The sequence below is a fragment of the Myotis nattereri genome (genome assembly GCF_964212035.1).
Source record: "Myotis nattereri genome assembly, chromosome: 14".
Classification (NCBI taxonomy): domain Eukaryota; kingdom Metazoa; phylum Chordata; class Mammalia; order Chiroptera; family Vespertilionidae; genus Myotis; species Myotis nattereri.
In genome coordinates, this window is record NC_138089.1 from 56,364,532 (window position 1) to 56,432,175 (window position 67,644).

Consider the following 67,644-nt stretch of genomic DNA (forward strand, 5'->3'; position numbering starts at 1 on the left):
ACTCTGAAGTTGAAGCAACCTCGTGTCCTGTGCATCTCGGGTGCCTGGTTTCAGAGGCTGGTCCATTCCCTTCCAGGGCAAACAATCCTTGCACATCTTTCCTTTTAAAAAATTTTTTTTCAATTACATTCAATATTATATTAGTTTCACGTGTACAGCATAGTGGTTAGACATTTGTATAACTTACAAAATGATCCCCCCATGAGTCTAGTACCCCTGATACCATATATAGTTATTACAATATTATTGACTATATTCCCTATGCTGTCCTTTACATCTCTGTGACTATTTTATAACTGCCAGTTTGTACTTCTCAATCCCTTCACCTTTTTCACCCAGCCCTCAACACCCCTCTCACCCAGCAACCATTATTTTGTTTTTTGTATCTATGAGTTTCTGTTTCGTTTGTTCACTTATTTTGTTTTTTTAGATTCCACATATAAATGATACCATATGGTATTTGTCTTCCTCTGTCTGACTTACTTCACTTAGCATAAATACCCTCTAGGTTCATCCATGATGTTGCAAATGGTAGAATTTTATTATTTTTTAATGGCCAGGTAATATTCTATTGTATGTATGTACCACACCTTCTTTATCCACTCATCTGTCAGTGGACACTTGAGTCTTGTTTTCTTATTCATTCAGCTACCCTATTTCTTTTGTATGGGGCATTTAATATATTTACATTTAAAGTAATCATTGATAGGTATATAATTATTACAATTTTATTATTAATATTTATATCTTATTTTTCTTCCTCCTCCTCCTCCTCCTCCTTTCCCCCCACCCCCCCCCCCCTTTCTCTCTCCTTCCTAAAGAAGCTCCTTTAACCTTTAACATTTCTTGTAATACTGGTTTGGTGATGATGAAGTCCTTTAGCATTTTCTTGCCTGGGGAGCACTTTTTTTTTTTTTTTTTTTTTGAGAGGGAGGAAGCAGGAGAGAGAGCTCGAGAAACATCTATGTATTGGTTGCCTCTCATATGTGGCTTGACCTGGATCAAACCCATAACCTAGGTATGTACCCTGACTGGGAAATTGAACCCATAACTTTTGGTGCATAGGACAATGCTGCAACGAACTGAGCCACCCTGGCCAGAGCCTATCTAGGGAGTCTTTATTTTTCCTTCAATTTTAAATGATAGCTTTGCTGGGTAGAGTAATCTTGGTTGTAGGTCCTTCTTTTTCATCACTTTGAATAGCTCATGCCAATCCCGCTGGCCTGCAACGTTTCTGTTGAGGAATCAGCTGACAGTCCTATGGGATCTCCCTTGTAGGTAACTAACTGCTTTTCTCTCACTGCTTTTCAGATTCTCTGTTTGTCTTTGACCTTTGGAATTTTATGATGTGTTTTGGTGTGGGCTTCTTTGGGCTCATCTTGTTTGGGACTCTGCTTCCTGAACATGTAAGTCTATTTCTTTCAAAAGGTTAGGCAAGTTTTCAGTCATTATTTTTTCAAATGGGTTTCAATCCTTCGTTCTCTCTCTGCTCCCTCTGGTACCCCTATGATGTGAATGTTGATATGCTTGATGTTGTCCCAGAGGTCCCTTAACTATGCTACTTTGTTCTTGTTTGATTCTTTTTTTTTTTTTTTTGGCTGTTCTGATTGGGTACTCTCCACTACCTTGCCTTCCAAGTTGCTGATTCAGTCCTCTGCTTCATCTATCCTGCTATTGATTCCCTCTAATGTATTCTTCAATTTCAGTTATTGTATTCTTTATTTCTGACAGGTTCTTTTTATATTTTCTACCTCCATTTTTATGTTTCCTGCCCTGTTGAAGTTCTCACTGAGTTTACCTATTCTTCCCCTAAGTTAATTGGAATCTTTTTTTTTTAAAATATATTTTATTGAGTTTTTACAGAGAGGAAAGGAGAGAAATAGTTAGAAACATTGATGAGAGAGAAACATCGACCAGCTGCCTCCTGCACACTCCCCACTGGGGATGTGCCCGCAACCAAGGTACATGCCCTTGACCGGAATCGAACCTGGGACCTTTCAGTCCGCAGGCCGACACTCTATCCACTGAGCCAAACCGGTTTCGGCTAATTGGAATCTTATGACCAGTGTTTTGAACTCTATCTCTAGCAGATTGCTTGCCATGACTATAGCAGATGAGCTGTTGTATGTGGGCTGACCCCATGGAGCGGGATTCACTATTGCAGGGCTCTAGTGCCTGCTGAGTTCACCCTTTTGCTGTGTTGTTTGTGGAGCTAATCAGGTGTTACTCTGCTGTGGTCTGAAGCTGGTCACCAGGTGTGTTGGTTCTGGGCCTTTTGGGAGGTCTCCAGTGCATGCCGAGGGCACCTACTGCCTGTACCCAGTCCAAAGCCACCTGGTAGGACCTACAAACTGATCTGTGGTTGGTAGTTGCCTGTGCTGGGCTTGGAGATACCTAGGAGAGGCTCAGCTGTGAACCAAGGCCGGCTGCCACTAAGCAGAGGGTTGAGGGCTGCTTAGCAAGATGCACAGGGCATGCTGAAAGGTTTGTGTACCTTTCAGAGATTTTAGGGAAGACCACAGTGTGGGCTGAAGCCTGAAAGAGGTTAGGGCCTGTGCACAAGGTGGGTGGACGGGTTCTCAGGGATTCAACAGGGTTGGATGAGTTTGATGGACACAGATTTGGTACCTGCATATCCTGGAGACTGGGAGGTGATGGCTCAACAAAGTTATAAATTGACAGAGAGCGCTTCCCCTCCAGTCCTCGCCTTAAAGCCAGACAGTTCAGTTCCTACTTGCATGTTCCTGGTGCCTTCCGGGCTGCTGCCCAGCGCTGGGGCTCAGATCGAATGAATTCCTCAGGAAGTAAGTCCATGGGAGGGCCCTTTAAGAGGATGCCTGGGACCCCAGCAGCCCTTCATCTCACATGGATGGAATCCCTGCTGGTTTTACAGCCAGATGTGGGGACTTCTCTTCCCAGCACTGGTGGTCCAGGCTGGGGAGCCCTGTTTGGAGCTGGGACTGCTCACTCCTCAGGGCACCTCCGCAGCCCAGATACCCCTCCTGATTCTTAATTGACACTCCTGGGTGTGGAACCAGTTCATCTTATCTCCACCCTCCTACCAGTGTCCATGGGGCTTTTTTATATCCGTAGTTAGAAGAGTTCTCTTTTCAGCTACTCTTCAGGTGACTCTCAAGGGTGGTTATTCTAAAATTTAGTTGTAATTTTGATGTGGTCATGGGAGGAGGTGAACACAGTGTATGTATTCCTCCCTCTTCCTTGCACATCTTACAGACAGCAAAGAAGACAAGTCCCCCTCCTGCACGACCAGCTTCTCTTGCTGCTGTGCACTGGGCTATCTCTACTTTTTAAAAACTCCTCACCAAAAATATGTTTATTAATTTTATTTTATCTTTAAAAGAAATTACCTGTATTTTTAAAAATATATTTTTATTGATTTCAGAGAGAAAGGGAGAGGGAGAGAGAGATAGAAACATCAATGATGAGAATCCTTGATCGACTGCCTCCCCCACGTCCCACACTAGGAATCGAGCCCAAAACCTGGGCATATGCGCTGACTGGGAATTGAACCGTGACCTCCTGGTTCATAGGTTGAAGTTCAACCACTGAGCCAACTGGCTGGGCTTGTTTATTAATTTTAGAGAGAGAGGTGTTTGATGAGCCCTGGCTGCAAATTCAGCTTGAGAGGGGGAGAAAGGGGTAAGGGGAGAAAGAAACATTGATGTGAGAGAGATCAATGGATTGCCTCCCAACACATCCCAACCAGGGATCGAATCCTCAACCTAGGTATGTACCCTGGCCTCATAACGAATCTGCAACCTTTTGACGTACCTGGCCAGGGCTCTGCTTTCTTACAGTAAAATTCCAACTAGTGTGTTGGGGTCCAGCCCCAGCAGGTCCAGGGATTCCCAAAGGTGTGGACGGAGTTGGCGAAGAAGGAATGACACGGAGGCTCTGTTCAGTTGATCAGCATAGCGAGGTTCTTTTTTTATTGTCCTGTTACATCTGTATTTATACTATTTGATCCTATAAGCATGCCTCTATAATCACATCATGGTATGTTTTGGGTAACGGTCTACAGTTCCTTGTTTCTTGTCTGACCTTTGCCAAAAATCCTGTCTCTATCTAGTTCTATTGATTTTAATGTTGTCTAGGTTAATCTGTGTGTTCCATTACAAGGGCTATGTCAAGGTTACTGCTCTACTGATAGGCTACAAGGAAGTGACTGAAGGAGATTATCCTACCCAGTAAAGGTTATGTCCTCCCAGCCTCGCTGCTTGCCTTCCCTGGGACTGCCCTGTGTCGGTGGATCTCCGGGGGTATAGGCTTTGATGCTTTCCCTGGTGGGCAGACCCCTGGGGATGTGGGCCCAACAAGTCCCAAATTTATTGCCAACAGTCTTACTCCAAGTTCTTCATAAGTAGTACATGGTATTTCTGTAACAGTAGGGGGATTTACTGATTTATTCTCTTCTTTAGTCCTGTTAATCCCTAACCTGGGGACACAACCTTTCTCCGGGAGGTGGTCCTGTTTAAAACACATAGCACTAAGAGGGGGAACAAACATATGTCATATACGCCAGGTCCCTTGAGACATAAGCTATTCAGATGTTTCTTCCCTGCAGCGACTGTGTCACGCAGCAAGGGTGGACCGGCTTCTGGCAAATTCCCCCATTTTTATTTTTTAAATGACAGCACATGTAAATCAGCGGCCACCTCTTGGATTGGGTTGTTTAAGACTTGGAAGAAGACTTGTTTGTGATTTTGCTAACAGGTCAGTCCGAGTCTTAACCCTATATCAGCTCCTCACACTAGTGAGTATAGAAAGAATGATGGAAATAGATAATCACCATTTGGCAAACACCACAGTACTTACTGTCAGAAAGTGTCATTGACAGATGCTGCCTTTGGAGCTGGCAGAGAGCAGCTGGCACTGCCCCTGGGTGGAGCTCACTTCCTCTGCATGAAAGAATTTGCACACGTGCTGCTCAGCTGTCTGCCACTTGGGCTCCTAGGCAGTTATCTCTACAGCAGGGCAGAGAAGGGGAGTCGTGAAGGAAAATCTCGGGGTGTGCAGTTGGCCGGTACTGCTAATGGGCTGGTCAGGATTGGGGTGGATCTGTGGAGGGCAGGATGACTGACTGGAGAGCAGTGGGGTGACCTGGGCCTACCTGGCCAGGCTCAGCCCTTCCTGGAACTCCCTGCCCCTAATACTAACCCTGAAACCTTGACTGACTTCCCCTGACTGGAACCTGCCCAGTTATAGGAAAAAGGCCCAGCCCTTGCTGGGAAGATGCCTCAGTGAGTTCCAGGGAAATGTGGTTGCAAAGGCTCTGAGCTCCCCACAACAACCTGCCCTGTATATCGAGGAGTAGGTGTGTTTGATGAGCCCTGGCTGCGAATTCAGTTCCACAGGAAACAGATGGGTTGACATTTCAAAAGAGGATGAGACCAGTGGAACAGAAAAATAAATAATGACGTTCATGGAATAAAATTGATACCCATGAGTCCATACTGATAGAAATGAATAAATAAATAGGGAGAAAGGTCACCCTTTTCTTAGAGTAAAATTATCCTATATAATAAAACGATAATATGCAAATTGACCCTAACAGCAGAATGACTGGGAATGACTGGTCGCTATGACACACACTGACCACCAGTTGGCAGACGCTCAATGCAGGCGATGCCCCCTGGTGGTCAGTACGCTCCCACAGGGGGAGCTCTGCTCAGCCACAAGCCAGGCTGCCAGCTGCCAGCACAGCGGTGGTGGTGGGAGACTCTCCCGCCTCCTCAGCACCGCTAAGGATGTCTGACTGCAGCTTAGGCCTGCTCCCCACTGGCAAGTGGTCATTCCCTGAGGGCTCCTGGACTGCCAGAGGGATGTCTGACTGCCAACTTATGCCCGATCTCCCGGGGAGTGGGCCTAAGCCAGCAGGTGGATATCCCCCAAGGGGTCCCAGTCTGCGAGAGGGCACAGACTGGGCTGAGGGACCCCCCCAAGTGCACAAATTTTTGTGCACTGGGCCTCTAGTAATAAATGTAGAAGGAATGAAGGAAATAGAGACTCACCATTTGGCAAATACTGCAGTACTAATTGTCAGAAAGTGTCATCGACAGATGCTAAAGTTAGTGGGCGAAAGTATGTTAAGGAGCAGGATATTTGTGTAGTTTCCAATTACCTCCCCCACAAGATGCTTAGTAATTACAAATGAATAAATAGTAATTTCACTGTGGAAAATCCTGGCATGCACCACTTTACCAAGTGGTCAAAGTTAACATCATCACTCCTGAGACACTGAAATCGTGTACCTCCATATAACCCCCTGAGAAGGATACAATGTCACTTCCATGATGGGCCTGCCTGAGTGCATGTCCTCCATCTAATTATGAAGAGGCATCAGACCAAAATTCAGGATCACTCTACAGCTCTCTTCCAAACTGTCTGGGTGATGAGAGATGAAGCAAGACTGAGGAACTGTCATGGAATGGAGAGATTAAGGAGATGTAGCCACCAAATGCAATGTGAGATTCTGCTTTAGACCCTGGACCAAAGAAAGGACATAAGTAGGACAGTTAAAAGTTTCAAGCCCCAGTTAAATATTTTACCCTTTTTTCTCCCTGCGTGATCTACAATAATAATCTGCTTCATGTTGATATTTACTGCTGTGTTGCTAACAATTATCTGAAAGAGAAGTTGGGGTGCTTCACTGGATTGGAAAAAGTTTAGCTAAATCAGAAAGCAGGTCTAATTAAGCAAGTTTATCTATACATATAAAGCTCTCGATGGTGCCAATCACAGGCGTGTTTTGATCTGTCATTGTCGATTGTGAATTTGGTTGACACTTCTATTATAGAGAAAGCGCAAAAAGCAATATTAAAATACTTCTTCTAATGAATTTCCTTTCCATGTGCATGAATTCATGCACTGGGCCACTAGTGTTGAAATAAAAAAGTTAAAAAGTGGGGTAAGGATATGAGGAAAGAACCCAGGTTCTAGAACTTGGCCATTCCCCATGGTAGAACCAGGACTCTGTAACTTTTGTTGGGCAGCTCCCTGGACCTTATTCTTCCTATTGGTATCTGGCGTTTGGACTAGAGACTGAGAGCCCTCCCACTTGGAAGGTCCCTCCTCGCCATCCCAGGTTTGGCCTCCACTTTCTGTGGCCTGTGGGTCTAGGTCCTTGTGCACCTGTCTGGGAACAGGCACTTTCATCATACCTGTCTGAGGAAGGCAGAGAAAGGGAGTCAAGAAGGAAACACTCAGTGTGTGAGGTTGGCTGGTGTGCAGCAGGGCCGGTCAGGATTGGGGTGGATCTGTGAAGGGCAGGATGACTGACTGGAGAGCAGTGGGGTGCCCTGGGCCTACCTGGCCAGGCTCATTCCTGGAACTCCCTGCTTTTGGAATGCCCTAATCCTAACTCTAACCCTAACCCTAACCCTAACCCTGGAGCCTTGACTGACTTCCTCTGACTGGAACCTGCCACTCAAATTCAAGCTCTGGTGGGGAGTCTCATGAGCAAGATGGACCAGGGTGTCAGCTTCCCTAAAGACAAAGATGCCAGCAAGGGAGAGACGGGGAAAGTGCTGCCATATTTGAATCTTCTTCCCATATGATACAGGACACCAAGCCAGGGTTTTGTTTTTCTTTTTAATATATTTTATTGATTTTTCTACAGAGAGGAAGGGAGAGGGATAGAGAGTTAGAAACATTGATCAGCTGCCTCCTGCACACTCCCTACTGGGGATGTGCCCGCAACCAAGGTACATGCCCTTGACTGGAATTGAACCTGGGACCCTTGAGTCCGCAGGCTGATGCTCTATTCACTGAGCCAAACCGGTTAGGGCCCAAGCCATGGTTTTTATTCAGGAATCGCTTATCGAGCTGCTAGTTCTATCCAAGACTTTGAAGGACAGATAGAATCTGGGCAGGAAGTAACTCTGCAGAAAGGGCGAGCCCAGTGGATAAAACAGCAATCCCGGAGGGGGAAGGATGCCAGCTATGACAATTCTACACAATATCCAGTTGGTGTCCACGGTTTCTCAAGCACAGTGATGCTTGCCATGTGGCTGAGGGAAGAGCTACACCTTGTAGGGCATCCTGGCCTGGGAGGAAGGATAGTTCTGGAGGAAGGCCTGACCGGACCCTCTGTATCCGTTCTTTTGTGACAATGCACCACAAACAAGCCCCCTGTGGTGGCAGGAGGCACTCCCAGGAATACAAACTCTGTGTGTGTGTGTGTGTGTGTGTGTGTGTACGTGCACACACGCAGGAGGAGGGTAAGGACAAACACATGAGGTCACACTGGTCAGGCCCACACAGCACCAGGGCCTCTAGGATCAGACATCCTGTTAGACATCATCTAGTGGCCAGCTGCACAGTTGCAGCTGAGACCAGAGCCCTGAAGATCAGCATACAGGGAGAATGCACCGCTCACTCCAGCCTCTTGGTCCCCCAAACCCACTGCTAAGCAGGCACTGGGATGAGCCTTGAGTTGAGCAGATAGGTCACTCGGGGCCTGTTTAACCCAGAGATCCCTCTCACAGGCCATGGCTCCTCCACCCCTTGTGCCCAGTTTGGAAACTGCTGGGGATCTTCCAAAGAGGTGTGGTTGGAGTCACATTTTTTCCCAAAATAATTAGACTGTTTTTGCGGGGGGGGGGGGGGGGGGGGATGTAGGGAGGGGTGACACGGGGCGGGCAGCAGGGGTGGATACTCCTTCCTGGGGGAGGGTGGTGGCCCGTCATCTGAGCTTGACTTGTTTTCAGTGAGAACAGTTCAGGCTGTGTGGTGAGGTGGGGCTCAGGATGTGTAAAGGAGGATGTATAAAGGATGTTGCCCAGAGAGGGGAAGAGCTTGAGAAGAGGAACACTCCCTCTGCGCTTCCCTGAGGAAGGACCCGGCGCTGCTGCTCTCCTCCTGTGCACTGGGTGTACATCCCCAGGCAGGTGGGTCTGGCTCTGGTATGCTATGGCCCCTTTCAGAGCGGGGTGGGCCCTGCCCAGGAATTAGAGAGGGACTGGATCCAGTGGCCTGGTGCTTGGGGGAATGTGTGGGGAGAGGGACGTGCTGATGGGTCACTGTGGAGCCTTCTCTTTAGAGTGTAGTCTGGGGAGTGTCGTCTGCTGGCCCCTTCCTTGGTTGGCTCCAGTTCTGAGAATCTGCTTTGTGGATTCTGAAAATCCCTGATAGTTGGCTAGGGGACTTCAGGCACTTCCCTTCCTCTCTGGGCCCCAGTTTCCCCAGCTGTACTATGATGGGGGCAGACGATGGTCTTGAAGGGTCCCTCCCTCCCAGGGCGGAGGTTCCCCAGCTGTTTTCTTTTGCACACGTCCACACTCGCTCCTTGTGCTCCCCATCCTTTCATGACCGTCCCCTCCAAGTTCTCAGCCCCTCCTTCTGCCCCAAGCAGTCCCAGGATTCCCCCTTATCCATCCCGTGCAAGGCCAAGTGTCATTTTAGGGCCTGGAGGGAACCAGTAGTTATGGGCCGTGCCCTCATTTAATTATAAAAGTTCACCGAAGGAGGCAGTTTATAGGTGAGAAAACCAAGGCTCCGAGAGGCTAAGTAATTTCCCCAGGTTACTCAGCCGTGAGGACGTGGACCAATCTGTCCTTCCGTGCTGTCCCATGCCGAGTGGACCACCCTCCCTGGGGGTGTTGGTTGTGTTTCATTTCGAACCAGCATAATGCTGAAATACACATCCTAGGAGCTCTAGTGGTAGAATTTCAGGCAATAGTGACAGCAAAAAAAAGAAAAAAAAAGAAAAGAAAAGAAAAAAAGTAAAAACAGTTGGGGAAAGATAAGAAAATGTTTCTTCTCCTGCAGCAGCTCCCTGAACAGTCGGGCTCTAAAACTGCTTAGGTTTCAGTAACTGAAATAAGCTTTGGGAGGAGGGGTTGCCTGTGATTTATCAACGTCACAAACATTTCCTGATCGGAACCAGGAAAACAGGGAGCAATGTGGGGTCCCAGGGAGCACGGGGAACAGGCAGGGCTCACATCTCCCAGGGAGCGGGAGACGCCATGTCACTCAGGAGGAGTTGGGGCAGGGCCACCCTGCTGGAGACCGGATAAGGCCACTGTCTTCCAGCTAGACTCTGTGATTCTACAAATCTGGGGAGGTTGGTGCCGCAGAAAACCGATGAGATATACCGAAACGTTCCCAAGGTTATTCTGGAATGGGGGGAGAGGGAGTGTAAGATTATGGGGCATATTTTTTTCTTGTATTTGCATATTTTATAATGAGCCTATATTACTATTGTAATCAGGAAAGATACATGGTAAAAAGGAAAGAGAGAAAGAGAGTGTGGGGTCAGTGGTCCAGGACTCAGTCAGTGGTCAGGGTTAGAGTCAGCTCTGCTAGCTCGCAGCGTGCCCCCCCTCCTCACCCCTGCTTCTTGTGAAACCAGGGAGGTGACACCGTGCAGCCTCTTCACAAAGGAGCAGGAAGACTTTCGAGGATTGGAATATAAGAGCCTCAGGAGGTACTGAGCCCCAGGTAAATGCCAGGACTGGGTACTGCTGTTTTCATTGTGTTTTTTACATCGTATTGAATCCAAATGCAGCAATTCCCATGGTGGACCATGCAGAGGGCGGCTGGCCTCCTGAGAGTCTGACGAGAGAGAGCTCAGCTCCCAGGGTGTGGGTCAGGACTCCGACTCTGGAGCCGATGGCAGGGACTTGCTAGCTAGTCTTGACGTCCACTTGCTGTGTGTCTTGGGCAAATTACTCCCCCTCTCTGAGCCTCATTTCTTCATTTGCAAAATAGGAATAATAATAACCATGCTTGTCCCATAAGGTTGTTGGGAGCAGTAAGTGAATTAATATAGAGAGAGCCTGGCTGAGGAGACCACGGCTGGCCTGCTATCTTCTTTGCGAGGTAATATAACTTGAGTGTTTAAGAGCGTGGCCTCTGCCTTTCAGTTCCTGGCTCTGCTACTCACTTGCTCTGTGACATTGGGCCAGTTCCCTACCCTCTCTGTGCCTGTGTTCTCAGCTGTAAAACTGAGCTAATAATAGTACTTAACTTCCATAAGGTAAGTGAGAGGCTAGGTGAGTCAATATCCAGCGTCCCACACAGGATTGCATGGTGTTAGCTGTCATAATAATTGTATCAGACTTAATCCTCATGAAATCCCCAGCTGTGTTTATTTTATGGATGAGAAAACAGGCTCCTGGAAGTCAAGGGCTCCAGGATGGAAGTCTAACTTTGTCTCAGGGCCGGCAGGGTTAACGGAGTTGGGGGGAGGGGGCGAGACCCAGCTCTGTCCCCAGGGGGCTGGCTATTCATGAGCTCTCTCCCTGCGGTCATTCCTGGGCTCTGGACTCCTTCCTTCATGTCTTCCTCCTGTGGCTGTCACGTCCTCTTTCCTGTTTTTCTATTCCCACACCATCAGCCTGAGCAACAGCAGCCTGGTCTCCGATCACTTCTCCATCTCTAGTCCCCATCCTTCACCCCTATTTTTGAATGAGCATCCCAGACTCCGGGCCTGGTTTCAAATCCCAGCTCTGCTACTTACTAGCTGTGTGGCCTTGGGGAAGTTCCTTAGCCTCTCTGCAACTCACCTTCCTCCCATGTAAAGTAGAGGTGATAATAGTACCTGCCTCCAAGTGGTTTTGCCAGGGTGAAAGGAAGTGGTGCATGTCGTCAGGTTCTGAGAACACAGCCTGGCCCGTAGGAAGTGCCGTGAAAGTGGTGGGTATTACCGTTGTTTGTTGCTGTTGCTGTGGACACAGTAGAATTTAATAGCTGCGGTTTTCCCAGTCCCAGAAGGAGATCCCAGTTCCCCCAGAGGCAGGTGTTCTGCCACGTGCCCCAACACCAGAGCGCTTTCCGCAGCCAGAACCTGTGGTCAGGGTGTGAGTTACTTCTCAACTCCTGGCTCACCTTGGTTAGCCGCAGCGGGGCGGGGCACGCAGGGTGGCAATGCCAGGGTTACGGGCAGGGGGTGCCCATGCCAAGAGTAGCCAGGAGGTGTCTAGTTGGACCTCCATTCTACCCCAGTCCTTCTGAAGCAGCGAGGGGAGCCTCAGGGGTGTTGGGGTGGCCACCAGGCACATTCCGTGACACTGGTCCCGGCAGGCGGCTGAACATGACTCAAGTGGAAATAGTGGGGCCTGTGGGCGGGTCACGCTGCATGGTCACAGGCTCCCAAGCTGCGAGGGCAGAGTTGGCTCGGGCCGAGAGAACAGCTTTCAGAAGGTTTTTGGCTCAGCTGTGTCCAGGGTGTGAGTGGGGGAGGCAGAGAGCCAGGTAAGGGAAAATGAGGCAAGAGAAGGGTGGGAGTCAGGTGACGGTGCTCATTAATGCCAGCCCCTGGGCACATGCCAGTCTGTCACAGGAGGCAGGGGATCCTGCTTCCAGGAGGTGGATTTTGAGGCTGACAGGTGACCTGTGAGTGCTGGGCTGGGGGGAGTGGGGGCGGGGGGGGGGGGTGCGGCTGGCGGGGATGGGGGGAGGGGGAGGAGGCTGGGGCAGGGATTGCAGCGGGTCAGTGGTCCCCACAGGCTTCTGGGAAGGGAGGGTTTAGGTTACATTTGAAAGAATAAGAGTTTTAAATTGTAAGGAAGCCAGCAAAAATGACTGTCCACTGAAGTGATCTCCAGTGTTTTTCTTGGTTTTATATTTTGAAAGCTGGCATGGCCTCTTGGGGTCACGTCCGATGCTGTTTATTTGTTCACTGGTCTCATGCACTGTGGCCAGCACGCTCAGCGTGGGTGTCTGTGACAGAGAGGAGACCTACACGAGACCCTGTCCTCGAGAGCTCTTGACTCAGGCGGTGGCAGCTGTGGCACAGATGTGGAAGGTGGAAGAGGGAAGAGGAGGGAGACAGGCAGGGAGGCAGACAGCGAGACAGTCAGGGTTTGGTCAGGCTCCATGGGGCCCTGAGAAGGGTTGTGCCAGTAAAGGTTTAACGATCAGCTCCCTTGTGGTAGTGGGGTAGGGGGCACATGCAGGAGAGGGGGGAGCTCCCATCTGTAGCACTTGCCATGGTGTAGACATTCCCACCAGGACCAATTTCCAGCTACCAGCTTCACTGAGTGCAGATTGGTTAACTCCGTGACTGTGTGTGGAATGCCTCCCGGACGCCACAGAGCTGGCTCCGGGTCGCGACTGACTTTGAATCTTATCTGCCACTCATTGCTGAGGCCAGAAGTCCCACGGCCAGAGGCTCATCCTTCAAATCCAAGTTTGGTCCGTGTGGAAAGGGGAGCTGGGGAGAAAGAGCCACAGGATCTACTTGTGTCCTTCGTGTCATCCAATCCTGGCTCCGTCATCTACTGATGCAAAGCCGTGGACAACTGGGCTTCACCTCTCCAAGCCTCAAGCTTCCTCATCTGGAAAATGGGGGGCATAATAGTACCACTTCCCAGAACTCTGGTGAGCATTACCTGAGGAGCTGCATGGGAGGAGCTCAGCTAGCATGGCTGCCTTCCAGTCCACGTGGATGGAGCACCGTCCTCTCGCTCATCGCCTCACCTGAGGCTCCTCTGAGAGGCCTTGAGGTCCTCAGGAGGAGACCTGCTCTCCAGCCAGGGATTCTTGCTACGTCAGAGCTGGAGCCAGCCCAGCAGCAGCCTCAGGAAGTCACCAAGAGGATGATATCATTGCCCCGGAGATAAGCTATGGTTTGCCTCTGTGCCCTTGTCTTCACTGCAGGGGAAGCTCGGCTGACCTTGTCCTTGCTATCCTCTTTTTTTTTTTTTTTTAAATATATTTCATTGATTTTTTACAGAGAGGAAGGGAGAGGCAGAGAGGCAGAAACATCAGTCACCTCCTGCACACCCCCTACTGGGCATGTGCCCGCAACCAAGGTACATGCCCTTGACCAGAATCGAACCTGGGACCTTTCAGTCCGCAGGCCGATGCTCGATGCACTGAGCCAAACCAGTCAGGGCACTCTCCTCTCTTTAAAAGCCTCTTCCTCTCGCTGTGTAGAGTGCTCTGGATTCCCCTCAAGTCCCACGACAGAGCTTCATTCGGGATTGCCTTCCTACCCGCTAAGCCATACGAGGATGTGAATAACTGACGCCCCCATTCGTTCCTCTTCAGGTGCTGCTGGATAAACGGAATGAATTCAGACAACAAGGAAACGTGAAAGCAAAAGGGGAAGAACCAGAACGGGGCTAGAGGGACAGTTAGGGGTGGGGTAACAGAGACCCGAAGGGCAGCCAGGAGCCTGGGGTTCATGGCTCAGTCCAGCCACTGACTGCTCATTGTACGCTTTGCACAAGTCACTCCCTTCCTTTGAGCCTCAGTTTCCCCACCTATAAGTTGAAGGAGGTGGACAGGGTGCGCTCTTACTCCCTCAGGCTGAGATTCGGAGGGCACCAAAGGTTACAGGAAGTATATCACCTTCTGCCACTGCACCAAAACCCACAAAATCAGTGGCTTGAAACAGCACAAAATTATCATTCTCACGTTCTGGAGGTCAGAAGTCTAAAATGGGCCAACAAAGAGAAAAAAATAATAATAATAAAATGGGTCAACAGGGCCGTGTTCCTCGGAGGCCCCAGGGACAGTCTGTGTGCTGTCTCTTCCAGCTCCCAGGGAACCCCTGCCCTCATTCTAACCGCATTCCTCTCGCTTCTGTTTCCCTTGTCACCTCTTCTCTGGCTCAGCGCTCCTGCCTCCTGATGCGGACCCTGTGATTACCCTGGATAACCGAGGACCCTCTCCCCATCTCAAGGTCCTTAACTTAGTCACCTCTGGGAAACCCCTTTTGCTGTAGAAGGTGACATAGTCACAGGTTGCAGGGGTCAGGAGGTGGGTGTCGTTGGGAGGCCATTACCTGCTGACCATAGGGAGGCTGTATTTTGCAAGGAGGCTCAGTGAAGCCTTGGGGACAGGAATGGTGGAGTCTACGGAGGCCAGACCAGCCAATAAAGGGCAATGTTCTGGGCAACCAAGCCCTCCTGGGCCCAGACCCCGCCTCTCTCAGGTGGCTCCTTTCGGTAAGCTGGGCAGGTCAGGTGGTTGGGACCAGAACAGTGGGACCAGGGATGCAGCTCAGCCAGGGCCTTCCTCCGAGGTTGTGAGAAGGTTGCTTTGCTTCTGGGTTAAATGGTGCTGACAGTTCCTTCTAGGAGGGCCTTACAGGACTGCCACAGTGGGTGTGAAGGTGCCTGGCCTTTTCCCATGTGCACCTGGGGCGGGTGGTTGCTGCTGTTGATGAAAGTGGTGGGAGGGGCTGGCTGGTGGCCTCAGGGATCAAAAGGACCTGGAAAGACTCCCAGAGGGAACGATGAGGAGGCCGAGAGAAAGGGAACAGAGTGTTCCAAGTGGTGTGGGCCAGCCGAGGGCCTGCTCATCCTGACATCTGGCTTTGATCAAAGCCATCGTCAGATTTGGTTGTTTGTTAAAGCAAAAGTCAAGGACTCTGAGAAACCATGACAGGCTCAAGTCCAGTGATGACAGAGCAGAACTGCTGGTGTTTAGTTAGTGACACCTCCTGACTAACGAATTCCCATCAGGCCTCAGTGCAGAAGAGCACCTCCTCCTCCCACCCCCGCAGCTCACAGACTCCCAACGCCAGCCACGTGCTGGGGGGGTGCTTGCTGCTGCCCAGGGAAGGGAGAGAAACATCTGTTTCAAGATTCTACCTGGAAAAATAAAATAGACAAAACTTATATTAGAAAGGACTGGGGGAAATGTTTACAACATCTGTATAAAAAGCTAAAATTCTTACAACATAAAACCTTTTATAAATGAGAACCCCACCCGTTAACACAATAACTCATTCACCGAGGAAGTAAAGCTGGCATTGGACATATGAAAAAGTTCAATCTCCTTTGAATCAAAGAATAAACACTCATATGCAGAGGAACAGGTAGGGGTGGCTGGTGTTCCTCTCTTTGTGGCCCGTGGTGATGGGCAGCCTCCAGGCCCCACTCTGGTGGCTGTGCAGGGTTGCCTGTTTGGGCCACATCCCCCTCCTTAACTCCTTCCTCTCTCCCTCCCAAACCGGCTCCCCACGGCGAACAACCTAGCGCATTGGACATGATGTTTCTGTTCTGGAACACACAACAAGATGGAACCTAGTCTTGCTTCATGACAGACTCGCATCACTGCTTCGTGTGAGTCTCTCTTTTAATAACACCATTAAACTTGGGGAACCGCCATCCCCAGAGAGAACGTGACCATGCCTCTGGCTTCCTCTGCCCAGGCAGCTGCCAGTCATTCTCTGACTTTCCCTTTCAGCTCTTTGAACTCATATGTATATAGTGCATTTGTATTAATTTTATTAAAAGACTATCACATGTATTTGTATGGGACTTGGAGGTAGAGGACATATTCCAGAGGTAGCAGAGTGGTGGTGAGGGTGTGAGGAAGGAATCTGGATATCTCCCACGTTTCAATCTTAGGTGGCTGAGTGGTTGGTGGTGCCATTCAGTTAGGTAGACACAGGAGAGGAGAAGAAGCTGGTGGGAAGGTGATGGACTCAGTTCTGGGTGAAGCAATGATTTAAACTAATGTTCACTGAGTAAATATTAGTACTCTTCGTAGGGCTTGAAGTGCTTCACACGAATTATCATATTTAAGCCTCAAAAGAACCCCATAAGTAGGCACTATTCATTATGATCATTTTAAAGATGAGGAGATTGAGGGATGGAAAAGTTTAGTAGTTTCTATCAACATGATGGATCACTCCTTTCTGCTACCAACCTGAAAATACTGGATTAAATATATTAAAATATTAAATATGAAAGAAAATATTGATATAAAGCTATACTTATAAATAAAATGCTGTAAATAAAAGCAAAGGGACACTCTCAGGCGATGGAAGGAAAGAAGGCTCAAAGCCAGAGCGGGCACTAGACTTTTATAGATAAAACAAGCCCACTGAAGAGAAGCTCTCATTCAAAAAATATATATAAGCCCCACGAAGAATAATAATGAGAAGCCACACATGAGGAAGAGTATGGAGACAGAATCAGTAGATGAATTGGTAGCCCCTAAATAAGAAAGAAAAATCAGAAAGACAGTGCCAGTCTTTTTAAATGACAGGGAGAAAATAAGAGAACCATAAGAAGTGAATACCTATGCAAGGTGACATCACTATTGAGCGTAGACTCGGGCTCCCACACTTAGGCTCATACTTGCTCGGCTGCAGGCACTGATGTAGACGCGAGGGGTCCATTGGATATCCCGGAGCAGTAGAAACTGGGTTTGAAGTGAGGGAGGGATCGCCTAGCTTCATCTTATTTCTCCCGCACTGCTCTCTGGTCTGCAGCGCTCCAGGACGGGATGTCTCCTCCCAACATGGCCACCTCCCCTCAGCCACTCACCACCAAGGTCGCCAGTTCCGAGAACAGCAGCGCCTTCTATGACTACGAGTACTACTTGGACCAGGCGGCCTTCGTGCCCTGCATGAAGGACGAGGTGCTGGCCTTTGCCAAGGTCTTCCTGCCGGTCTTCTACAGCCTGGTCTTTGTGCTGGGCCTGAGCGGGAACCTCCTGCTCCTAGTGGTCTTGCTCCGGTACGTGCCTCGCCGGAGGATGACTGAGGTGTACCTGCTGAACCTGGCCATCTCCAACCTCCTGTTTGTGGTGACCCTGCCCTTCTGGATCACCACCGTGGCCTGGCATTGGGTCTTCGGGAATTTCTTGTGCAAGATGGTGAGCGCTCTCTATACCATCAACCTCTACAGTGGCATCTTCTTCATTAGCTGCATGAGCCTGGACAAGTACCTGCAGATCGTCCACGCTCAGCCCCACCACAGGCTGAGGACCCGGGCCAAGCGCTGGCTCCTGGCTGTCATCGTGTGGGCTGTGGCCCTGGCTGTCTCCATCCCTGACATGGTCTTTGTGCGGATCCATGAAAACCATGAGGGTGTGTGGAACTGCCATGCGGATTTCGGGGGGCATGGGACCGTCTGGAAGCTCATACTCCGCTTCCAGCAGAACATCCTGGGGTTTATCCTTCCACTCTTCGCCATGATCTTCTTCTACTCCCGCATCGGCTCCGCCCTGGTCAGGCTGAGGCCCCCAGGCCAGGGCCGGGCTCTAAAGGTAGCCGTCTCCCTCGTGGTGGCCTTCTTCGTGCTGTGGTTCCCGTACAACCTCATCTTGTTCCTGCACTCGCTCATGGACCTGAGAGTCTTTGGGGACTGCGAGACCAGCAACTACCTGGATTATGCGCTGCAGGTCACAGAGAGCATCGCCTTCCTTCACTGCTGCTTCACACCCATCCTCTACGCCTTCTCCATCCGCTGCTTCTGCCAGTACCTAAAGGCTTTCTTGGCCGAGTTGTTTGGACGGCGCCAGGGACCATGCCCTGCCCAGGCCCCACTGTCCAGCTGTTGTGAGAGTAGTGGCCTCACTGTCCAAGAAGAAATGACCAGCATGAATGACCTTGAGGAGGGGCAGGCTGAGGACTCCCCCAACAAGGGGGCTGTCGGGGGAAATAAAGCCTCAGCGGCCACGCCACAGTCCGGTGAGAGCGGAGGGGACCCAGCTCAGCTGGGCATCCACCCAGCGTCTTCTCTCCAAGGGCCCCCGTGACCACGCTGCTCAGCCCAGAGCTCAGTTCTCAACCCCCAGCAGCACCCGCTCACTGCTTCCAGGACATCAGACTCCCTGATCTGCTGCAGTGGTTGCCCAACTGACCTCGGTGTCCTATTGTCACCATCTCCTATCGTCTCATCTGCACCCGGCAGCCAGAGTGATTGCAACACCTTCGGCCTTCACTGCCATCTCCCTCCCAGAAGCCTGCGGCCTCCCGCCCACCAGGCCGCTCCTGGCCCTCTCGTTCAGCTGGGGAAATCCTGGTGTTGTTTTGTTTAGTGCTGCAGCCTTGGTGGTGGCTCCGGAGCCTGGCAATCCGGAGATGCAGCACCTGGGGACCTGCCTACAGGGAAAGGCAGGCGCGGCTCAGTCCAGGAGCAGGGCTGCCCCCTCCCCCCTGGGAAGTGTGGCGAGGGCATTCACAGCAGTTACTACCTAGGAAAACATCTCTTTTCTTCCCGGGGAGCCTGGAATTCACCAGTGGCACGTCATTCCCCACTGGCTTTATTATAAGCTTTCCTCACAGAATACACATCGTGGGCTTTTCTCTGAGGGAGAGAAAAACTGGTGCAGAAATGAGAGCTGCTGGGTCAGGACAGGTCTCAAGTCTTCCTACTGCCTCGAGCCTCTGCAAGGCAAGGGGGTGGGGGCGGCCCTTGGAGAGGGTGTCTCCAGCAGTCCCCATGCGGGGGGGCGGCCAGCGGTGGGCATTGGCCTGTAAGTGCACTCTAATTCTGGGAACTCACGGCTTCCTGGGAGGCCTGTTGTTACATGGACATCCTTTGCTGTGGGATGGGAGTCTTGTATTTACTTCATACCTGACCACCAAGGCTTCCCTCGGTCCCAGCCTACCCTCAGACAGGTCACAGGATCCATGAAGTTCGCTCTCAATTGAGACTCTTGGCCCTGACTCAGTGGACTGGAGCCTCAGCCCTTCCCCAGCCTGTCCACAGGCCAGGCTCCTGGCCCATGGTCCTTTGGGTGGGGGGGGGAGGGGCAGAAGATGGGATGCAGCACCCAGGTCTGGGCAGGGACAAGGAGGTATGTGAAGGCCCTGCCACTTTGCTCCATTCTGCACCTGCTCCAGCACCAGGCCTGGCTATGTGGGCAGGTTGTTGGGGAGCTCTCTCCCCATGGTCAGCCCCCAGCCTCCCAGCCCCGTCCTCCCTCTCCTGTGCTCCCTACTAACACTGTATGCTGCTGGCCCCTCATGGAACAGGATGGAACCAGTCAAAGCTCTGTCAGGCTCCAGGTAGGTCATCATTTGGGGCAGCTAGACCCAGAGAAAGCCAGCCCTGACCCAGAGTCACATAGCTGGTGGGGACAGACTCCTGTTAGTCTAGTGTCTGGGCAAAACTCAGGGCAGAACAGGCACCCTCAACAGGAAGGAAGAGGCCAGTCCGGTGAGGGGGAGGAGTAGCAGAGAGAAGCCCCACTGGGCAGTCCTTGCAGGGGGTCCATGCTGCTGGGGCCTCCCTCCTCCAGGACCCTACACCAGTTCCCACAATCACAGCCCCAGCCAGGCCCTGCCATCAGCCAGCTGCAGCTCTGGCAGCATCCCCTCCCCGTCTCCCAGCCCTGGTAAGCATGGCAACAGGAACTGTCTCTAGTTCATATGCCAGAAAGCTGAGTGAGGGCACAGAGGGAAGGAAGTGATTTGAGGAAGTGAAGTAAATTAGCCGAGACTGGAAGTCAGGTGTCTATAATTTAATCCACAGCTGGGGAGTTGGGGGGTCAGAAATGAGGAACATGATACCAAGCCCCATGGGCTCCAGTGTGGGGAGGGGACAGGAGGAGGAATCCCAGACAGACAGCAAGGACACATAACAGATGTGCTGTGATGCAAACAGTACTCGGGGAGCCCCAGTAGCTGGATGCCTGAGGATGGGATGGGGCCAGACCTAAGAAGGCTTCCAGGAGCAGCCGGCTCTGGGCTTGGCAGGACAAGCAAGCAGCTGTGCTTTCTAGCCCGAGAGAGTTCTACCAGGGAAAGCTGGCCACGTTGAATTGCACTGGATGGACAATTTGGGGACCAATTGGGGCAAAACTTAAATATCAGGTGTGTGAAGGGAATGGGGAACCAGAAAATAAAATAGTGACAACTAGAGATGCTTTTAGAAAAAGGTCTCTGGCAGCAGAGTGAGCAGAGGGCCCGGCAGGACAGGTGTGGAGAGAAAAGCTTGAATCACTCCTACACGGAGGCAGCATTTCTCTACCGGCTGTGCCCTGCCTGGTGGCCACTACCCACGCGTGGCTGTGGAGCACTTGGAATGGGCCGGCTTGAACTGAGATGTGCTGGAAGGGTGAAAAGTGCACACCAGATTTTTGAACATACAATACAATATACAGATGATGTTTTATAGCATTGTACCCCTGAAACCTACATATTTTATTAACCAATGTCACCCCAATAAATTCATTTTTTAAAAAAGTACATACCAGAAAAAAAGTACATACCAGATATGGAAGACAATACCAAAAAAGAAATCTAAAAGTATTCTTTATATTGATTACATGTTGAAATGCTAATATTTTGGATATATGGGGGTAAGTTCAATATATTATAAAAACAAATTTTACTTGCCTTTATATTTTATTTATTTAAATTCTTTATTGTTTAAAGTATTACATGCGTCTCCTTTTTCCCCCATTGACCTCTTCCCAGCCGCTCCCACCCCCAGCACATGCCCTCACCCCCCTACTGTCTGTGTCCATTGGTTATACTCAGATGCATACATACAAGTCCATTGATTGATCTCTCACCCCCTCACCCGCTGCTTCTTTTCTTTATAAAATATATATGTCAACTAGGAAATTAAAAATTACACATGTGGCTTGCCTTGTATTGGTATTGGACAACACGGTTCTAGAATGCGAATTCCAGAAGACATGGAATAGTATTGAGGGGGAAATTAAGGGGGGGGGGGCGTGGAGGTCATATTGGCAAGATGCTGAGCTCCTCGTGGGGACCAGCTTCTATCCCGCAGGACTGGTGGAGGCCTGTGTTATCTCCCAATCCCTTCCTCTGGACTTCCTGTGACAGGGGGGCCTGCAGAACCCACTGAAGGGGCTTTAGAGAGAGAGTGGTAAGCCTGTGAGGTGACTAGAAGGAGACAAGAGAGCAAGGAGGACCACCAGGACAGAGGTAGGGGTGCCACAGAGCCGCAGGGAGCAGTCGTCGGCGGGGGGGGGGGGGTCTTGGCTGCAGAGGGGCGAGAGGAGGCGAAGACCCCCCAGGGACCCCCTCTGGCCAGGCTGGCGGTCCCCTTGGCAGAGCTCACTCAGGGGACCGCAGGCGGTACCGGAAGCGCACGTCATGGCTGGGCTGCGTGGTGCCGAAGCCCCAGCGCTGGGGGTCCACGGGCGGCACAGGCGCGTCGGGGTCCACCAGCTCCAGGTCAAAGTGTGTGATCATGAGCAGGACAAAGAGCTTCATCTCGCTCAGGGCCAAGAACCTGCCGGGGCACATGGAGACGCCCGAGCCCCAGGGCATGGTGTAGTGGTGGATCTTCTTGCCTGCCTTGTAGAAGTCCACCTTGCGGCTGCCGTCGGGGTTGAGAAAGCGGTCGTACTTGAAGGCGGCGGGCTCGGGGTGGATGTCAGGGTCCATGTGCACCGAGAGGTAAGGGAAGAGGGCCACGATGTCTCCGCTGCGGAGCCGGTACTCCTCGCCACTGGCCATCGTCAGGACGTGGTCATCGTGCACCACCCTGAGCAGGGTGGGCGCCGCCCCCAGCCGCAGGGTCTCCTCCATCACGCTGTCCAGCACTGGGGTGCGTTGCAGGGCACTGACGTCGAAGGTGAAAGACTGCCCGGCCTCCCCCAGGACCTGGGCAGCCTCCTTTCTCAGAGCCTGCATGGCTTCTGGGTGCTTCAGGAGGAACAGGAGGGCCCAGAAAGAGGTGGGCCCCGTGTTCCCCTGGGAGGCCCACAGCATCATGAAGTTGAACTTGTCCTGCATGGCCGGGGCTACCCCCTGCTCCCTCAGGAACTGCAGCATGTGGGCTATCCAGTTGCTGACGCCATCCTTCTCCAGGTTTTCTCTCACAGAGAGCGTCTGGTGGAAGAGGCGCTGGAGCCGGCCCACTTCCAGCCACTCCCGGGGCCCCAGCAAGGAGTAGACAAACCTGGGGAACAGGCGATCGAACTTACGGAACTGCGTGAACAACTCCTCCGCCCGGAGCAGGTCCTGCTCCGTGTCCTTCGTGTAGCCAAACAAGCTCAGGTAGCCAGCCTTGAACAGGACGTTGTAGCAGAAGTGAAAGAGACCATCCTCACGCCAGCGGCTGGCCTCCGGGCGCGGGCCCGCGGGGCCCAGGATGACCAAGGACAGGCTGTCCCGCATGGTCTTGTTGAGATCCTCCAAGCCGTGGCCCATGAGGTGCTTGGTGCTGGCTGAGTGGATCATCCGATGGTCGCCCGGCACGGACTGGTACCCAAACACCTTGAGCACCAGTTTTTCCGCGTACTCCACGAAGTCTAGTTTTCTCTTCACATCCTTGAGGATGGGGCCGAAGGAGAGGGGGTCCATGACGAAGGTGAAGTACTGGCCCCCCAGCTGCACGGTGAAAACATCCCCGTGCTTGGCCCGCATCTGCTTCAGGAATTCGGGCATATTCTTCCGGAAAGCCATGGCATGGCCCAGCCAGGGCACAGAGCCCTTGTCCAGAGGGGGCTCCTGGGGCCTGCGCTGCCGGAGAAGCCCCACCAGGCACAGGTACCCGACGATGACCACCAACAGGGCTCCCAGCACCGGACCCCAGGGCACCATGGCTGTGCTCTTGCAGGTTAAACTCTGGACAGACTGTCCAGAGAGCTTTTGGGAGGCCTTGACAAGCTGGGGGTGAAAAGGTCTGCCCACACGGACCTTGCCCTACCAGCTGCAAGTTATGATAAATAACCCTGGTGAGACAGTATGTGGAAGTGAAATTAGCACTTGCTAGGGCCTGGTCATGTGGGGGGAGGAGGAGGTGGGACCAGGAGGAAGCCTGTAACTCAGGGTCACAGCCCCTTACCAGCTCCAGCATCTCCTCTACAAAGCCTTCCTGCCTTTGCTCTCACCTCCATGATCTACTGACCACTCACCCCTTTATTTACTCCCGTGCAGTAATTCATTCATTTGCTATCTCATTCATCAGAAACATACTAAGCAATAACTAAGTTTCACATCCACCCCTTCCTTATTTGTCTTCAGTCTCTGAGCCTCTGGCCTGGGGGCCTGGCCCTGGCCCAACTGGTTTGCATACCTGTCTAGCAAGGATACACTGGAAATCTTGAGAAATTATGAAATGTCAGAGATGATAGGGGCCTCTGTGAAGTGTCAGGTCAGGTCCCTGCCAGCAGGCCCCAGAAGGTAAAGGCTGTGCCATTCATCTGGTGGTCGCCTGGTATGGACTGGTGTCCATACCAGTCAAAGAGCTCAGCCCATTGTTGCGAAAGGTGAAGTTCAGACTCAATCCAACCACTTCTGATCACCCCAAATGACTCTAATTTCTTAATGACCTGCAAACAGGGACTCTGTCTCTTCAGATAACCACAGGATTTCCACATGCCCTCAGGAGCTGGAAACATCCCCACTCTTCCTCCATGAAGTCCTCTCTGACTGCCTAGGGCACAGCAGGAACTCAGCACCATTAACTCTCTCCAGCCTTAGAATCCATTTGGCAAATTGTGGGCCAACTCCAATGAGCTGAACTTAGTCCCCCAGTTTTTAATGGGTGGCAGTACCACCTTACATTCATTCTCACCTTCATTCATTCATTCACTCGCACCCACTCATCCATTCATTCCCCCCTTCCTTGGAACAGCCCCATCTATCCTTTCAACAGATATTTACTGGTCATTTACTGCCAGAAATGTTGCCACAACCTGAATGAGACAGACATAGTCCCTGCCCTCATGGAGTTTATGGTCTAAAGCAGTGATGGCGAACCTTTTGAGCTCAGCGTGTCAGCATTTTGAAAAACCCTAACTTTGGTGCCGTGTCACATATAGAAATTTTTTGATATTTGCAACCATAGTAAAACAAAGACTTATATTTTTGATATTTATTTTATATATTTAAATGCCATTTAACAAAGAAAAATCAACCAAAAAAATGAGTTCGCGTGTCAGAGGTGTCATAGGTTCGCCATCACTGGTCTAAGGGAAAATACATTCAGTCATTGCCCACAGAAGTATATCATTACAATTGTGTTACGTGCTGCACCAGAGAAGAGCAGAGTGGGAAGGGGAGTGGGGAGTCGGGAAGGCTAATCAGGTGGTAATTAAATGAAGGCCTGGAGGATGCCAAGGCCAGGTGTGTTGGGCTGTGGTGGTGCTAGAGATGGAGATAAAGGTGTGTGGGGTGTGCTGCTCAAAGCATATGGCAGGGTTGTCCTAAGGCACAGGGTGCACACCCACTCTGGGCCAGTGTGGCTGCAGAGCTGAGGGGAAGAGCCTCCAGCAGGGTGTGGCTCCCCAGGCTCAGTTTGGATTCGTGCTTTGACCCACTGCATTGAGCCCTTTCTCCCCAGCCACGGGGTGTCTGGATCTGTGGTAGACAGTTAGACAGACAAGAGCAGAGCAAGGACCATGGGCCAAGAAGGTCACCAGGTGCCTAGCAACAGACAGTTGTAGGTTGGGACCTCATCCCCAGGGTGACCTCCCCTTCCCTAGCATATCACTGGCTGGTCTTGCGGTTCGGACCTCCCTGGCCTTTCCTCCCTACAGGTAACATCTGGGCCTCAGTTGTGTTTCAGCTCCAGGCCCAGAAAAGCAGCAAAACCAGACACCAAGACTGACCTCAGGACCAGCTGCGTTGTATAATGACCCCCTGCCCTGGTGCCGGCCAATCCATCAGTGGAGACCACGACCCTGAAAGGACAGGCCTGGAAAGCTGCTGAATTATCGATTGAGATCTTGCCCTGGGACCTCCCCTAAAATCTCCACCCCTAAAACCCTTAGGAGGGAGGATCCAATCTCTCCCTCCTGGGAGCATGCCTGCACCGCCCCCCGCCTCCCCTCCAGGCCTGTCACCTTTACCTCCCTCACTTCTAAGCTGCAAGGGCCCTTCCTTTGCCTCTACAACTTGTTTCATAAGCCCATTTCTTTTTTTCTTTTTCTTTTTTAATATATTTTATTGATTTTTTTTTTTTTTTTTTTACAGAGAGGAAGGGAGAGAGATAGAGAGTTAGAAACATCGATGAGAGAGAAACATTGATCAGCTGCCTCCTGCACACCTCCTACTGGGGATGTGCTCACAACCAAGGTACATGCACTTGACCGGAATCGAACCTGGGACCCTTCAGTCTGCAGGCCGACGCTCTATCCACTGAGCCAAACCGGTTACGGCTCATAAGCCCATTTCTTCTACCAATTACTTCTTCTAACTCTGTGATCTTATAAATAAACTAGGGGCCCGGTGCACGAAATTTGTGCACTGGGTGTGTGTGGGGGGGAGTGTCCCTCAGCCCAGCCTGCCCCCTCTCACATACTGGGAGCCCTCAGGCGTTGACCCCCATCACCCTCCAATCGCAGGATCGGCCCCTTGCCCAGAGGTGTCAGGCCTGGGCAGGGGACCCTCATTTCCCCCCATCACTGCTTCTGCCCCCAGCCCAGGCCCGATGCCTCTGGCCCAGGCATCGGGCCTGGGCAGGGGACGCCCAGACCCCTCCGATTGCTGGCTCTGCCCCTTGCCCAGGCCTGATGCCTTGGCCTAAGGCGTAGACCCCCATCACCCTCTGATCACCTGATCGGCCCCTTGCCCAGGCCTGACGCCTCCGCCAGAGGTGTCAGGCTTGGACAGGGGACCCCCATGCCCCCCCGATCACTGGCTCTGGCCCCCGCCCAGGCCTGAGGCCTCTGGCCCAGGAATCATGCCTGGGCAGGGGACCCCCATCTCCCTCTGATCGCTTGCTCCACCCCCCGCCCAAGCCTGACGCCTCTGACCCAGGCTTCAGGCCTGGGCAAGGGGACCATCATATCCCCCCAATCCCCGGCTCCGCCCCCCGCCCAGGCCTGATGCCTCAGCCAGAGGAGTTGACCCTCATCACCCTCCGATCACCAATCACCGGATCGGCCCCTTGACCAGGCCTGAGGCCTCCGGCAGAGGTGTCAGGCCTGGGCAGGGGACCCCCAGCTCCCCGCGGTTACAGGCTCCGCCCCTGCCCAGGCCTAATGCCTCTGGCCTAGGCGTCTGGCCCAGGCAGCGGGGACCTGCAGCTGCAGCGGCCCCATGATCGTGGGCTCGGCTTTAGGCCCAGGCAAGGGACCCCTAGCTCCCGGGACTGCCAGCTTCGACCGTGTCCAGCTCCCATCGCTGGCTCCACCCCTACTTCCTGCTATCACTGGCCAGGGCGGCAAAGGCGCCTGATTCTCCGATCATGGCTGGGGGGCAGGGCAAAGGCGGCCCCAGGGCTGCCTTTGCCCTGCCCCCCAGCTCTTAGCTCCCCGCTGGGTTTCCGATCACTGTCAGTGGCAGGGGGCTTCTTCCTGCTTTCCCTTTCACCTCCCTGCATTGTGCCTACATATGCAAATTAGCCGCCATCTTGTTGGCAGTTAACTGCCAATCTTAGTTGGCAGTTAACTGCCAATCTTGGCAGTTAACTGCCAATCATAGTTGGCAGTTAATTTGCATATAGCCCTGATTAGCCAATGAAAAGGGTATCGTCGTACGCCAATTACCATTTTTCTCTTTTATTAGTGTAGATGTTCTCTTATAGTTCGAGTCTTGGCTCTGAATTCTTTCCGAGCCAGAACTCCAGGGCTGAGATTGCTGAACCCGGGTCCCAGTCTGGACCCACAGGTGCCCTTCCCGCTGCCGCCAACAGATCCAGACTTCCGGGAGGCCAGAGGGACCGGCAGGGACTCCTGGCTCTTCCGCCGGCGGAGGCCTCCCAACTCCTCCGAGTGGACCGGGGCCAGCGATCTCGACGGAGCAGGGCGACCCCGAGACGGGTCTCCGCCTCCCTCCCACTCTCAGCCGCAGCGCCACAGATCGCAGGGGCGGGGTGACCGCGGCGGGCGGGACGACCTGAAAGGACCAACGACACGCAGCGGCGGCCTCCGGGCGTGCTAGAGCGGCTGCGGCGGGGGGAGGGGCCACGGTCGGAAAAGCGGTGACGCACTTCCGGCCATGGAGCCTGCGCTCTGGTTTAGGGGCCCTTTGTGGAGCGTTTGCGCCAAGGCGCTGTGTGCCTGCCAGTTCGTCTGCAAAGCGGTCAGTAAGGCAGTGGGGCTGGTGATGTCAAAATTTCTGTTCGGGTCCGAGTTCGTTGTCTTGCAAACTTGAAGAATGAGTTCCCGGACAAAGACGGTAAGCGGTCATAGAGACATAGACAGACTCCCTGCCATGGGGAGCAGCAGGGAGCGGGCCCAACCGCGTGGCCAGTTAAGTTTCCTAGTCTAGGGGTAGACATATGCTCTGCTGGCTTCTGCTTGAGTCGTTCAAAGAATTCTGCCGTAGAACCTTTTAAAGCTCACGTCTCCCCGCACCCTTTTTTCCCGCCCGGTTGGGTTGCCCGTTTTGTCGGGACCGGGCGTGGTCAGCAAGCAGTGTTCCACCCTCCACACCCGCCTGGGATCCCGTCCCTGCCTGCCTAGCCCTCTTCTATCTCTTCTCTGGGTTTGGAGAAGGACTAGCGGGGCGGGGGGAGGGGGCCTCCTTTCCTCCCATCACCGCTGATCCTAACTTGCACGTTGAGTGAAGCCATCACTTGGCCCGGATTCGCGGGGGTTCTCAGAAGCCCCCCCCGAGAGCATTGTTTCGGTGTCCTTCCGCCTTTATCCATATATGGCCCAGGATGTTGAGCAACTGGGCACCGACCAGAAGGTTCCATTTATCTGTTGTGGTTACTAAATTGGGGTTCTCTGTGCGGTCTCTAGTCCGTTTGCACCGCCAACCTCCCAGTCTTTTTGCCCTTTGTTCCTCTTCTAGACGACACTGACTGCTCCCCCCAATGCCTGCCACTTCCTGCCCACAGCCTCACCCCAGAATGCAACAGCAGTCCCGTTGGATTGGAGGTGCAGGGGAGAAATTATTTCACTCTGCCTTTAGATTGGGTAATAGTTTCACTTAAGTTAGGGATGGGCTTACTTATGGTTCCTTTGCCTTCCTGGCATTCAAGATTTCTTCTTTTTTCCAAGAATTGAAGGGAAGTCCTTTATGGCAGCTGGGCTCTTGACAACCCGGCCCACGCATATATCGGTGTTAACCTAAAAATAAAAAGCCGAAGTGCCAGGCAGCCGGTGTTTACTTAAGATCAAAGAATAGCGCCGAAACCGGTTTGGCTCAGTGGATAGAGCGTCGGCCTGCGGACTGAGAGGTCCCAGGTTCGATTCCGGTCAAGGGCATGTACCTGGGTTGCGGGCACATCCCCGGTGGGAGATGTGCAGGAGGCAGCTGATCGATGTTTCTCTCTCATTGATGTTTCTAACTCTCTCTATCTCTCTCCCTTCCTCTCTGTGAAAAATCAATAAAATATATTAAAAAAAAAAAAAAAGACGGAATGCAGGATAAGCTCTCCACGAAGATTTAAAAAAAAAAAAAGATCAAAGAATAGCTATTCAGGAAGCACTGATTCAGGCAGAAACCCAAAGAGTGTTCTGATTATGGGGTGAAGGGAAGGGGAATAATTATGTGCATAGAAGAGACTGAATATACATATGGATAATGACCAGACCATATAGAAAAATAGAACTCTGACCTGCAACCTCAAGCAATCAGCCCAGGAAGGTAATGCATTATCTGCACTAACCAGTCCAAGTCAGACTGCTATCTGTGTCAACGAGTCCGGGAAGCCACAATAACCCTCGTATCCCCAAACAGCCAGAGTTTGATTAATATGCTCCCCTGGCCAATTACATACAATGTTTTGCTCCTAGGCAACCCTCATGGCAACAAATCTCTCAGCACACCCGAAGCCTCCTTTTTTCCTACTATAAAGCTTTCCCACTTCTCTGCGTACTTTGAGTTTCTGCCAAATGCAAGTGACTATGGCCAGCTCCCTTGCTGTTATAAACTCTGAATAAATATCGTTTGCTTGTTCCCGTTTGGGTGGTCTTCATTTATTTACACAACTCTGTTTAAGTTTAACTTCCTGACATGCTGTGTGATGCTCGGTAAGCCATTTCCTCTCTTTGGACCTTTTTTCTTCAACTGAACATTTGAAGAAATGTTCAACATTTATTTTATTCAACAAATACTCCTTGGCATTTTAAGATTCTGGGCCCTAAGAGGGGCTGGACACTGGGTGTAGGTTAGAGGCACAAAGATGAACATATCCAGAAGTAATCTGTTCTCTAGGAATGTAAAACAGTAAAGGAAGGCAGATCTAAGGCACATAGTCAAGTGAAGTATATAGTAGCTTATGTCAGCATCCACCCTACAAGGGTGCAGAGAAATGGAGACGTGTGGTCCCTGGGGAGAGGGCCTGGAAAGGGTTCCCAGAGGAAGCCTGCGGTGCCCCTGGCAGTGGATGTTTCAGGGAGATCTTTGGAGGGAAGAAAGAAGGACCACAGAGATAAGGTGCCCTCCATCTTCCTGGAGAAGCCAGAGTGGCACGAATCTTGCAGCCTTCACCTCTCCCTTGCAGAGCCCTGGCCCGTGCAGAGCGTGGGCTGCTGGGGGTGGGGCTAGCATGGCTGGCGGGACCGCTATGTCAGGCCCTCCCCTGTCTGGAGCATCCCTTCCCCACAACGGGCAGCCCCCGGGTGGGCCCAGGGCACAGTCACTTCCCCGTGGGCGGCCCAGGTCATGGCCAGGCCACTTGAGCTGCTGCTGGGACAGCTGGCACTGGCCTGGCCCTGGATGCACCTGGTGAGTGTGGCACTGGCACCACAGAGCTGACTCAGTTGTGCCCTGACTCTAGGCCCAGATAAAGGGCGGAAAGGGGGTAGTGAGGCCCCCGGGAAATTGGGGTACATCCCAGAATGGAGGACCTGGAGGAAGAGGCTGGGAGCAGAGTGGCTTTGACACCATCAGGAGAAGCACACTGCGTATGGCTAGCCGCACACACACGAGCCGGGTGCTGGGGCAGAGGTGTTCACAGCGCTGTGCGCAGTGACAGGTGCCCAGAATGTCCATGACACCTGTTGTACAGAACTGGTTATATTTAAGCCAGGTCTTGAGATGAACATGAGTTTGCAGGCTTAGGAGGGAGGGCCTGGATCTGCAGGCAGGGGGAGCTGCAGATGCCAGGGCTCAGATCTGGGCAAAGAAAGGTTGTGAGTTCATAACAGGATGGTGACAAGATAAAAGATAATTAAGGGTGGTGGCTTGGGATGACCCTTGGCAGGTAAATTGGGCCCCTGCATCATGAATGGGGTTGTTTGCGGTGCCGTGGATTGGGACTTCTTTAGGTAGGTGTAGGTGAGCCAGCCTTTGAGCCTGGGAGTGCAGAGTAAGTCGCTGTGGGGACTTTATTGGGCAAGAATTGGCAGGAAATGGACCAGACTGGTGCCCCCATAGAATGGAGATTTCCATCCCAATTGAGGCAATGGTTGGGAATTAGAAGTCTTTGTTTCTTAAGAGGGTGAGAGAGAAAGGAAAGAAAAGGTGCAGGAGTTCTGGCTCCCAGACATCCTGGGAAAAGGGGACATTGAGACTGGGGCCTGGGGAAGAAAAAGCAGGGTGGGGTGTGTGAGAGAGTATGTGGGGTGGGGGAGAGCAGAGAGTCAAGTCAGAGTTTGAGTCTGTCCTGTTGAGTACAGTTTCCAGAGCAACTTGGGTGTTCTGGGAGCCCTTAGCTGCCTCTGGCTGGTGGCAGTGACATGGAGGGAGAGGAGAGAAAGGATCCTGCATAGGGCAGGGGTGGGGGTGGGGGGTGGAGACAAGGCCGTGTGGCATAGCAGGTAAGAGCCAGAGAGGCGGGCGGGCGGGTGGTGTGTCTCAGTCCGTGTCCTCGGGGGAAGGTGATCTCTGACCCTCAGTCTCCTTTTCCATAAAATGGATCTAACACCCTCATAGGTCATGAGACCTACACGGAGTGATGTGTGTGAAGTGTTTGGCGCAGGCTCACTGAATGGTGGTGGTTTTGTTCTCACCATTGGTGACCTCTGAAGGAGGACTCATGGGAAAGGATCACACCTAGAGCACAGACCGTGGTTTCTGGCATAAGGGATGGGAAGAGGAAACCCGCACAGAATCATGAAGAAGATGAGAGGAGGTTTGCGGAAGTAAAGATGAAGAGAGACTACTGGCGGCCGATCGCTTTCATCTTTGTAAGCGGGGGGCAAGATCTGCTGACAGTTCCTTCAGACATTCAGAATCCAGAAACTCAACCAGCATCCCCTCCAGTGCCTCTTCGTGCCTGGTGTCCCCCTTACCCCAAGCCTCGGTCCTGGGATAGGGCATTTAAACACGTGTTGTTTCAGGGCTCAGTGACCTTCGAAGACGTGGCTGTCTACTTCTCTGAGAACGAATGGACTTGCCTGACCTGCCCTCAGAGGGCCCTGTACAGCGATGTGATGCTGGAGAATTATGGGGCCGTGGCTTCCCTGGGTAAGGGTCTTTCTCCGAGGACTCCGGCTCTGTCCTTCAGAGTTTCCTGGTTCCTTCTTCCTCAGAGACTCAGGCATCTTCCAGAGCCCTCGGCCGAGCAGCACCTTCAGGCTCATGGATTCTTAATGACCCAACCTCAGTGGTTCCTGGGCAGTAGGAAGTCCTGTTATCATTTCGGGCCTCACATAGGACCTCCTTGCCCCAGGGTCAGAGCTGCCCGCCTCCCAACCCCTGTGCTGTGGGTACAGTGGGAAGGGAGCAGATTCCTGCTGCCCCACAAAGCCCTCATTCCCCTAAATTTGGGAGACGCAGCCTAATACCACATGGCCATGCAGCTGTCTGAACCTGAGAGCGCTAAGAGGGAGAACCAGAAAGCTCCATTCCTCCGCGAGGAAAGCGCCTGTTGGCTCGCTCAAGCTGTGAGGAGCATCTCCTGCTCTCCTTGCTGACCTTTGGAAGCTGCTGGCCCCTCTTCCCTGGGTCTCTTCACCTTTCCCTGGATGTCCTTTTCTTGTTCTCCCTGGTAATTTCCCTTCTTTCCCCTCCTTCCCCTGGAGACACAGGCCTGAGGGAGGAGCCTGGGATTGCTCTGTGTGGCCCCACTCACCTGTCTGTCCCATTTCCTTCCCCTCAAGCAGCGTTTCTATTTCCCAAACCGGCTCTGATTTCCCAGCTGGAGCGAGGGGAAGCCCCCTGGTGCTCGGCTCCTCAGGGAGCTCTGGATGGAGAGGGCTGGAAGGGCGTGTCCTCAGGTGAGTGGAGACACACGTGTCAGTCACCTGACCGGTCCCCTTGTCTCGATCTTTACCTTGTAATAGTTGTGTGTTCTCTTAACCTCGTGTTGTGAACAGCAGGGGGATTCCTTTTTGTTCTCTGCGTCCCCATCTTGTTTTATTCATCCTGGCTCCTCTGGATGCCATCTTCATTCACATGTTTTTTCTCTTCCCCATCTTTGATGTTCTTACGTGGCCGCCACTTACTTTTACTCCCTGACTTTCCTGTTTACTCTCTGATCGAGGTGGCCTTTCCACCCTCCTGGCCTGCTTGTAATCTCCAGCAGGAGATTCTGGCTGCCCTTTGGGGCATCACGGCCATCTTTATCACGGTAAATCAAGGCATTTCAATAACCCTGAACCAACCAGTTTCTATTCCTCAGGGATTTCTGGTGGGGAAAGCCGTGGCATTCCTTTAGGCCCAACACAGGGCTTTCCTGCTCCTAACTTCTCAGTGAGAACTCTGTCCCCTTATTGCCTCATTGGCTCCATTCTATCTTCTCCCCACAGGGGCATTTTTGTGGGCACAGTGGGACACAAACTCTACCCTCAATTTTCCGTTCTCACAGTTCCTTGCTGCATCTATCAGTCTTTCCATGCTTAGAAACTCCTGATTACAAGTAACAACCCAGTTCAAATTGGCTTAAACAGTAAAGAGGAATTATTTCATGTAACTGGGAAGTCCATAGATAGAGTAGGCTGCAAGTAATTTGATCAGAATTTCAAGCTCTGCTCGTTTCCATCTCCTTGTATGTTGGCCTTGTCTACAGTCTGGCTCCTCTCATGATTGTAAAGGTGATTGGTAGTTGTGACTCATACCTGATAGGGAAGTGAAGCAGGCCTTCTGCAGACTTGAGCCATTGCTAATCGGAGTCTTGAGTATTGTTCCAATGAGCCAGCTTAAGTCTTATGCCAGCTCTAAATCAATGACTGTGTCCAGGGAAGTACTGTGCACCAATGGACTTGGCTTGGTCCCTGAATTGAGCTCTCATGTAGTTAGTCAGGTGGGACACCCTGCTTAGCTTAGACCAGAGAGAGGCCTACACTAGGAGCTGGAGCTGGGATCACTTCCACCCAGAGGGCCTGGCTACTCCATAATGGGGGAGAGAGAGAATGGATGTAGGGAGATAACTACAGGGTCCTCTATATTCTCAGGATCTCGATGCTTACTCCCGCTGCCACCCAAGGGAATTTAGGCAGAAAGCCAACAGCTAAGTTATTCCTTAAGCCATACCCTAGTTCCCTGAACTGCAGCAGATCTCCCTGGAGCTCATGCTCCTACTCAAAGTCCACTTTTGTCTCAGAGAAGAGAAGAGACTACGCAGGGAACACACAGTCCCTGGCTTTAGCATTAAAAGGTTGTCATTTGGAAGGTTAGAGGTGATTTGTTTCTTTGGAGGCTTCAGGTGGGCATTCCAAAGGGACAGATCTTAGCTAAGCCCAAAGAATTGTGTATTAGAGTGGACTTTTGTGTAGAGGTGTCTATCTTTAGAGTAAAAAGTGACTCTGGAAATAGCTGAGTGAGGCTGAGGGGCCAGTTCTTATGGATGCTATAGAACAGTGGTTCTCAACCTGTGGGTCGTGACCCCTTTGGGGGTCGAACAACCCTTTCACAGGGGTCACCTAAATACATCCTGCATATCAGATATTTACATTACGATTCATAACTAGCAAAATTACAGTTATGAAGTAGCAACAAAAATAATTTTATGGTTGGAGGTCACAACAACATGGGGAACTGTATTAAATGGTTGCAGCATTAGGAAGGTTGAGAACCACTGCTATAGAGAGACCCATTGTTGATTCTTTGTGGAAGAGATGGCAATAGAAAGATGGATAGGAAGGAAGGAAACTCAGAGATCATGGCTTCCTGACAGAGCCTCTGGTATCGCTCCTTGCAAGTCCATCCTATCCAGATTTTTTCTTAAGTGAAAGACAGAAAAAACCATAGCCTTTCCTATTTCTTCTTGACATTTTAAAGTGAGTGATATGTTTTCATATTTTGGGGAACTGATGGAATAACAATTTCCTGTACCTCTATTTTCTATCCTTTACACACACACACACACACACACACACATATATATATATATATAATTTTAGAGAGAGAAGGGGGAGAGAGAGAGAGAGAGAGAAAGAAAGAAACATCAATTTGTTGTTCCACTTATTTATGCATTCATTGGTTGATTCTTGAATTTGCCCTGACTGGGGATTGAACCAGCAACTTTGGCATATAGAATGATGCTCTAACCAACTGGCTATCCAGCCAGGGCTTATTATTTATATTCTTACGCCCCTTAAATTTCAAGTCATATGTGTTGCCAGTCTTTCCATCCACCTTCATTCTCTTCTTACACGTTTCATCTCTGCTTCTTTCCTAATGGGCTCCACTTCTCCCACGGAGCCAGCCTTCTATATATATATATCTTAGCAGGCTATCCATTACTTTTCCTTTTTTTGTTATATACTACCCTTCCCTGCACCAGAAGGCTCAGCTGGGGCATAGTGTTTCCCTAACGCAGTGGGGCCTGGCACAGAGTCAGAAGGCTCACACCATACACGGTGTTTCCTTATACCCGGGGCCCTGCATCAGGAGGCTCACACTTACACAGTGCTCCCTCCTGCCATGGTGTCCCTTCCTGCTTGGATCTCCCATCTTGAGCAAGAGGAAGAGCCATTGAACCTGAACCCACTTACTGGTGAGAAGGAAATGAGCACTTTTCTCCTAGTCACATATTTTCCTCTGTATTTCCCATTGTAAAATGTTAAAAGTCCATTTTGCCATTTATGTTCTAAATAAAAGTTCCTCTAAAAATCTCCAAATCAATCAAGAGAAAACAAACTCCAAGCTTCCAACTTCAATTGAACAGGCACAATTAATTAAATTGGGTGCATTTTGGGTCATTAACTCAAACTGAATAGATGGCCTATAGTCAACCAACATTTTAAAAGTAAACACTTACATTTTACTCATTGTGTTAGTTGCCAAGGATTAAAAAACAAGTAATATTTGGTGCCTATTCCAGAAGGGCTCACAATCTAATAATAGGACATTATATGGAAATGTATAATTATAGCAAAATATGATACTGTGAAAGAGGTGTGAATAACACCCTATGAGAAAAAAGAGGAGGCAGTTTTTTCCCAGCTCTGCCTCAAGTAGTTTGGGGAAGTACTTTTCATGGCAGCCCTGGTGATTGGATTGAATGAGAAGACTACACTTCCTTTTTATGTTAACAAGTATGAGGGAGATTCTTCTTGCTGCTCCCCTCTATGTGATGAGCTCAGGTTCCGCAGGTATACCACAATGATTCTTGATTTCTGACCAGGTCTTTTGCCCAGAATACTGGCTTGTTCTTCTTATGTTATAAACTAGACCACCTGTAAGTAATTCTGACTTGTCCCCCTTAGATTCAATTGGACTATTTCCCAAGAGCACCACTGCCCCCATGCTTGGGTCTGGTGCTGAGATTCACAGCCCTTAGGAACTCTGTCTAGTTGTTGCCTTTTGCTTTTGGTGGCTTTCTGTGTGTTCTGCTTTGTCATTTCAGCTAGGTCAGGCCTCTGGCACTTGGAGAGAAATGGATATATTGGTGACTGTAGTCACTCTGTCATGGGTAATCATGACATTTGCAGCTCTGATTTCTTCTTCCAGAGGGTGTGTTGAAGAGTGATGAGAAAGAAGATTTTATTCTGAAGGAGGAAATTTTTGAGGAGCCGCAGGACCACATGGTACCATCAAGAGGACCCCCGTGGTGTGGGTCCGGGAGATTCTGGTTTGGAAAAACCCATGAAGAGGAGAAATGCAGGTTAGGAAGATGGTGTAACTACCCCAATGGGAGAAGTGTGGAGAACACTACAAATGATATTATGGAAGTGATTGCCAAAGGTGAAATGATCTCAGTAGAAGAGAGTTCAGAAAATACTGATGTTAACACCCACCTGGCTATACACCAGAAAATTCTAAGTGAGCAGGTATTCTGTGTCTGTGAAGAATGTGGCAAGTGTTTTGATCAAACTGAAGACTTGTATCAACATCAGAGAATTCATGATGGAGAGGTCTATGAATGTAAGGAATGTGGGAAGACTTTCAGTTTTAGATCACATTGCATTGCACATCAGATAAGTCATACAGGTGTAAAACCCTATGTATGTCAAGAATGTGCTAAAACCTTCATTTGGAAGTCAAAACTGATTCGGCATCAGTTAATACACACAGGAGAGAAACCCTTTGAATGTAAGGAATGTGGGAAGGGTTTTAATCAGAATGCAAACCTTCTACAGCATCGGCGAATCCACACCAGGGAGAAACCATATACATGTAAGGAGTGTGGGAAAAGCTTTATTCGGAACCCAGCCCTTCTTCAACATCAGCGAATCCACACTGGGGAGAAGCCTTATGAATGTAAGGACTGTGGGAAAGGCTTCACGTGGAACTCAGATCGTGTTCAGCACCAGAAGATCCACACTGGAGAGAAGCCTCATGAATGTACTGATTGTGGGAAAAGCTTCATTTGCAAGGGAAACCTTATCCGACATCAGAGAATCCATACTGGGGAAAGACCCTATAAATGTAATGACTGTGGGAAGGCCTTCAGTCAGAAATGTGTTTTGATTAAGCACCAGAGGTGCCATGCTAGAGAAAAAAACCTATAACTGTCAGATCTCCCACCTTCTGGAACATTAGAGAATACATAGTGGTGATACTTGTTTATGATATTCATGATACAGGAACCCTGGAGACAAAATGAGATGACCATCCACATTTGCTTCGGCTCTAATCTGTTTCTCCTCCTGAACAGATACCCTAGCAAGATTGGTCCCCCTGTTCAACCATGTTCATATTAGGCAACATTTAGTTGAGCACTTACTCTGTGCTAACCACCATACATACATCCTCTAATTTTTCTCAATCTGATTAAGGTAGATATTCATCCCCATTTTATAAGTGAGAAATCTGAGGTTGAAAGGTTATAAAACTCATTTAAGGTTGCTTAGCCTGTGAGGGCAAGAAGAGAGCAGTCAAGAAAACTGGAGAGAAATGAAGCTGTATCACTAATGACAGTATTAAAATCGTATTATTTTATGTTAAGGACAGTGATTTTTTCCCCCCCTGAAACTACATTGTTCTAAGATGAGTATTACTTATGCAAACCACTCTGGTATAGCTTCTTTTGATTTTGCCTTAGCATACCTACCCCACCAACAATGTATCTTATGATGCAGTTTCTCGCCAGTAAAATGAGGTCCTAACTCTTGCTCTTCCATATTTAAGTCTTTGGGGAGTGATCAGAGGAGATCCTATAAAGGTCCCAGGTTATGCATACCACCCAGAACTTGAGATAAAATAACCTTGAAAAGATGTGATCTAAGTTCCACACAGGGACCTTGTGGATCCCGGGGAAGTGTCGGTCTCCATAGGATATGGCCGAGGTCAGGATGCTTCCCCTGGGCCCAGCCTTCTTGGTAGACTGGTGGTTTTGTGGGAAACAATGGTTGAGCATGAATGTGAGGTAAAAAGAGCTGTAACTCTGAGCTCCATGTGGGGCATCACAGTAGCCTGGTAGGAACTAAACAAATGACATCAACAGTGGCGGACAAGTGAAGTTCGCGGACCGGTCAGGACAGTCTAGGAGAGGTGCGCAGGGCAGCGTGGTGGGCTTCTGGCTGGGGACTGGGCTCGCTGCTCCCTGCTCCCGACCTCCCCTCGTTCGTGGTGGCTCTCTACGGAGGACCAAAAAGCACTGCCTTTTTGACATCCTGGGGGGTGGTTCTTCTGGATATAGAATAAGATCACCACTCCGTTCCTCGACTTCCATTTATTCAGCAAACATTTCGGAGACTCCTCTGTGCTGCGGCCTCCACCCCGTCCAGGGTCGCCCCGCAGCCCCGTTCAGATCCCCCTCCAGGCTCCAGATCGCTCTTCCAGGCCCTGAAGGGAAGGGCCCACCCGCGGGAGGAAAACACGTCCAGCAGGGGCTGGGCCAGTCTGTTTCCAGAAGTGGCTTCCGCCTCCAAGGGGCGGGACTACTGAGGCGGGCTCCGCAGCTACGAACCAAAGCTCGGCTTCCGGCTCCCGCTCAGACTCCGCCTCCTTCCGGAGGAGGTGGGTGGTGCGCACGCAGGACCCGGGCTCGGGCCGGAGGCTGGGAAGAAGACGGGATTTATCTCGCCCGTCCTCCCGTCTCCTAGGCTCGTCTCGCGGGAACTAGGAGGAACCACCGAGATGCGGGGTCCTCCAGTTACTAGAGAGACTCTCAGGGACGGTTTGGTCGGCGGGTCAATGTGAGGAAGTACTTCCGGGGCGCAGCCATTGTTCGCGCAGAGAGTTTGGTTTGCGAGCACCCGCGGGCCGTGTGCAAAACCTCTGATCGTTGGGAGGCTGCGTAGGCCGCTCAGAGCCCAGGGTGAGCGGGTCTGACCAGGCCCGAGCAGGAAGGGGAGGCCCTGCGGGGAGACGAGAGCGGCGGCTGCTGCCACCGGGTCCTCACCCCACCCCCGGGTCCTCACCCCACCCCCGGGTCCTCACCCCACCCCCGGGTCCTCACCCCACCCCCGGGTCCATCCTGTCGAGAGGGGGCGCCAGCCTTCGGCTCCGACCGCTTGGTTTCTCGTCCCCAGCACAGCCAGCGGCCTGTTTATTCTTTTTGGGAACTGATAGAATTTGAGGGGCGTTGACACCGAGGTTCGTAAAAAGTCTTGATTGAGCTCCTAGGACACGCTATCCACAGAGACTAGGCCCCTCGGCCGTTTCAGGCCCTCTCGTCCCGGCTGCGGGGACCCGGCCGCACCCCCAGCCCGTGTCCACCTTAACGGCTCTCTCCCGCTCCAGGTGGTCCCAGGAGGCCGGTCTGTGATCACTTTTATCTACTCACCTGGCCTGGTGTCAACCCCATCAGGAAGCTTATTAGTGTCCCTAGAGCAGGCAAAGTCTTGGCAGTGCTGAAATGGTCCCTCCCCCTCCTTCTCCCCCCCTTCCCCCTCGGTAATGGAGGCTACTTAGTTCACAAATTGGAGAATGTGGAGTCCTGGATTTGGATTGGCTCATTTGAATGTTTAATCCTAACCCTCCCCCCCCCCCCAAAAAAAAACACCCAAAAATCTCATGACGAGTCATATCCATCAAAAGCACCTAATGTCCAGTGTGTCCAGTGTTTGGCATGGAATTACCTAGGTACAGTATTGGAGATAGGGAAAGATTTCTGGACCACGAAATAACATCCACTTAACGTTTCCTCATTGTCTTAACCTAACTGTTGAGGTTGGGGATCAATGGGATTAAGCCGTGGGGCCTGTTAGTGCCGTGTGTTGGGTTGTGATTCGCTCCCCGTTGGGTTTTTGTTTGTGCTTCAGCTCCCTAGCTGTGCTTTCCCCGTAGGAAGAAGTGGAAGGGAATGTTCTGTAGCAGCGGTTCTCAACCTTCCCCATGCCGCGACCCTGTAATACAGTTCCTCATGTTGTGACCCCCAACCATAAAATTATTTTCGTTGCTACTTCATAACTGTAATTTTGCTACTGTTATGAATCGTAATGGAAATATCTGATATGCTATATGTGTTTTCCGATGGTTGCGACCCACAGGTTGAGAACCTCTAGAGGGTGGCCAATGCTGCCATTCTACTTTTAGGTCAACAATATGGATCAGACCTTTTTGCTTAAATTATTTTGTTTAATATGTCAATATTATTAAGTATCCACTGCAAGGGACATTTATTACAAAGATATGAAGACAATATCATCGTTTAAGAGAATTGGAGGACACAGCTACTACAAGGGGTACCCATTTACTCAATCTGAATCACTGCTTTGGTTACCCTTGGACTTAAACCCTTCATAAGTTTAGCAGCATGTCTGCTGTCTGGCCACTGTGAGATGTGTATTGTCACTAACACAAGGCAACAACTGATGAGTAACAGTTGATATAGTCTCAAAATAGGGTGGATCAGATGGGTGCAGGAGTTATGGTCAGCAGAGTTAATGTTACTAATGCTTGTTTCTTTACCTTCAGCTCCTGAGTCTTAACCGTTCCTCAAGACCCGAATAAAAGAGGTCAGATAATGGCAGCAATGTCCTTAACAGCTGGGCCCCAGGTGAGCTGAGTTCCCTCTGTTTCTACATGAATACATATATGTATATACACATATATTTATATATGCATGTATGCTTATATATATATATATATGCACATAGACATTCATATAACTTGTATATACATAAGTATACATGCATGCATATACACATGTAACATTTATATATATAAAATATGTAAATTTCTCAGTGAGGTATTACTTATCTACAATATAAATCTAAACTGTATAGCTCACTTTTTAAAAATACACACACCTGCCCTGGCCAGTGTGACTCGGTTGACTGTCGTCCCATGCACCAAAATATCGCCAGTTTGATTCCCTGTCAGGGTGGGTTGCAGGCTCCATCCCTAGTAGGGAGTGTGCAGGAGGCAGCCAGTTGATATTTCTTTCTCTTTCTCCCCCTTTCCCTTCCTCCCTCTCTAAAATCAGTTAAAAGAAAACATATTTAAAAATATATATACACACTTGTATGACCATCACTCATATTAAGACATAGAACACTATCACTACCACAAAAAGCTCTATCATTTGCCATCCCAAGCAGTCCACCCCAAAGTTGACTGTTATTCTGACCTCTGTCACCGTAGTTTAATTTTATTTGTTCCTGAACTTCATGCAAATGGAATCATTCAACATGTATTCTTTTGTATCTGCCTTATTCTGTTCACCAATGTGTTTATGAACTTTACACATAACAGTCCTTTTTAATTGCTGAATAGTTTTCCATTATATGATTATATTACATTTTATTTATTCATTCTTCTTCTGTGGCTGGATATTTTTATTGTTTTCAGAATGCAGTGAATAGGAATGCAGTGAAAATTCTTGTATATGCCCTTTGGTGGACACGGCGCTCATTTCTCTTGGGTGCGTCTTTAGAAGTCAAATTGCTAGGTCATAGGGTATACATTTGATTAGTTTTAGTAGATGCTGCCCAACAATTTTCTGAAATGGTTGTTCCAATTTATATTTTTACCAGCAGTACATGAGAGTTCCAGTTGTTTCACATTCTTAGCAACACTTGTCATTCATTATTGCTAACTCGTTTTTAGATTTCCTTTTCTGCACAACCAGTGATATGGAGCACTATTTCATATGTTTATTTGCTACTTGGATCTCCTCTTATGTGAAGTCCCTGTTCAGTTATTTTCCCCATTTTTTAATACATCGTATGTCATTTTTTTTCTCCTAGTTGTAGTTCTGTATTATGGACATGAGTTCTTTGTCAGCTATATGTGTTATGAAATATCTTCTCTCAGCCTTTGGCTGGTTTTTTCACTCCCTTAGTGGTGTCCTTTGATAAGCAGATTTTTCTCTAGCCTGTTCCAAGTAAGCAATGTTTTCCTATTGGATCTCCAGCCTCACTACCTTTGCATGGGGGTGGGGAGTCATTGACAAATCGGAGAGCTCTGTGCCTCGGGTAGTGGACAAGGAGACAAGAATGAGGGAAGAACTGGGATGAAAGCAGAATTGGGAAATGACAGTAAAATGAGCACCCCAAATAATCACCAACTGTTACAAAGTGGGGAGGGGCTGAGAGCTAAGGTGTCAGCCATATTCAGTTCCATATTAGTTCTCTGCCGGAAGCCGTTCCATCCTTGCTGCTTGACACAGTTGCTGCAGGGAAGAAACATCTGCACAGCATATGTTCCAAGGGACCTGGCGTATATGGCATACTGTTCTTAATATGTTTGCTCCCCTTCTTAGTGCTATGTGTTCTAACCAGGGCCACCTCCCCGAGAAAGGTTGTTTCCCCAGGTGGGAATGTTTCCCTGGAGTTAGGGATTAATGGGACTAGGAAAGGGAATAAATCAGTAAAACCCCCTAGTGTTACAGAAATACCGTGTACTACTTATGAGGAACTTAGACTAAGACTGTTAGCAATAAATTTAGGACTTGCTAGGCCCACATCCCCAGGGGTGTACCCACTAGAGAAAGTACCAAAGCCTGCATATACCCCTAAAAACCCGCCTACGCAGGGCAGTCCCAAGGAAGACCACCAGCAAGGCTAAAAGGACATAACCTTTACTTAGGCCATAGAATAGGAAAATCTTCTTCAGTTATTTCCTTATAGCTTAACAGTAGAGCAGTAGAATAGTGACCTTGGAATAGAAATAACAAACTAGCCTTTACAATGAAACACAGAGACTAACCTTTAGAATAGAATATAGAAACATAGACAATAGATAAGATTAAAATCAACAGAGCTAGATAGAGATAAGATTTTTAGCAAAGGTCAGATACGAAAACAAGGAACTGTAAAAGGTCAAAGGAGGACCCAAAACATACCATGATGTAACTATAGAGGCATGCTTATAGAATCAAATAGTATATATATAGCTGTAACAGGACAATGAAGAAGAACCTGACTATGCTGATCATCTGAATGCTGTCTCCGTGTCCTTCATTCTTCGCCGACGCCGTCCACACCTTTGGGAACCCCTGGACCGCTGGGGCTGGACCCCGGCAGTTCTGCTTTTATATATATGTAATTTCACGCTCAGGCTCAAGCCCAGCTCGTATATAGTAGTCTATTTGGAGGTCACTTATATTGGAAGCTCATGTATTTGATTCTAACTGGGGAAGTATGCTGAACTCTGGCTGCCTTTAATTGGCATCCTCTTTCCCCACACCTTCCAAATTTTACACAAAAACTCACCAGGCACATGAGGGACCCAATACCAAATACGTACCATTGTAGGTGCCCTTCCCAGGCCTTTCATTGACAGTGTTGACCGTCACCAAAGTCCCGAGGCCTGGAAGAGCAGTAGCTTGTTGTTTCAGGAGCTGGTGACTTTTGAGGATGTGGCCGTGTACTTCACTGCGGAGGAATGGGCCAGCCTGGGACCTGCTCAGAGGGCCCTGTACAGGGATGTGATGCTAGAGAACTATGCGGCTGTGGCCTTCCTAGGTAAGGCCTCTGCCGTGAGTCTCTGCCTGGGCCCTCAGAAGTTAAAGGGCTCTCTTACACTTAGTAGCTGACCCCAAATGCCAATGTCAAGAATTGCCAGGTACAGACAGCCCCGGTGTCTGATCTCCAGGAAGGCTTTCCTTCTTCTTCCACCATAAAAGCTACCCTCCCTCCCCTCCTTAGAGAGGTACCCTCACCCTAGCATTGAGCCTCCAGATTATCTTGAGAGAACTCAGCCCCCTATTCTCCCTGTGGGACTTGCCCCTAGGAGCCATGTGTCTGTTTTCCCCCAGTGAGAATTTTCCATCCCCTAGCAAAGAAGGTAAGAAATTTTGTTTCCCCTTAAATAGAAATTTGCCTCCCAGGGTATTGCAGGCTTCCTTGGGAGCATGATCCTGAGGCTTCTTCCCAGGACCCCTATTTAGGGTACCTCTAGCTCAGTCCACCCAGGAATTGCTCTCCTCACCTCTGGCTACAACTCAGTTGTAGCCATAGGCTGAGGTTGACCTCTTGACCTCTAATCTTTGTGTTGTGTCTTCTTTCCTTCAAGCATCATCACCCAGTTTCAAACCAGCTCTGATCTCTCAGCTGGAACAAGGGAACGAGCCATGTTTCATCGAGCCACAAGGTCAGAGTTGGAAAGCAAACCTTGCAGGTGAGTTGAGCAAGGGGTGCCCTTGCCAGCGGTGTCTCTTCCTTTGCTTTTATTTCATCAACATGAGAGATGTGTGTTGTGAAAAGCATCATGGAATACATTGGGATCCTTGCTCACACTGACTGGTATGTGATTCATTGCTTCCTATCCGTTTACACCACGCACGTCAAACTCATTTAACAAGGCATGAGGCCTGCCGGCTGCGAGTTTGACATGCTGGCTTTACACTGTAGTAAACACCCTGCTTGAGCGTTCCACACACTGGGATGCTTTTATCCCTGGGGATGTGTGGAGACGTTTTTCTAAATACTTGTCTGCTTGTATGCATACATGCATAACCCATGGGTACAGACAATAGGGTGGTGAAGGATTGGGACGGGTGGGGGCGGGCTGTGGGAGCCAATGGGGGTAAAAGGGACATATGTAATACTTTCAGCAATAAAATTTTTAAAAAAATAATGAATACTTGTCTGGTTATGTGTGATCACCTTTTTCCAGTTTCCCCCAGTTTTACAAAATTGGTAAAACTGTAGTATTATTATCTTGTCCACTAACCAACAGAACAGATAGAAAAATTTATTTTTGCTTTTGATGATGATTAATATATTAAAATTCTATTTTTTATATTGAAATACTTTAAGGTAGCTTACAGATACTTTGATTTTTCCTTCCCTTTAGAATACAGAGCAAAATTAAGAAGATGTATCCTCTTAGCTAAAATGATGTCAGATGCCTTAAAATTAAGACTTCTTCCGAATCATCTCTTCTGGGAAGACAGAAAAAAGGCTTGATTCCTTACGTTTAAATACCACTTTTCAGAGTAAGGAGTTGATTTAAGAGCCATCTTAAATGATGTCAAGTATGCTTTTTTTTCTGCTGACACATGCATTTCCTAGATTTAATGTTTTTCATTCATTAAAATTGTTCATGTTGATATACAAAGCTTGCTTTCATGTCCTTTTTAAAACAGCTTTATTGGGGTATAATTCACAAACTCTGCAGTTCATCCATTTAAGATGTACAGCTCAGTGGTATTTAGTACATTCAGATTCATTTAAGCATTTCTATAGTCTACTTTTAGAACATTTTTGTTATCAAAAAAGAAACCCTGTATCCATTAGCAGTCACTGACCATCGCTCTTTCCCCCCACGTTCATTTTAGGCAGCCACTTACTTACTTTCTGTTTCTACCGATTTGCCTGCGGCGGATATTTGACATTAATAGAATCATGCTCAGCTGGCCATGTTCAGCTGGCTTTCACTTTCAAGTTTCTTTCATTGTGTAACATGCTAGTGCTCCGTTCCTTTTATGTGTGAACTAGAGGCCCAGCACATGAAATTTGTGTGCAGGAACAGTCCCTAGGCCTGGCCTGCGGTCAGGGCCATCTTCGCTGGCTGCTCACAGCCGCCCCTCCCCCCCCCCACCCCTGGTTCCCCTTTTGCCATCGGGTGATCGGAGCCTGACAGCCGGGGGAAGGGACTGAGAGGTCGGCTATTCCCACCTGCTCGCTGGCCCTTCCCGCCACCGCCGGTCGCCCTCTGTGTGGGGGGCAATAGGCAGGGCAGGGGCCTTGGCCTGGCGCCACCCACACCCCCCACCACCCACCCCCAGTTCCCCGTTCGCCATCAGGTGATCGGAGCCTGCTGCCTGGGGAAAGGGACGGAGTGCGCCTTATAGTGACTGGTCCAGTGGTAGTTCTGGTCGTTCCGCCTTTAGGGTCAATTTGTATATTACCCTTTTATTATATAGGAATAGAGACCTGGTGCATATGTGGGGACCAGCTGGCCTGCCCTGATGGGGGTCCCAGATCTGGGTGGGGGGTCCCCACTAGGTGGCAGGACCGGCCTGGGTGAGGGTCTGAGGGCGGTTTGCAGCCTGGCCTTGCCCCGTTTGGGGTTGGGGGGGGTCTCGGCTGGGGGGCAGGGCTGGCCTGGGGAGGGGCCACGAGGGGTTTGTAGGCTGTCCATGCCCCCGATTGGGGTGGGGGTCCTCACGAGGGGGCGGGGCAAGCCTGGGTGAGGGGCGGTGGGTAGTTTGCAGGCTGGCCACGCCACCAATCAGGGTGGGGGTCCCTGCTGGGGGCGGGGCCAGCCTGGGCAAGGGGCCGCGGTGTTCTGGTCTCTGGTCATTCCGGTTGTGATGGCGTTGCAATCGCTGGCTTTTTATATATATAGACAATACCCATTAGATGGATAATACCACATTTTGCTTATCCATTCATTAGTTGATGCACATTTGGGTTGTTTTCACAGTTTGGGCATCTATAATAATAAAAGCGTAATATGCTAATTAGATGTCCTTCTGGGATGAAGCCGGGGCTGCAGCCGCCATGGCTGCAAAGGCCTACTCTTGCACGAACTTTGTGCATCGGGCCTCTAGTTATGACTAATGCTGCTATGATCATTAGTGTACAGGTTTTAATGCAGACGTATGTTTTCATTTTTTGTGGGTACATACTCTAGATATATACAGGGTAGGATAAAAGTAGGTTTGTAGTTGTGAGTACGCCAAACAGTTTATTTTTTGTGTTAGTAATTAATTACTGTATTATTTTCCATATGAACAACTGTAAACCTACTTTCTCCCCACCCTGTACTCGCTGGGTCATAGGATAATTCTGAGTTCTGTCTCCACCCCTGTGAAGCCGGTTCTTAGTAAGTAGGAAGAACTCAAGACCGAATCAAGGCCTAGAACAGCTTCCACGTGGAATGTTGACCACACGGTGGTGCTGTTTACTTCTTCAAATCCACATTATTTAAAACATTTCTCTTGTATACCCTTGATTCTGGGACCAGCCTGGATGGGGCAGATCCTGCCTGACAGCCTTGAAGCTCAGTGTATTTCCTCCAAGGAGATCGCTGTCCGTGACTGAGAGCCATTCAAGATACGCATCACCCGAGTGCTCAGAATTCATCTTCAGATCTTAAATGATGTCGTCAGCTGAAGAGTGTCGGCTGGCCTGGAGAAGAAGTGATTGGCATTGGGAAGCATGTTGCATTGAAGTAGCACTTCAGTCATCCTCTAGACCAGGGGTCCTCAAACTTTTAAACAGGGCCAGTTCACTGTCCCTCAGACCGTTGGAGGGCCGGACCATAGTTTAAAAAAAAACTATGAACAAATTCAGCAGCAGGCAGCGGCGGCAAAAACACCCGGCGGGCCGGATAAATGTTTTTGGCGGGCCGCATGTGGCCTGCGAGCCGTAGTTTGGGGACCCCTGCTCTAGACTGCTGCTTGGGTACAGGAACAAGGTAAGGGATCATCATAGCTTTTTCTTTTTTTCCCCTTTTTTTCATTATTATTTTTTAATTGAAATTCTTTATTGTTTAAAGTATTACATATGTCTCCTTTTTCCCTCACTGACCTCTCCCCAGCCGCTCCCACCCCCAGCACAGAGCTTTTTCGAGGGCTCTGTGAGCAAGCCCTTGGTGAGGGTGGAAGAGAAGAGCTGCCATCCGATGAGCACCTGTGAGGTGTTAAGCTCCTTACCTTCACTGTCTATTTAAGAATCTCTAACACATTTCACGAGGTAGGCATTATTCCCATTTGTCGATGGGGAAACAGGCTGGATGGGTACATCTTTTGGTCCCAGGTTATACAGCCCAAAGAGGCGAGATTCTGTTTTAAAGCCAGGTTTGACTCTTTCCACGGATCCCCAGTTCTCTTTCTCCATGTGCTCTGGAAGGTGGAGCTGCGCCCTTGCAGCATCTATAACTAACTTAGGGAGACAAGATTCCTACAAGTATGTTTAATAAAATGAGGCAGCAGCAACTTAAAATTCATGAAAGAGAGTTACTTCTGTGGACATGGAAATGGTCGCCATATATTGCTAAGTGAGAATAAGCAAGCTTGTGAGTAGCAAGGTAGTCTTCAGTGGAGGCCAACAGTGGGAGGTATTGTGCCGGATCTAGACAGCACCAGCAGGCTTCCCACTGCTTCCTACCAGCCAACCTCTGCTCAGGGTTAACCATTTCTACTCCAGACTGTAGGTTATGGTTATCTGTTCTGCATACAAAGGAAATAATCTAGTATCTATACTTTTTGTTGTTAATCCTCTAACCCAAGGATATTTCCCATTGATTTTTAGAGAGAGTGGAAGGGAAGGAGGGAGAGAAAGAGCGAGAAACATCATGTGAGAGAGACACATCGATTGGTTGCCTCCTGCACATGCCCAGACCAGGGGTGGGGATCGAATCTGCAACCCAGGTATGTGTCCTTGACTGGGAATCAAACCTGCAACACTCTAATCACCGAGCCATGTCGGCCAGGGTAGTATGTATACTTTTAAAAAAATATATATTTGCCCTGGCATGTTTGGTTCAGTGGATAGAGCATCGGCCTGTGGACTGAAAGGCCCCAGGTTCGATTCTGGTCAAGGGCATGTAACTTAGTTGTGGGCATATACCCAGTGGGGAGTGTGCAGGAGGCAGCTGATCAATGTTTCTCTCTCATCGATGTTTCTAACTCTGTATCTCTCTCCCTTCCTCTCTGTAAAAAAATCAATAAAATATATTAAAATATATATATATATTTTATTGATTATTTATTTATTTATTTATTTTTAAAATATATTTTATTGATTTTTTTACAGAGAGGAAGGGAGAAAGAGAGAGAGTTAGAAACATCGATGAGAAACATCAATCAGCTGCCTCCTGCACATCCCCCACTGGGGAAGTGCCCGCAACCCAGGTACATGCCCTTGACCGGAATCGAACCTGGGACCTTTCAGTCCGCAGGCCGACGCTCTATCCGCTGAGCCAAACCGGCTTTGGCGATTTTATTGATTTTTTTACAGAGAGGAAGGGAGAGGAATAGAAAGTTAGTTAGAAACATTGATAAGAGAGAAACATCGATCAGCTGCCTCCTGCACACCTCCTAATGGGGATGTGCCCACAACCAAGGTACATGCCCTTGACCGGAATCGAACCTGGGACCCTTCAGTCCGCAGGCCAAATCTCTATCTACGGAGCCAAACTGGTTAGGGCAATGTGTATACTTGTATGTTTAGTTGCGTTCCCCACATTTTGTCTGTGAGATTTATTCATGTTGTTGCATGTAGCAGTGACCTGTTCAAATTGCTGATTGCTATTCCATGGACTGGATATACTACTGGCTGATGGACATTTGGGTGATTTCAGATTTGGGGCTATTGTGAAAAAAGTTACTATGAATACCCTTTTACATGTCTTTTGGTTGATGTATTCGCTCATATCTCTTGAATATTTGGATTGTTTCCAGTTGGGGATCACTGAGAATAATGCTGCTATGAGCATTCTCGTTACCTGGCATTTGGTGCACATCTGTAGGCAGTTCTGTTGGGGACAGGTCTGGTTTGCTGGGTCACAGCACGTGGATATTTGACTTGAGGACATAGCCAGAGTGTTTTCAACACGGTGGTACCTCTTGCTTGCTATTGGCATTCAAATAACATTATTGGCAAATGTTCCCTGGAGTGCATACATGGAGAGAAGGAAGCAGGGGTACAGGGAATGAGAAAGTGCACAACAGAGGTCCGCGTGTAGACATGTTGATTCAGAGTCTCAGGGTCCCCAGGGGAGAGGAAAACCATGGTTTTGGCGACTCCCAGCAGGTCCCTCCAGATTGCCCGCTTGCAGCGCATCTGCACACCTGGGAGGCGGGATCTGGGGATGCGCTCAGGCCTTGAGCTGTGCCCCCTGCCTCCAGCCCTGGTTTATCAGCCCTCGGAGGGCAGGACAGTGCCTTCCTAGCAGCTGGGCCCCGCTTTAGGCGGCTGCAGCTGCCCCAGGCAGGGCTTTTATTGTGAAAGGAGCTCCCCCTTCCGCGCTTTCGGGGAAGTGGAGAGGCTGGGCCAGGACTTGCCGCAGGGACTTTGCAAACTCTGCAAATGTTCCTAGCTGATCGCGGAGGCTCGAGGCTGCGGGAGGGCTCCCGCGGATCCCACGTGCATTTGCCCAGACCTCCTCTATCAACTCCACCCGCAAGCATCCCAGCGCATATCGCACACCCAGGAGTTGTCCAGGGGCCACTTGGCTGCTGGGAAGCTGTGGACCTTTGGTCCTGGCACGCCACTGTGCCAGGGGCGGCCGGGGTGGCAGGATGAGCTGGTGAGCCGACTGAGCACCGAGGAGTGGGTCCAGCCATCGTGGGGGACATGGTAGGAATCGCAGGAGGGGCAGCGCGGTGGAAGGGTGGGGCGGACTCCCACACAGGTGGCCACATGCAGCATGCACCCCTGTGGGCATGGGGAACCTGCGACCTCCGGGCTTGAATTGTTCCCCGAAGGTTCCATTGGGGCAGTGGCGCCGAGGACGGGGCCACTCAGCTTTGCTGCTTCCCTTGGTGGGGAGGACCCCAATTCCAGGGTTTCATTGTGGACCCGCACATTCCGTAACCTCCTCTCATCTCTGCACAAACTCCATCCGATCCACAGGCCGGGAGAGGAGAGGATTCTGGCAGGCACCCGAGGCGGCCTCAGATGTGTGAGACCTCTTAACGTCGCTTTATTCCCCTGGCAAATGCATGTGAATTTTATATTCTACAGCTTAGCCACGTTTGAATATTAAAAAGTGCCGCCTTACGTTTATTACCATAGAATCACATTGGCCCTGGTAAGGTTCCAATGCCTGGCTCCCACCCCTCTCCACCTCCCAGGACCACAGAACAGGTGTGGGAGCGCTGGCCTGTCTGGGCTGTCATTCATGAGGCTGGGGACCGTGTGAAAGCCCCTCTTCCATTGACAGAGCTCACAGACACCAGCAAGCAGAAAAGATGGTCAGACCCTCTGAGAATAGGACCCAGGCAGCTTAGCTGCAGCCCCCCTGCAGCGTTGGGAAAGGGGCTTCCCCTGGGGCGGCTGCTGATGAGCTCTGTTCCAGGTAGCAGCTACCTGCAGGCCCCACCCCACCGGCTCCCACAGTCCACCACCCTGCCCTGTGGGGTTTCAGTTCCTGGGATGGCTCTCCTGGCTGTGTCTATGGCACTCCCCCACGCCCATGCTCAGAGGGCAAACTGGAGCTCAGGAGATACTTCTCAGGGAGTGTCGCTGTGGGCCTGGGTTTTAGAAGGGCTTTAGGGATTCCATGTGGGATGGAGGGTCTCTGGGAGAACAGCTCCCCTATGCAAGGGTGTCCTGGCAGTGTTGGCACTGGAGGCCCAGAGCTGGTCAACAGGAGCTGGGGGCTTAGGAAGGGTGCTTATGAGGCTGTGTGTGTGTGTGTGCGCGCGCGCGTGTGTGTGTATATGTGCATGTGTGTGCGTGTGTGTGTGTGTGTGTGTGTTCCATCTCCCCCTGCCCGCCTCTGAGGAGCACCTTGTCCCCAGTCCTCCTAAGTGTTCTTCTCACAGCAGATAAAGAGAAATTAAGGTTGAAAAGAGGGAGCAATTGAAGAAACAGAACATGGCACAAGTGTAGAGATTTTTCCTACAAAAGTCCCTGTTCAGGGGCAAGAGAGTTGCCAGAAGAGAGTGGAGGCCAAGGCCATCAGAGGGCCATTGCTGGTGTGCAGGAGTCTCTGAGCTCCTAAGGTGTCTATGGCAGAGCCTGTCAGGTGCCCTGCGGTGGGGGTAGAGTGCAGGGAGGGGAGAAGGTGCCTGCCTTCTGCTCTGGCAGCCGAAGGGGCATGGATTTGCTCCGCTGCCAGTGTGGCTTCCTGTTCCCCTGAGCCAGCGCTCCTGGCTTCTCAGCCTCAGTTCTGGGGTTGTGTTAGGAGGAGGACTGGTCAGGATGTCACTGCGTCAGGGTCCACTTGCCAGAGGTAGGGGCCCAATGAGCAACCTCTGGTAGCAAAATGGCCTTGAGATCTGAAGGCTTCCTTTGCTTCTCCCTCTGCAGGAAGGGAGGGTCCTGTGGTCCAGAAGCCTGGGGCCCCAGGGGCAGCCAGGCACTGGCTGGACCCAGCAAAGGAAGAGGCGGGGGGCTGGGAATCCTCCTCTGTAACATGAGAGATTAGACCAGATGTTCAGGGAGACTCCATTGCACTCCAAAAATGGATGATGTGTGAATAATGTGGAAGTCAACTCTCCAACCCTGGTGGTGGCTCTCCTTAGCATGGACAGCTTATGGTGTGGGAAGAGGGGGTTCCAGCCCTGATTCTGTCTGTTCCCCAGACCAAGTCCAGGGGGGGCCCGGATCATGGTATTTTTCTAAGGCTCCCAGGTGATCCCAGGATGCAGCCAGGACCGAGAGCCACAGGGCTAGAAGGCTGGGGTTCAAAACCGCACCTCCCCGGTAATCCCTGCACCAGTAGAGCTGCCACTCTGTGATCACAAGTTCTGAAATGGAAGGTTTGGGGGGAACTTCATCTGGGAAATAATGTATACTACACCCCCACTTGGGGAGTCCTTCCATAGAGAAAACTCCTTAAGCTCATTAAAACTTCCCCAACTTGTTTGAATATGGAAGCCTTTATCTAGTAATTCCTTCACACCATCATTTTTTTAAAAAATATATTTTTATTGATTTTTTACAGAGAGGAAGGGAGAGGGATAGAGAGTTAGAAACATCGATGAGAAAGAGACATCGATTAGCTGCCTCCTGCACATGCCCCACTGGGGATGTGCCCGCAACCAAGGTACATGCCCTTGACCGGAATCAAACCTGGGACCCTTCAGTCCGCAGGTCAACGCTCTATCCACTGAGCCAGACCAGTTAGGGCTCACACCATCAATTTATGGATCCAAGGTACATAAGATGGGAAAGCCTCAGTTGGAAATGTAAAGCTAAAAGTCTGGAATCCTTAAATGTCTTTTTGTAAAGATAAACACTGAGCTGCAAGACCTGAGGGCATTTAAAAAAAGGTTTATGCTGATTTTAGAGAGAGGAATGGGAGAGAGAGAGAGAGAGGAGAGAAATCAACAAGAGAGAGAGAGACCTTGATCTGCTGCCTCCTGCATTCCTCCTACTGGGAATCAAGCCCCACAACCCGGCCATGTGTCCTGACAGGGAATTGAATTGGTGACCTCTCGGTGCATGGGATGACACTCAACAAACTGAGCCACGCCGGTTAGGGCCTGAGAGCATTTTTTATTCTGCTGAAGGGGTTATGGGTCTGTGCCAAGGCTTGGTGTGTATATTTCTAGAGCTAAGATTGGGGCACTCCATCTCTCCTTACAGTAATGGAGGGAGACTTGATGTGTCCCAAAGACTCCGAGCTTGGATTAAAAATATTGGTAAATTAAAACTTTTACTGACAAATTAAAAAAAAAGTTTTCTTCCTGATTGTTGAGGGAAGAAATGACAGCCTTATAGCCAACTTCTTTCTCCAGGTAACCATGGTTATCACTGTGATCTATTTCCTACTCTTTGAGTAGTATTTTAACAAATTGAAATCATACCGAACACGCAGTTTCACAACCTGATTTGTCTTACTTCACCTTTTATCAAAGTGAGTTTCCATGCCCACATTTCTAATAACCATACTTCTAATCAGTACCAGGATTTTTATAATTGTCTCGCTGCTGTGGTCTTCCAACTTGGGGCTGTTTTCAGTGCACATGGCCAGCTTCTGACTCTCTGTGGAAATGGGGTTCTGAGCGCCCGGCTAAGTGGAAGTCAGACAAGCTCATGGGAACTAATTGCTTCAGCCTCTTCATCAAAGATTTTCCCGCAGCTAGCCACCCGCGAGGGCCGGAGCATGGGTGTGGGAGGCACGTCCCGGCCTGTCTGCGTTCTGTGCTGTCAGCATGTCATCAGCAGGCACCATGAGGGGAAACGGGGGTCCCAGGAGAGCCCACACATGGGTCAGTTCTCCTCGAAAGAACCAAGAGCTAAAATGGCTGGAGGTTAAGCTCAGAGGGGAGTCAGTCTCCAGGCGAAGAGTCCAGGTGAAAGAGGGTGACCCGAAGGTCACTCTGGCCTGGGGCCTGGGTCTCTCAGTTCTCCCTCTCCCTGCTCCGTCGGTGTGCAGGTCCCTCACAGACACAGCGGCCTCTTCACATGCCTGAGGCATTGGGTGCAGCGTGGAGTGATGGGGGAAAGGCAGGGGCCTGAGTCCGAATGAGGTTTGTGCCGGACTAGGCTGCTGTGTGGCTCGGAGCAAGCCCTCTACTGTTCTGAATCTCAGACTTTTCGTCTATAAAATCGGTTGTTTCAGGGAGCAAATGGAATCACAGAGGTGAAAACACTCAGTGCCCCCAAAGGTGCTAGAAGAAGAATGCGGGTGTTACTGAAGGCCCACAAAAATAGGTTTTCCTTTGGTCAAGACCAAAAGCAAACAGTCAAGCAGACCCTATGGAAGTCACCACGCATTCCATTCAGTACCAGCCGAGGGGGTGCTCTGGGGCTCTTCTGTATGTGTGGATCCGGTGCAGACAGTTCCTCTTCTAGAACAGTGTTCTTGCTCCTTTAAATCTCTCTCTTCACCAGGCAGGAAATGCCCAGAGTCCGGAGAGGTTGGCCCAGGCTTTGTTCCCTGGGCCTCTGTGCTGGGTGGGAAGGCAGCCCCCTCTCAGCTGCAGCCCCTGGGGTCTAACGCTGGCATTGGAGTCCCCCATGAAGTTAAACCGGTTTTGGAATCAGAACTGGCAATCTAGGCTGAGCCTGAAGGAACTGGATACCCTCTGTGTGGTCACCCGCCTCACCTGCAGCTCCTGCTGCATTCATGAGCCAGGTGAGCACAGGGCTGGCTGGGAGCAGAGGGTTTTAAACAATCCGCTGGCCCAACCACACCAAGCAGGAGTTGTTCCTAAAGCAGTGTATTTTAGGACTGGGGGTGGAGGGTGGATTGGCCTCACAAAGAAATGAGGGCCCTGGCTGTTTCAGGGGCCAGTGGGAGAACCGTGCTTCAGGCCGGCCGCAGAGATGCTGACAACCGCCTCGGAGGAGGCTGGGAACTCCAGCCCTCCCTCTCCATGCACAGCACCAACGTGGAAACAGGTCTCCTGGAGGCCCCGGTGCTGCGCCACCTGAGCTGCCTTTGCCGGGATGGCTTGTGATGTGACTGCTAATGTGTTTCCATCTGGGGCATGTGGAGCACAATCCCTGTATTGTTGGAGGTGTCTACACTGGCCTGCATCTACAGGCCTGAGAACGAGGATGCAGCGGTGCTTTGTGGGTGACTCCGGGCTGCCTTTCTCTGTGTGGACCTCTATGTCCTGCACAAGCACAGACACCTGGTCCTGGAAGTGGCCTGGGTCTGGCCATATTCCCGAGGGCCTGGCCTGATGGCTCCAGAAGTGCTGACTGAGAGGAAGCTAGGAGGTGCTTTAAGTAGCAGCTGGTGACTTCAGGGTGAAGGGGTGAGAATGGAAGGAAGGGCGAGGGGATGTGGGGTGCAGGGAGATGAGGAAACAGTGGGGGCCCGTGCTAGTCTCCAAGCCTGGTTTTGATGAACACGTGTCTCTTTTGGGCAAGGCGTGAGTCTTCTGCCCTTAGCTTTGGAATTCTTGAGTGGCACATCTAGAAGGCCACGAAAGGGGAATGCATAATCTATGATGAGTGCATATTGGTGCTCCCTCTCGCTCCCTGCTGCCTTCCCATCCATCCATCCATCCATCCACCCATCCATCCATCTATCCATCTATCCATCTATCCATCTATCCATCCATCCATCCATCCATCTATCCATCCATCCATCAGAAAATGTCTGCTTTAAGCCAGACATTGTGCTCAGGCAGAAGGTACAACCAAAAATAACACAGACCCTGCCCCCCGGGGAGAATGCAGCCTAGTGATGCTGCTTGTGTGCGCCTGTGTGTGTGCCTGTGTGTGTGCCTGTGTGTGTGCGCCTGTGTGTGCGCCTGTGTGTGTGTGCCTGTGTGTGTGCGCCTGTGTGAGCGCATATGTGGGGCGGAGCAGGTAGTAGGTTCAGGGGAGAGGGAAGCACAAAGAAGTGTTTCTTTCCCGTGAGCCGCGTGCTCTGATGAGAAGGGGGATCCTCCTGCTGGATGCCCACAGCCTGAGGAGTGAGGGGGCCCGGGAGGCTCCAGGACCGGGGACAGGGATTCTGTCAAGTGAAGAAAAGAGAAGCCATGACATATGCACTGGAATAGCTACAAACACGGAACACCCTGAGAGTATCAAGTGCTGCCCGGGATTCGGAGCGACAGGAATGCTCAGGGGCAACGCACAGCCGCGCAGCCACAGGGAAAGCAGTCCGTCGGTTTCTTCTGACGGTGAACACACACTTACCATGTACCCAGCATCCCATGTACTTACCCAGGAAGAATGAAGACATGTCTACACAAGAACCTGGATCCAGATGTTTGTCGTCGCTTTATTTATAGTTCCCCAAGCTGGAAACAACCCAGATGTCCCTCGGCCGTGGACTGGAGAAGCACACTGTGACCCATCTCTGCCACGGCTCAGCAGGAAAGAGAAAAGGTGCTATGCGTGCCACAGCAGGGATGACTCTCAGAGCCTCATGCTGAGGGGAAGAGCTCAATCTCCGGGGCTCCGTACAGTGTGATTCTGCTCATGTGACATCTGGAAAAGGGAAGTGTAGGCAAGGAGAGCAGGCGGTCATCGCCAGGGGCCAGGGATGGAGAGGCTGGGACTACACGGGCTGTTCAAGGGAGCCTTTTGGGGTGATGGAACTGTTACATGCTAATTTGTGGCAGCGGTCAATTTATACGTGTGTTAAAACTCATAGAACTGCACATTAAAATGTTTACTTTTACTGTATGTAAGTTAAAAAATAATAAAACAACAAAAAGAGGGAAAGGCAACCTAGCAGAAGGAACAGCATGTGCAAAGCCCTAGAGGCAAAGTGAGCTGTCAAAAGTTGGCTGGGAGGGAGTTGGGGGAAACCTCCTAGAAATGGGGCTGGAGGCAGAGCCTGGCTCTTGGGTACTAGTAGCCTCCCGACCCAGCCAGGAATTTGTGCTATTACAGAGAGAGAAAGAGAGAGAGAGAAAGAGAGAGAGAGAGAGAGAGAGAGAGAGAGAGAGAGAGAGAGAACACCAGGGAAGGCTTTTGAGCCTGGAGAGGTGGAGTTGTGCTTGCTTTTTAGACAGCAGGTGGGGGTGGTGCAGGGAGTGGAGGGGAGGGGACTGTCTGGGGAATGATCAATCAGTTGTGATCCTGGTGGACAGCATGGAGGAATGGGCCCTGCATCACAAGAGGGAGCAGCTGGGAGGGCTCTGGGGGCACCACTTCCAGCCCTTGGCGACCTCAGATGGGGGCCTGAGGGCAGCTCAGGAGTGACTTCAGTTTCTTGTTCAGGCATCTGGGTCTACAGGCCTCTCCTTGTGTACCTGCCTTCCTCCTCTCTCTTCATCTTCACTTTCATTTATCCTGTGTGTCCTTTAGTCATGATATAGAAGTAATCATGATATAGAAGCAACTTATTTAAAAAGGATACCAATCATTTTAATTCTATAAAACAGATCAATATGTGATATTCTTAAGAGCAGTGGTGACGTTTTGGCATTTCTCCCTTCATCCTCTGAATTGGTTCTGCCTTTATAATTGCAAGATGGGTAGATGTAGCTGCAACACTAAATGACCACCGTGTTACGTTGCCCCAGCACCTTGCCGCGGTCCCTGGTGCCCTCTGCCAGCCAGCGCAGCCACACCGGTTCCGTCCTCCTGGCCACAGGCCCAGCTGCCCGCCCCCGCGGGAGGGTGGTTAGGGGCTGTAGCGGCCCCACCTCACCCAGCCCAGCTTCCCCAACGGCCGTGGGCTTGGGTTTCTGCTAAGTGGCGGTGGGAAGGGGCCGTGTCACATGCTGTTTACTTGTGGGCAGTTTTTGTTTGGCTTTCGAGGGTGTTTGCTTGCAATGAGCAAACAGTCTCTTCAGAACCATCTGGAGAATTCAGATCCTTCCATCTTGGCTGCGCAGCAGGTTCTCGGCTCCATGTTTAGGAGCCAAGTCGGGTAGGGATTTTTCCAGAAACACCATCAGCCAAAAAACTGGTCAAAGACAGCAGCGGGCTCGGCTAAAAGAGAGGATGGGAGAGAAAAAAGCGACAAGTCGGAGCCGGAGCTGTGTGGTGGGAGGTGAGGAGAGTGAGGCTTAGGCACAAAGGACCGGCCCTGCCTGTGGGCACCTGCACGGGGCAGACAGGTGTCCTCCCAGCCTGAGAGGGGCCGCCGCGGGGCCTGAGCCGGGCTGCACTGGGCAGACAGGAGTCCTCCCAGCCTGAGAGGGGCCGCCGCGGGGCCTGAGCCGGGCTGCACTGGGCAGACAGGTGTCCTCCCAGCCTGAGAGGGGCCGCCGCGGGGCCTGAGCCGGGCTGCACTGGGCAGACAGGAGTCCTCCCAGCCTGAGAGGGGCCGCCGCGGGGCCTGAGCCGGGCTGCACTGGGCAGACAGGTGTCCTCCCAGCCTGAGAGGGGCCGCCGCGGGGCCTGAGCCGGGCTGCACTGGGCAGACAGGTGTCCTCCCAGCCTGAGAGGGGCCGCCGCGGGGCCTGAGCCGGGCTGCACTGGGCAGACAGGTGTCCTCCCAGTCTGAGAGGGGGCCACCATGGGGCCTGAGCCGGGCTGCACTGGGCAGACAGGTGTCCTCCCAGCCTGAGAGGGGGCCACACGGGGCCTGAGCCGGGCTGCACTGGGCAGACAGGAGTCCTCCCAGCCTGAGAGGGGCCACCATGGGGCCTGAGCCGGGCTGCACTGGGCAGACAGGTGTCCTCCCAGCCTGAGAGGGGCCGCCGCGGGGCCTGAGCCGGGCTGCACTGGGCAGACAGGAGTCCTCCCAGCCTGAGAGGGGCCGCCGCGGGGCCTGAGCCGGGCTGCACTGGGCAGACAGGTGTCCTCCCAGCCTGAGAGGGGCCGCCGCGGGGCCTGAGCCGGGCTGCACTGGGCAGACAGGAGTCCTCCCAGCCTGAGAGGGGGCCACCGCGGGGCCTGAGCCGGGCTGCACTGGGCAGACAGGTGTCCTCCCAGCCTGAGAGGGGCCGCCGCGGGGCCTGAGCCGGGCTGCACTGGGCAGACAGGTGTCCTCCCAGCCTGAGAGGGGCCGCCGCGGGGCCTGAGCCGGGCTGCACGGGGCAGACAGGAGTCCTCCCAGCCTGAGAGGGGCCGCCGCGGGGCCTGAGCCGGGCTGCACGGGGCAGACAGGTGTCCTCCCAGCCTGAGAGGGCCGCCGCGGGGCCTGAGCCGGGCTGCACGGGGCAGACAGGTGTCCTCCCAGCCTGAGAGGGCCGCCGCGGGGCCTGAGCCGGGCTGCACGGGGCAGACAGGTGTCCTCCCAGCCTGAGAGGGCCGCCGCGGGGCCTGAGCCGGGCTGCACTGGGCAGGGGCTCTGAGGGGGGCTCCGCAGAGCAGGGACGTTTTCCGCTGGCCTGGCTGGTGGTGGCCGACGGTGGGTCCTGCGCTCCTGCCAGGGGAGCACATCAGCAGGGCAGACGGGGCTTGTCCAGTGCTGGCCTTGCCCCTGTCCAGGCTGGCTTTGCACCAGTGCTGCGAGGTGACTTCAGTGCACCCGGCACTGGGGAATTCTCAAGACACTCTGTCAAGGGCTTAAAAAGCGGCTTTCGTGCTTTTAAATGCTTGGTGACACGTGAGAGTGGAAAGGGAAGATCCAAACCTGTAACTTGATCAAAGGGTCACGATTTCAAAAAGTGCAGCATCCACAGCTGCCTTCATCCGTGTCATCCATTTCCCCAAAGGAGATGAATGAAGTCCAGCCTCAGGGGTAATCGGATGACCCACGCGCAGCTGCGTGGTGGGGGGTCCCAGCACCCTGCCCCGAAGCAGGAGTGTTTGGTGGGTGGGGGGACGGAAGCCGGGCCGGGTGGGACTCTGGGTCGCACTGTCGGGACGCCTGGGTCCAGTAGAGGGGAAAACTGCAGCTGGTGGGAGGACTGGAGGCTGGGATGGCCCGTGAATGGGCCATTTGGATGTCCGTCCCTGTGCTGGAGGTGGGTGGGCGGGACATACAGGCCTCTCTCCTGGACAGAGTGGCTCTGTTGTCTGTCCACACAGACGCTCAGTGTCTGTCCCACCTCCTGGGGGACCTGGACCCTGGCTCAGGAACTGGCCGTTGGCAGTGGGTGGCCTCCTGGACAGCACTCGCATCCCCCCCACATCCTCCCCCTCACTCCCAACCCCCGCGCCCCCCATGCCCAGCCACCGTCTGCAGGTTCTGGTCTGAGTTAGCTCACCCAGCCAGTTCTCTCTATCCCAGCCCCGACCACCCCCCCTTCTCCCGGTGCCCTAGAGATCCCATGGCAACTACAAAGGTGCTATTGTATTTCTTTCTTTCAGAACATTTTCTCTTGCAACTTGAGTTAAAATCTTCTCGTTAGGAGGGGGGTGAGGGGGTGCGGATGGCTGACTGGGCAATGCCACCCTGTTCAGTCACTTCGGTGGCTGTCAGGAAAGGTTCCCGGCTCCTCGCTCACACTCACGCATCTCCCTGGGGGTGGCCCAGGGTGACTGGGTTTAAACTGTAATTGTCACAGCACCTGACTCGGGACAGTTTTAAAGCGTGGAAGACTTCAGAGGGTGAGTGCTAATCAGAACTGGATTCAAACTGCTTCCTACCTCGGGCAAGTCAGTGAGCCTTTAACCTGGCAGCCGCAGGTCCCCCATGAAGATAACACTGCCCCCTTGTGGGTTTGTGAGTTCTGTGCTGCATGAGCATAAAGCGCCTCGTACAATAGTCATCGGCACGTAGTAAGTGTTCAATTAATGGGAGCTGGGATTACATGGTCCCTGGACAACAGAGGGGGCTGAAGTTCAATGGGGCCTCTAGGACAGTTAGTAGGATCCTGCAGGGGGGCATCAGGGGGAGCATGAGTTGGGAGGTAGCTCCCAGGAAAAGGGGTTCTGGATTGGGGGATGTGTGCTATAAACGGACTGCCTTTATATCCACCATGCGGACCATCCCTGTAATGGTGAGCTAGAGAAAGATGTAATCGAATGATAGATGTAAACGTGTGCCAAGTTCAAGGGTCCCTTCTTAAAAAAAATTATTTATTTTCCAGTTGAGATACAACATGATAGTAGTTTCAGGCGTACAACAGGGCGCTTGGACACGTACATGCCTTACAGGGTGGTCACCCCATATGTCTGGTACTGAAGGGCTCTTGACCTTAAGATGTGGGGGAGCCTGAAACTTGGTTTAAGAGGAGTCCCACCTTGCGGGCCCGGATCTCTGATGGAAACGCGGCACTTCCTCAGTGATGACTGTAGGCGCGAGCCACAGGAGCCTTAGCAGGACCTGGCTGGCCAGAGAGTAGCAAGCTCTGGAACAGCCCAGAGAGAACGTGCTTAACTTTTTTTCTGCAGCAGTTTCCACTCCCTCCCTCCCCAGGCCCGAGACCAGAATGTAAGGCTGTTCATAAAAGGCAACCAGAGAAAGTTTCCAACAAATGACAGGGTCTCCAGAATGCCTTCTCTCTGCGGTGTTCCCACACTGCTGCTCTGTGCGCCGGAACAAGATGGTGATTCAGTCATGGGTACGCAGAGGGCTCTTGGGGCCAGCAGGGCTGCCCCAACGTATAATCAGCGTGGAGACTGGAGCCCCAGAACCAGTAAATGCGGGGGGGAGGGGGAGAAACAAGGAACCCACGGTTAACTCCCTCCCGTCTAGGGAGCAGAGGATTCCCAGGCCCATCTCTAGGGTCCCAGGAGCCCGACCACAGGGACGGAGGTAACCCCGTGGGCGTTGTCAGAAAATTACCACCATCGTAGTAGTAACAGCAACACTAATGGAACCCAACTCTGTGCCAGGCTCTCTCTGTTTTGAATGTTTTCCCTACAACAGCTCATAAGGCTCCCTTAGTGGGGTGATTTGTTTTTATGCGTGACTTTTCCCACCAGACTGTCACCTTCATAAGGGGAGTGACTTTTGTCTCTTTTGTGTTTGACTTACCTCTTCTGCCTGGAGCAGTGCGTGGCTCAGGAATAGCTGCTCCATGCACTAATGAATGGGCCCTCCTGGGAGGGAGGTACTGTTCTTATCACCATTGTACAGATGAGGAAACCGAGGCCCAAGGTCACACAGCAAGGACGCTGTGGAGCTGGAATCAGCATTCAGACAGCCTGGCCGGGAGCTCAGCGCTTATGGGCTGGTGGCAGTAGGAAAGCCTGCTGAGCTGTCGCCCCCTCTGGCCCCGCCTCCGCTGGCCCCACCTCTGCCTCCACTGGCCCCGCCTCCGCCAGCCCCGCCTCCGCCTCCGCCTCCGCTGGCCCCGCCTCCGCTGGCCCCGCCTCCGCCTCCACTGGCCCCGCCTCCGTCGGCCCCGCCTCCGCCTCCGCTGGCCCCGCTTCCACTGGCCCCGCCTCCGCTGGCCCCGCCTCCGCCTCCACTGGCCCCGCCTCCGCTGGCCCCGCCTCCGCTGGCCCCGCCTCTGCCTCCGCTGGCCCCGCCTCCGCCTCCACAGCAGCAGCTCAGGGTCTGGAGAAAGGTTGTGGTGAGCAGATTTGTGCCGGGGCTCATCTTTCCGTTGGGGTCTGGGTGGGGCCCTCTGGGACTGTTTGGATGTGGGGTGCCCAGTCCCTTGCTGAGCCTGTGTCTGTGGGCTGTGGGCCATCCACACTGGGCCTGAGGACTTGCGGCCTCGCCGGAGAATGTGCACAAACCCAAGAGGCTGTTTGTCTTTCTGGTGACAAGTAGGTGACTCTGTCCCTGGAGCAGAGACCTGGCCGCTGCACGCGCCCAGGACCTTGTGCAGAAGTGCACGCTCCACACTCCCTTCGTGTGCCGAGCAGTGAGTCGGCGCTGAGCCTGGACGTGGGCTGGACACTGTCCACTCCGTGGTGGGGCTGGTGGCCCTGTGATGGGCAACCCCACCAGCCACGGCGCTTTGCTGGGTGTCGGTGATGCAGAAGTTTTTCTTCCTGCCCACTCTCCACCCTCTGAGGCCCACACCTTGGGTGACCCCCCTGCCACTCCCTTTAGCAGAGTCACAGGAAGATAGTTTTGTGTGATGGCATCTGGGGATGGGCGAAGGGGTCTGGGATCAAATTGCTGGGTCGGAATGTGGGCAGGCCTCAGCAGATCCTGTTGGCCCCCTGCTGGCCCCTGCTCCCTGCTCAGCAGGGCTCCCTCCTGGCCCGACTATTTGTTTTTTTTGAAGTGGCAGGTATTGCGCATGCAGGCTGCTGTTTGCTTGAGAGAGTGGGGGAGAGCGGGAGAGAGAGATCTGGGGTTCGCAGAGATGGGGAGAGTCTTCAGATGGGACACAGCACATTCTTTTCCAAAAATTCACGTCCCGGGGTTCTCAGCCAGGGGCAGCTCTGAGCCTCATGTTGCAGATCCATCTCCTAGCTGTCCCCTCCTCCCCGCCACCTCCTTCTAAATGACATTTATTGAGCATCTACTGAGTCTGGAATAACTGTCAGCACAAGACGTATTATCTCATTTAGTTCGCATAACTGCCCTGTACGGTGGGATCTTAGGCTGGCTTCCCCTGAAGCTGACCTTCAGACAAGGATCCCTGTGCAGGGGGTTTACTTGGAAGATGTCACCAAAGGGTGGGATGGGGTGAAGGTGTTGGGAGTGAGGCTGGTTTGGAAGGCAGTGTGTCTGTTGCTGCATTTTTTTAAAAAAATATTTTTATTGATTTCAGAGAGGAAGGGAGAAGGGACAGAGAGAGAGAAACATCAATGATGAGAGAGAATCATTGATCGGCTGCCTCCTGCATGCCCCACACTGGGGATCGAGCCCGCAACCTAGGCATGTACCCTTGGCCGGAATCGAACCCGGGACCCTTTACTCTGCAGGCCGACGCTCTATCCACTGAGCCAAACCGGCCAGGGCTGTTGCTGCATTTTGAGATCAGCACACCTCCCTGCCAATGCACTCTGTGTTCTGGACCAACCGGGGGCACACGGGTGCCTCCCCACAGGCCAGCCCCTTCCCCTCCCGCAGGCCCCAGGCTGTCAGAAGGCAGACGTTTCCTCGTTTCCTCGGTCTAAGGCTCCCTGTACCACGTCTGGGGAGCTGAGGGCCTCAGGAATGCCAACAGGAAAAGCACGATGGTCCTTTAAATCCGTTCCGTCTTGCACTTGCGGGTTTAGAGTGCTGCGCCCCGGAGACCCACTGTCAGGTCACCCAGCGCGTGGCTGAAGCTCAGGACACTTTGGCTTCCGTTGTGTGTGGGGGCAGGATGCGGCCTGGAAGACACCGGAGACTAAGTGCTCCTCCTTGCCAGGCTTGCCTTTTAAAGCCTTGCCCTGGGCCCACTTCCTGAGCTCAGATGAACGTTTTCTTGAAGACGGGGAAGGGAAAGCTCATTCTTCTGGACCCTGTGGCACCGCCGGGCCCTGACGAGGACCCAGGAGACGCCTGTCACAGGAGGGGGAGGGTCAAGTGCTGGACCAGCTTCGCTTCATGACACAGAGGAGCCGAGCGCCACCCTCCCAGCTCCTTTCCTCGGTGGAACGTGTGCTGTGCGGTCCGGGGTCAGGGACCGTTCCTTCTAACACTGATGCAACTTCATCCGAATGGCACGTCGCCACACCCAGCTGGACCAGGGCCGGAGGCCAGACAGAGGAGACGGAGCCAGAGCTGTGAAATACTGGTCTGTCTCCGTGCTCGCGCAGCCCTTGCCAAGTGTGTGGACGGGGAGACAGTCCTTGCTTATTTACTCAAGACACAGAGCGGAGACGGGAAACGCGATGGGCTGCCTTCACCGCTTTTGAAAGAGGAGAGCTGAGATTCGAGGTGTGTGAGTGGGAGGGGAGAGGGGGCTGCAGCTGCTGACTTCCAGGAATGCCTCATTTTGCCAGGAGCCTCAGTGAGAAATTAGAGGAGACAATAAGGGGACAGGTCACTACAGCCCCAGCGTCGGGGGACTCTGGGTCACCAATTCTTTTTGTATTTATGTGGCCAGTAGTCTCCTATTGCTGATCTAACAAATGGCTACGAACTTGGTGGCTCAAAACAACAGGAATGTGCTCTCTTATAGTTCTGGGAGCCAGAAGTCCGAAATGAGTCTTCCAGAGCTAGATTCGTGGGTACTTCTGCCCAGTCCCTCCCTCAGCCCCTCCAGCCCCGGCTTCTCCCTGGAAGGAGCCCTGTGTCCTCATCCCCAAGTGGGAAAGCACCTTGGAGCACGTCAAGTTCCAAGTGAAAGGCAGCGACGTGCGCCGAGAGGGTTAACATGTCCATTCCTATTGCTGTTTTTGAAAAAGTCATTTTTCCTGTGGCCGAGCCTTTGCCGAAATGATTTCTCCAATTGCTTTTCTTGTTCTCTGGAGGGCGTGGAGCATTCGCTTTGGATCCGATTTCTGCTATCGCTAATGTAACATTCTTCTCTTTATTGTTGTCACAGCTGGTGTTCCCTGGGGCTCTTCTCCCTGTTTCTTTTCTTCTGACCGAGAGCCCTCGCTTTCTAAGATAGCATGTGGTCTTCGTTAACATCCCCAACACCGGCCGTTGCCATTTGTGCAACAAGGAAGTTTCCATCCTGTCACAAGGTGACCATGTCCCTCAAGGGATGCTAGAACCCGGCCGGACAGCCAGGGTCGCATTGCTTGGGGAGAAGATGGGGAGCTGAACCTAGCGGACCTGCCGATTACCCCTGCCCTGGCCTTCAGCCCGCCTCTGCCAGAAGCCCCCAAGGCCAAATATCTGTGGTGTCTCTGCCTGTTCAAAATGCTTTTCCTCAGCTGTGCCAAGGATAGCATTGGCAGGGGCAGCTCAGGAAGGGTGAGGAGGAGATGAGAAGAGATTTTCACTTTTAAGAAGGACGTTTTCTGTCCTTAAGAACCCCCTTCGCTGCCCAGCGTGCTATCCCGTCCTTCCTGGCCGATTAGTGGAGGCCCAGGTTTTGTCATCTTTCTTGACATCTGGGAGTTGAGAAAAGCCACTGTGCCCCTGTCCCTGCCGCCGGTTCCTCTGCAGCAGCCGGTGGTGCCAGGGTTTAGAGCAGGGCGTTCTGGGACGACGGCCCACGTCCCCAAAGGGAGGCACGGTCCTGGCTGGGATCTCCCCTGTGACCCTCCAGAAGTGAGACAGTCTCCTGCTGGCAGGTCCAGAGCAAACGGTACTCGAGTCCCTTCCTTCACGTGTCCTCGTCTCTCAAACGGTCCCTGAGCATAGGCCACTGGAGCGTGTTGGGATTTTTCTTCAAGTCCTTCTCCGAAGACCCCTCTCGTGTCCTCTCCACGTGCCATCTGCCCATCTTATGGGGCCCTGGTTCATGGGTTTATCCGTGACCAGGTTGCCCCATCCTTGTCCCCGCCACCCGAGCCCCATCTGTAACAATGGACTCACACCCTTGTTAGCCAGGGGAGGACGCTGCTCTCTATTACTACTTTGCCTATTGTTATGTATTTTTTCAGGTGCCATTGTAATTCAGTACTTGTCTACTCTAAATCCAGTTACCATCCCTCCCCAACCATTAAACCGCCCTATTGTTTGACCAGGGCACGCACTGAGGCGGGCGGTCCCGCTGGGTCCCACCCCCAAACTGTCTAGTCTAGTGGGCGTCATCTCCTTTCTCCTTCCCCTCATGTCCTCTTTATTATTCAGCTGAATAGTCTCTTCAGAGGATCCTTCTCCCCACCCCCACCCCCACCCCCCACCCCCAGTTTGATCAAAGCCGCCTTTCTTTGCCCAAAGCTTTCCTTGGGTGGCCCTGCGGGGACAGCTGCTTAGGGCCGCCTGAACCTCTCTCTCGGCACAACTGTGCACCTGCCAACTCCCCCAGGTTGTCTGAAGCCAAGGACGGCCTAGGGAGGGATCCGAACATTCTGCCCCCTTGGGACATTTTAAAAAGATGAATTCTTTGCCCCCAGTGGTTCCAAAACTTGGAGAATACAGCTGGCGAATCCCACTTGAAAACATATTTTCCTCCTGAGGAGGAAGAAGACAACACCCATAGTCTGTCGGTGGCCGTTTCTCCGTTTGGTTTTAATGTACGGCGTTGGCATTCCTGCCAGCTGGGTGAGCCGGGCAAATCTCAGCGCTCTGGGCTGGCGTTCTCTCTGTGAGAGGAATGCCGTGGGCCCACTTCCGTATGTCCTTGTGGGGGCGAAAGGAGACGCTCACCGGCACGCCGCGAGAAGTTAACGTCAATGAGAAGGAGTGGGGCCCGTCACTTCACCCTTCGGGGTCTCCTCTGCAGAAACCCTCACCTTTTCCCCCGGAGCTGTGTGGACAGGACCTTCAGTGCCGAGTTCTTGGCTGTAATAAAAATGGGAAACAAGCCCTAACTGGTATGGCTCAGTGGATAGAGCGTCGGCCTGTGGACTGAAGGGTCCCAGGTTCGATTCCGGTCAAGGGCATGTACCTGGGTTGCAGGCACATCCCCAGTAGGAGGAATGCAGGAGGCAGCTGAATCGATGTTTCTCTCTCATCGATGTTTCTAACTCTCTATCTCTCTCCCTTCCTCTCTGTAAAAAATCAATAAAATATATTAAAAAAAACCTTTTTTTTAAAAAAGGGAA

The 67,644-nt window shown here is 51.6% G+C and overlaps 3 protein-coding genes across 5 annotated transcripts; 2 read left to right on the forward strand and 1 right to left on the reverse strand.

Moving 5' to 3' along the window:
• The first annotated feature begins 14,688 nt into the window (after positions 1–14,688).
• On the forward strand, positions 14,689–21,086 carry ACKR2 (atypical chemokine receptor 2). The gene is made up of 2 exons (XM_081105612.1): positions 14,689–16,040; positions 17,198–21,086. The coding sequence occupies exon 2, from the start codon at positions 17,212–17,214 to the stop codon at positions 18,466–18,468; it is 1,257 nt and encodes a 418-aa protein (XP_080961738.1). The 5' UTR covers positions 14,689–16,040; positions 17,198–17,211; the 3' UTR covers positions 18,469–21,086.
• CYP8B1 (cytochrome P450 family 8 subfamily B member 1) lies at positions 21,013–23,380 on the reverse strand. Its single transcript, XM_081105611.1, has one exon. The coding sequence runs from the start codon at positions 23,240–23,242 to the stop codon at positions 21,749–21,751; it is 1,494 nt and encodes a 497-aa protein (XP_080961737.1). The 5' UTR covers positions 23,243–23,380; the 3' UTR covers positions 21,013–21,748.
• A 4,210-nt stretch (positions 23,381–27,590) lies between these two features.
• On the forward strand, positions 27,591–45,316 carry KRBOX1 (KRAB box domain containing 1). Of its 3 annotated transcripts, none has more exons than XM_081106527.1 (5): positions 27,591–27,766; positions 40,733–40,814; positions 43,599–43,725; positions 44,276–44,380; positions 45,059–45,316. In XM_081106527.1, the coding sequence occupies exons 2-5, from the start codon at positions 40,782–40,784 to the stop codon at positions 45,169–45,171; spliced, it is 378 nt and encodes a 125-aa protein (XP_080962653.1). In that variant the 5' UTR covers positions 27,591–27,766; positions 40,733–40,781; the 3' UTR covers positions 45,172–45,316. The 3 variants fall into 3 exon arrangements, with proteins under 3 accessions (XP_080962653.1, XP_080962652.1, XP_080962654.1); XM_081106526.1 differs by lacking the exon at positions 27,591–27,766 and adding an exon at positions 39,037–39,131; XM_081106528.1 differs by lacking the exon at positions 27,591–27,766 and adding an exon at positions 39,123–39,409.
• Positions 45,317–67,644: the final 22,328 nt, after the last annotated feature.

Bases quoted from the DNA above. Each gene is read 5' to 3' on its own strand.
- ACKR2 (XM_081105612.1), top strand. From the start codon at position 17,212: ATGTCTCCTCCCAACATGGCCACCTCCCCTCAGCCACTCACCACCAAG.
- CYP8B1 (XM_081105611.1), bottom strand. From the start codon at position 23,242: ATGGTGCCCTGGGGTCCGGTGCTGGGAGCCCTGTTGGTGGTCATCGTC.
- KRBOX1 (XM_081106527.1), top strand. From the start codon at position 40,782: ATGGCAGCAATGTCCTTAACAGCTGGGCCCCAG. The intron at 40,815-43,598 runs GTGAGCTGAGTT...TTGTTGTTTCAG, and splicing joins CCTTAACAGCTGGGCCCCAG to GAGCTGGTGACTTTTGAGGA. The intron at 44,381-45,058 runs GTGAGTTGAGCA...CCTTCCCTTTAG, and splicing joins TTGGAAAGCAAACCTTGCAG to AATACAGAGCAAAATTAAGA.